The following is a 63,562-nucleotide window of genomic DNA, read 5'->3' as shown; positions in this document are numbered from 1 at the left end:
ATTCTATATGGACCTTAGAATCTCTCAATTCTAGTGTCATCTTCCCATTTTCCATATTATCGTCATCCAGTATTTTAGTTTTGCTTTTTAAAAGCATTCCTTCTGAAATAATCATTTATTTCTTTTACAGCCAATGCTTAGAGATTTTGACAAAATATTTTTCACTGTCTTTGCTCATCACTGCTTTTTGTATCTCACTAGCTGAATTTCCTCCTTCCTTAAATCTATCCTTTTGTAGTTGTTTCAGTGAGGGAGATAAATTATAGGATTTTCTTTTGTTTGAAAATATCTGTATTTTGACTTCACTTTTTAAAAAATTAATTAATTAATTTTTGGCTGCATTGGGTCTTTGTTGCTGCATGAGGGCTTTCTCTAGTTGCGGTGAGCGAGGGCTGCTCTTCGTTATGGTGCGTGGGCTTCTCATTGCGGTGGCTTCTCTTGTTGCGGAGCATGGGCTCTAGGCGCGCGGGCTTCAGTAGTTGTGGCACTCAGGCTTCAGTAGTTGTGGCATGCGGGCTTTGGTAGTTGTGGCTCGCGGGCTCTAGAGGGCAGGCTCAGTAGTTGTGGTGTATGGGCTTAGCTGCTCCACAACATGTGGGATCTTCCCAGACCAGGGCTCAAACCCGTGTCCCCTGCATTGGCAAGCGGATTCTTAACCACTGCACCACCAGGGAAGCCCTTGCCTTCACTTTTGACCAATAATTTAACTGAACACAAAATTCTCAATTGTTTTTCTTCAGCACTTTGAAGATATTACTTCAGTATCGCCTGGTCTCTACTGATGTTTCTGAAAGGCAGCTGTCCAATTTATTGTTGTTTATTTGTAAGTAACAGCGTTTTCTCTCTGGTTACTTTACAGTCTTCTGTTTTACAGTGATGCTCTGGATGTTGAATTTTCTTTTCCTTTCTCTTCCTTCTCTTCCCTTCCTTTCTGTTCTGTTCTTTTTCTTTCTCTCCTCTCTTTTCTTTTCTTCCCTTTGCTTGCTCTTTTCTTTCTCACATGTTTTTGCTTCTCTGTTGCTTATATATTTTCCTAGGTAAACTTTAGCATATCTACCATTTCAAAAAGTTTTAAAGAGAATTTAAATTTCGATTGTGATTTTATTTAATTAATTTGGAACAAATCAATATTTTTGGTATGTTTAATATTCCTATTTAGGAACATGCTATTTCTACCCATTTAAAAATCTCTCTCTGTAAATGTTTGCTTATTATCAAGTCATCTTGCATAATTCTTGTTAAATAAATTTATGTTCGCTACATTTTTGTTTCTATTTTGAATATAGTATTTTCTTTTTTAAAAAATCCACATTTCCTATTTGATTATTGCTGCATTAAAGAAATCTACTGACTTTTTTTGTAATTTTTCTATCTTGATAAGTCAGATTCTAAATAGTATGTAGAGAAGTAACCTAAAGCTCAAAACTAAAAAGGGATGCAAACAGCAAAGATTTTTAAAAATGCAGCAAAATCTTTTTTTTTTAATTTTATTTTTTGAACAGTTTTAGGTTTATAACAACATTAAGAGAAATGTACAGAGATTGAAATCTATTTTTAATGACAAGTATACTTATTAGACAAAATTAGTTGACCAGAGAGTGCATTTTATTTACAAATAGACAGGGGAAGAAAAGTAATAACTGAATATGATCAAGAGAAAATCTTTTAATATATTTAATTTTCCTGCTAAAGATTTTAGATATATACATTTGACTGCAGAAATTCCTAGTTGTAAAGCCTGAATCAAGTTTAAATGGAGAAATAAATAGACAGAAAGATTGGGTATATTAAAATTAGTGGAGTTTGAATAATATTCACCAAGGAATACTTAAAGATACTAATAAATTCCAATGCAAAATTAGTAGAAATAATTTTTGAGACATCAGAGAATATACCCAACTTTTTCCCTAGAATACAGTTAAGTATATACCTAGAAATTATAGAATCAACATTAATATCTGAGGACAAAGTAAAAGAAATGATCAATTTATAATGTAGAAATACCTGAAAGAGCTTAAGTGGTTGCCTGACTTTGTAAAAACAAATCATGTCAGACCAATTTAATTCTGTTCTATGGCAAAATGGCAGTCTACAAAGATAAGAACCATTTGTAAAACAGTCTATTTTAATTTAAATAAATGCTTTTGTTTCATTGTATATGACATGTTATTTTTAAGCTAAGAAAGTATAGGGTGATGTGCCATTCTCAATGGCTAGTTATTATTAACATATTCCCAAGTGGGTGCTCACATTAACAGGCAGTTACAAGAATTCATGATGGAGTTCTTTGGATTTGATAACTTGAATCTAAACAAAAGAATCTAAACTTGAACATCTAAACAAAAGGTTTGAGATATCACTAATTAAATCTATAGATATTACTGAGCTAAATACCAGTATTAGTCACAGGTGCTAGACTTGAAAACAATCTCGAACTATTAGAAAGAAAAGTTCTAAAAAAATAATTGATAATAGTAGATAAAACTATACACTATGAGGATTATTTTGTGAACACTTTGGGGGTAAAAGAGCTGCATGGCATGGAAAGACTGGCTCAGTGTGAGTATAAAAAAAAAAATCTCAGTATGTTTGTGGGGCAGAAGTTGAGCTGGGGTATAAGTGTCAAGATGATCACAGATCAAAATGTGATAGTAATGAAAAGTATTTGTTAAAAGAGAGTGAGAAAGAATGTGGAATCAAGAGAAGAAGGAAGGAAAGAAGGAGAGGCAAACAGAATTTAGTCGTATTGAAAAGCATACGTCACACAAGCTCTAAAAAAAATCACACTTCTAGCCACTACTAGTCATGCTTAGATTAGAACATTGTCTCATTTTAGTCAACACGTTTTAAAAGGATGTGAAGAAATGAAAATGGATTTGAGGAAGGGCAACAAGAATGATTGAAGTGCTAGGGTAGATATCCTAGGCTGAAAAGTTAAGAGTTCAGTATTGTTTGGACTAGAAAAGGGATAGGTAAAGGATGATCTTATTATCATTTTCAAGTATAGAAAGGATTTTTGTGAAAGATAACCTCCATTGGTGATTTCTCAGATCTATAGAGGATGAAAAAAAAGCACAAAGGAGCTTAAGTTTAAAGCAGAAAAGATCAGGTTTGGATACAAGGCAGATGTCTCTGCCATCAGGGAGATGAAATTTGAAATGACTTCTAAAGGAGGCTTCGAGCCAAGCAGCCATGCTGGTCTCCACTTGGACATATTGTTAAGCATGAAAACAAGCTTGGGAAAGATGACCTATATCAGGGCTCAGCAAACTACCTCCTACAGGCCAAATCTGGCCCACCGTTTTTTGGACAGCCCATGAACCAAGAATGACTTTTACATTTTTAAATTGTTGAAAACGAATCAAAAGAAGAATATTTCATGACAGAAGAAAAATACTGTGAAATTTGATTTCGGTGTCCATAAATAAAATTTTGCTGGAACACAGCCATGCCCATTTGTTGAGGTCCTGGGGCTACTTTGGTGCTTGTAATGGCAGAGTTGAGTAGTTGCCACTGAGACCATGTGGTCCACGGAATCTGAAATAATTATTACTTGGTCCTTTATGGGAAAAGTTTCCCAACTCTTGACCTATATGATTGTAGCCGCTTACACAACATGTGGATTTTTTCCTCCAAAGTCTAGAAGCTTTCTCGGTTATAATGAAAATGAATGCCCCTGGGGTCAGCTGATGAATATAAGCGGCACATTCTTTGAATTATCTTTGAGAGAGCTTTGGGTCCACAGAAGAACACTCCAATGTTACTGCTGCAATAGAGGTAAGAAAAGGGTAGAACGTGTTACACAGGGCAAGGCCAGCCAGGAACCAAGACAGAATGGTACAGTCCGTGAGTAGCCGTGGTTGTGACTTTATGTATTTGTTTTTCTCCACCCACTTCCTTTCTTCCTAGACTCTTTTCTCCTACTTTCAGTACCACGTTCTCCCACAGGTTCCCAGAGTGCTGTTATGCCCTGCATCACACAGGTAGGTGAGACCAAGAAGACTGAGGCTGGCCAGGGCCATGAGGGCAGGTGAGGGCATTTCAATATAGAGGTGAGAACGCCTGGAGTTTTGGTCCACGTCTTGGATTGGCGATTAGAATGTAAGCTCCCTGAGAGCAGGCACCTGGTCTGTTTTACTCATCACTGTAATCCTACCGCTCGGAATAGTATCCAGCATAGAGGAGACACTCAATACATGTTTGTTGAAGGAACGAATAAAGGGCTTTGCTCATTACTATCTGCGGGGTCTTGAGTAAGACTCTAAACCTCAATCTCCGCATGATTAAAGCCAAGTTAATAACGACTACGTGGTATGTTTTCTCCAAAGCAAAATGAGATGATGCGTTCCAAAAGGTTTTAAAAGTGTTAGTTATTACTGTTATTCAACCCTGCCTTTTCATAGTTGATAACATTTACACAAAAGTTCTAGCAACTTAGTTTATTTCTCCCTTTGGAATTACTTTACTTTTCAAGGAAGGTCAAAAAGAAGAGGTGGAAAGGAAAATCACATGGCTGAAAATGGAGTCACCCCAAAGTTGTCATCTCTAATTATGGCATTTCAGAAAACAGTGTTGAAGAGGTGTTTTTGCATATAGTGACTATCCCAGGGCTGCTCAACTCTCTTGTAAACACAACTGCCAGCTCTCGTTATATATAAACAATGAGTCAGCACCAGGATTCAGGTTGTCTCCAGGAATCGGGAGGGGCCTGTCTCTACAGGGACTTATAGAGACCATGTTTTCCCCTTAGCTTGCATTGTACTATTCCCTGTAGTATTTTTGCAATCTCTGGCACAAGCTTAATTAGTTGCTCTAGTCTGGATCAAAAGTTCTCCTACTTTGCTGTGCATAAAGTTATCTAGGCAGATGATTAAAACATAGAGTCCCAGGCTTGAATCCAAGGAATGCATTTTTAGCAAGGCCCCCAGGTGACATTAAAGCACATGGCAGTATGAGCTACACTTTGATAAACACTATCTTAGAGAAATTCCTCAGACTCCGGGACTGGCTCATTACACCACCTTTACCTCCTCAGACCGTTTTTGTTGGGAAATGCCTCTACAGTCTCATTCTTCTTAGCTTGTATATTAATATGATTCTCTGCCATGTATTGAATCCACATTTAATTATGTGTTCCAGGACCATAATATCCATGGTAGAAATTGATGGTTCAATTACATTTCAAACTCTAGCTTCAAAGGAACTTATCAAGTGGATTCATTTGTAAATGATGGTATGTTTAAAATGTATAAGTATTATTTTTAAAGACATCATTCCCATGGCTAAATTTGAGAAAATACTTTTTCAGAAAGTATTGCCCACTGGAAGAGTTATGTTTATGACTTAATGAAGCACTTTCAAGGTGTTTATGGAAATATCACCCAATGGTTAAGAGTGCTACTGGTCCCACCACTTCGTTGCTGGGAAACCTAGGGCATATGTTAATTCATCTCTTAAAAGCCCCCCTTTCTTTATCTCTCCATGGGGACAGTTCTACGCCAAACTCCTAGCGCCTCTGTGAGGGTCAGGCCAGACGTAGCACACGGTGAGCTCTTGGGAACCGTCGTCTTATGTTATGACCCACACGATGTCTGCCTGCTCCACGAGGCTGACCACAAGATGCGATGTGGGGTGTTAACCCAGCAGTGATTACAGACTTCCTGGATCAGCACTCTTGCACTAGGTTTTTTGAGTTCTGGACTGCAACATTTTGAATGATACATGGGTCAGGCAAAACGCTTCCCAGTGGGGAGTCTGCTGTCCTGAGGCATCCTGCATCTATATATTCAAAGACATTGTTATGGGTGGTGATATTTTTCCATTAGTGTAGGTGTCACCAAAGAGATTGCCCACTGGCCCATTCCCAACAGGCGAAGATTGCCCTTTTGTTTGCAGCCATGGTGACTGTTTGCAGATCGTGAAGATGCTCTTTGCTGCTCTGCCTTTAAGACTCCATTTCAAAGGATTCTGATTGCTGGCTGCCAGGTGTACCACTGGTGTCCTCAGCAGTTCACAGTCACCCTGCCTCTTGTGAAGTTGTGGCTACTACATTACACAGCTGAGTACACACGTTTCTGTATTTATGTAACTGTCATGGTTATGCAATGACCAAAAAGTCTCACAAAGGCCATTCATTATCTACCTTCCACTAAGGCGGGAAGGCCGGTGGTTCACTAGCTCTCTCTGCATCACTGTCCCCACACATGGCATTCTTTTGCTTGTCTTGCTTCCCCTCCTCGGCGTTTGTGGTTTCAAATATGGAGCTTTCTCATCACGAAGGCTTACTGTGAAGCATGGAGCTGAGAAGCCCCACAAAGTGGTTAAGGCACAGATGCCACAGCATTTTTTTTTTCTCTTATGAGGCAACGGACAACTGCAACAGAACCCTAATGGGGTTGGTAAAGAAAAAATTCTTCTATAAACTTTAATTATCCACGATTGCGCAGAATGAAAAAAAAAAGATTCTCTCTAAAAGAAGTATAAAAACACAAGGCATTATTCTTCAGTTTACAGCCTGCAAGCTGCAGAGTTTGCACACACGGGAGGCACTGGATCAGGGACAACATTAGCGGCATTGATCAGTCTGGGCTGCTGACTTTCATAGGAAAAGGACACATTTTACACAAGCTGCAAAGATGGTTAACATGAACAGCATTATTTTTAGCTCTGATAAACAATAAAGAAAATCCTCCTGTCCCCCTCTTATTTGCTAGATAACTATTGTGCTTTTTTTTGTGGGCTTGATGCATTTTTCAGAACAGTTCAGCGATGCCATGCCTGAAAGGCAGCCAAAATGTCACCTCCCAGGAGATTTCCGCCCAGCAGATATATGGGAGAGTGGGTGTGCTTGGGAGTAATCCCACCATCTTGCTGACTTCCCAGGTTCTGCTGCCTTGAGCCCTGCTCTCTTTAAATTGTATGTTTGCTTTTCTGTGTTGGCTTTTATGCTTGGTAAGTTATAACCCTGTAGGGGCAGACCCTAAACCCCATTTAAAAAAAATCAAATTACTTTATGCCCTGAGTGCATTCTGCAAATAAAATCGATAAACAGAAGCTTCCCATGGATTTATGGAGGCTTAGAAAGAAGACAACAAGAGCTACAAGCTCGGTATCAGACAATGGACACAACTTCTGGTTAATCTTTCCTAGAGAATGTTTTTCATTAGAAATGCCTCCAAATGATTCAGCGCATAATTATATTTTGTACAACACCTTCTTTTTCATAACCACAGATGATAATTGTGTTGGCCTTTTTTTTTTTTTAAACCCATCTCCCAACTGATTTGTAGCAGCCTGCTCTACTACTTTTCTCTGCATCCTAATTACTCAGCTGTTGATTAGGGGCTACAGGCGTCCCTAATGGTGCTTTGCTCATGGCTGAGACACTTCTCTAGCTCTTTCCACCAGCTCCATCTTCTTTGGCGAGTCAGCACTCTTGTCCTAGCTTCCTCATCCCTCTTGGGGTCCCTTCACTTGCTGAAGCTGGTTACTGTGCTTGGCTCTGAGGAGCACAGATAAAGTTGCTGCCCTTGAGGATGTCACGGTTAAAGAGGGGAGAGAAATGAAAGCAGTTGACTCGTGGTATTGGATCCCTGGGAATGGTAGAGCCATGTTTCTGCCAATCTTGTCCCCTCCCCTTCTCTGATAAAACACTAAAAAATATACACCTTCACACTGAAATACTTCACCCAGAAATATCCAAATATTTTTGCCATATCTAATGATTTCATAGATAATATCACCAAAGAAAATTTGCAGAATAGTGATAAATCCACCCTGTGCTCACCCACCTCCCTAATCCCACCTGCCACAAATGGAATAGTGCCAGTAATTTTCATTGAATCTTCACTTGATTATAACTGGAGGGCTGGATGTCCTCTGGTGCAAAGGTATATTTACGTATGCTAATAATATCCAGTCATAAGTTTATGGTGGCTTTCTTTTTCTTATGAAGCTATAATTTATTTTGTGTGGGATTTCCATTTAAGTCTATTTCTTTGAATATTCTGAACAATTTAGTCATGTAAGGAATGTTTAGGATATCCTTTTAGATAGGCAGACTTGTGTGCTATAATCAGAATGTTAATTTCTTAAAAATATCATTTGAAAACATTTTGCACATATGCACGTACAAATGAGAATTGGAGGGTGTGCACACAAGCAAATGTGGTTCCAGATGGACACATTTACTCGATTTAGTATAAAGGTATTTTTATATTTCTGAAAACAATGGGTGTTCTAAAATACATTCATGCAGCATGGATTAGAAGCTCCCAATCTTATGGTAAATTGGCACCTTCCTTCACAGTTGGGCTGGGTTGTGCTGTTCTAACAAATGGTAGTATTCTTCTTTATTTTTTCCTTCAAGAGAAAAGAAACACTTCTACTGAAGTTATGAAAAAAAATGGCCAAACCTTCAAAGTTTTTATGGTAATTAGTTGCATAAAGTTTTATGCCTAAAAGGCATGGTGAAGTTATTAGTAGATAAGTCAAAAGTGGCAAACTATAAATATTATGTGAAATGTAAGATCGAAGATTGAAGTCTTATGGAATCATTTTATTCAATTAATTAAAAACAACTGATCTACAAATCCAGAAGGTTGGGTACACACATAATGTGTGTTTATCAAAAAAGTAGCTAGATGTGATCAAGATATATTTATTTTCATTCTGTTTATCTTCTTGGAAACGATTTCCTGATTTTCTGAACATTTGCCAAAAGCTTGGGAACATATTGAGAACATCTACAAAAAATGAAATATAACTTCTATTTTTGTATAAGATACACATTTCTAAAGATTAATAAGACATAGGTATCAGTGTATGTATTGTATGTATTTAACTAACCTATTTTATTTTAATTAAGACAATAATTTCCATTGTTTTTGTGTTTAGAGTAATTTTCTGTGCTTGTCTAACTTAAGCAATATACAACAATTGTCACGTGTGTGAGTTTGGCCGTATCAGTAAAAGACTTACTTTTTTACATATCCACTTGCTATTTATTGATCTTCTTTTTAAAATATACTTGTGTTTTTGTAATACAGCTGATACAATTATGAAAATTAATTGCACATGAAAACAACAGAATATACTTTCCTATTTTCTACTCTTGGTCTTTGATCTCTTTTTAATTTTTTCTTTCCCTTTCCTTATTTGTTTTCATTTTGATGCCCATCAATTTGTTTCTCTATTACTGTTATTATTGCAATTTTCTGCTTCCTTTACAGCGTGCACTGTTCTCTTTGATCTGCTTCCCTTCAAGCTTTATTTTTGGTGCTGTTTTTCATGTTCTGTAAAAAAACATTTTTGCCCCTCTTCCCTTTAGTCTTTTGATTCAACTCCTTCTTCTTATAACAAGAACAGAGTCCAGCTTTAAGTGAACAGGTAAATGTTTTTAAAAGAGTAAGCCCTAAGAATCCTTGGCTTCATGCTGGTGAGTAGAAATGGTTGAGAGCCTATTTCAAAGACCCTCAAGAACAAAGAACCTTTTCTGAGGCCACGAACAAATACACCAATTCTTTATGGCCCATCTTTGCCAAAAGATCTGAGCTAATGACAGGACAGACCTGTCTTATAAGAGTAGCCAAGAAGGCTTGGGAGCGAACAAACATCTCCTTGACATAATCAGGGGAAAACATACCGTTTATCTCTTTAATAACCATCTTGAGGAAAATTAATGTGACTTTGTCCTTTGTGCAGAACAATAATTGAATTGTGTGTGTTATTTATATCTGGACAAAGGCCAGGATATTGAAATACTTCTCAATATTAGATTTTCTTTTTTAAAAATTAGATTCTATTGGCATTCTCTTTCTGAGATTTCTTCATTAAAAGCTTCATTAAACATAAATTTTCTTTACACAGCAGAAAACAAAATTTTAAGGAGGACATTTAAAAGGTCTTTTGGAAGAGTAGTGCTAAGCGTTTTACTGGTGACTTGTCTCTTCCCAGGGATCTGGCATTCTATGGATAAAATGATCATTGATCTTTGCCTACACATGTCTGATACTAAGTGCATTGATAGTTGAAGCTATATAACAAGTTGCAGTGTTCTAGAGTCTAAATCTATTACAAATACACTATCTTTAGAATTTGGGGCTAGGGAGTATAATATAGAGGCTTGATTCAGTGACATCCAAATCTTGGGGCCTTCTTCTACTCTGGAAGAGATGAAGTCATCCATTAGGAAGAGAGAGTTTCCACAAGTTTTCAGCTGTGCGGAATGATTCAACTGGGCTTTAGGTACATGTTTGTACTACATGTTGATTATGGCTTTTGAAAAAGAATGAACACACTCCTCACAAGGGCAATGAGAAAAGTGACAGCTATATAGTTTTCCCACCTTCAAACTCTTCTCTACTCCTCACTCCCTGCAAAATTAGGCAGACTCACTTTTCAGCACGATGCAATATAATTTTGGAGACAGAATGTGTGCAAACTCAGTTCCACTCCTGGTCTCTTGATGCTGTGTTTCTGGCTCACACCTTTCTGAGGGAAGGGAGGTAGTTAAATGGTTTGGTCTGAAAGGCCTTCCCACTGGGCTGCAAACTTCACGTGTAATACAAATAAACAAATACAATGTGAGGAGTCAATGAGGGACAATCATAGCAAAGAGCAGTCTCATCTATAAAAACTTAAAAACCAAGATATACGTGTCCGCGTCAAAAGCCTGCAACGTGGGAACATTCATGATAATTGAAAACTGAGTGTAAAACATTTATCACATGAATAGATGTTTTTTTCCAAAAGGAGAAAATACCAATGCGATTGTAACATAGAAGCTTGTAACATTTTGTTAGTTTTCGACCTATAATGTTTAAAGGAAACTGCAGATATAATAATCCAGTCTCTGCCTCTGGACAAGAAGTACTGGATGGGTGTGAGATGAAGGGTGACTTTCAGGGCTCAGAGGAGGCTGGGAGTCTAGGAGCCAGGACTGGGTGTTGAGTAAGGAGCACAGAGGAACTGGATTCTGAGGCTCCAGAAGCCGGGATGGGTTCAAAGCACCACATTTGGACGGATGGAGGGCGAGAATTGGATTCTAGACCAAATGTCAGCAAGAGTCAAGGCAAGAGGTGAAATAAAGCAGCTGGGTTTCAGGAGTGGTGCCTGCAGAGTCCCAAGGCCACTTTCATGGGGCTTGGCCAGCTCTTACAGGGCATCTGAAGCTGAGCCTGAGGTGAGGAAGAGGTAGTGCAGCTGGTCCACTCGTTCCTTCCCTTAACCCTGAAGCCAAAGATTAAGCTTTTGTGGGCCTTTCCCTTTGGAAGTCTTTTATTCTCAGGACAATTCAAGATCAGGAGTAAGTCCCCACAGGCACTCCTTCTGTCTCCTCCCTGGGCTGACACTGGCATGGTGGGGTCAGGGGGTCGGAGCCTCTGCAGTGAACACTGTTTTGGGTCCAGGGTTTCTCCCAAAGGCTGCCTGGGCATAGGGTGCAGACGGGTTGGCCGGGGGCCTCACAGTGCACGACAGTTTAGGTCAGAGTGAATTCACACAAAGGAAGCCACTGGAATTGGATAGGTTATGAACCTTGGGCAGCCATCTGGTCCCTCCTGCACACCTCCCTCCTCACCAAACCTCCTTCAAATAGCTGGTCCAGGGAAGTCTAACAGATTCAGTGACAATTAATTTTTTTTAAAGTAGAATAGTTCTGGCACAAAGAGAATATAAGAAAAAGTATAAAACAGCATCCAAATTGACCAAAAGAGGAATAATATTCACCAGAAAAGTATTCCAGAGAGCAGAAAAATGCTAGGGAACTACAAAAAGTTGAATGAAGCAATAACCTCTGTGAAGGCAGGCCACAAAGCATCAATGCCAGAACTGGGGGGAAAGATGTGAAGACAACAGGGAAATCACAGGAAATGAGAAATTAGTCAGAAATACCTTAGTAGATTTTTTTTTTTTTACTGTTACTGGTTCAATATGGATAAAATGGATAGAAAATGGGTTCTACAGAAGACCTAAACAACATGATTAATAAAATAGTGATGAATAATATATATTGAACTCCATAACCTGCAAATAGACAATATAATTCCCTATCCTCCAAATACTGTGGCTCTTGGAACCCTCATCAATCTATATTTGCTTCTTTCTCTATCTCATCTAGTTTCATGGCCCCAAACACAATTTATACACTCACACCTCCCAAGCATGTATCTCCATTCTGAACTTCTCCCGTGAACTCCTGACTCATATTCGTCTGCCTACTCAAAATCCCTGCCTGGATGTATAACAGGCATCTTAAAGCTAAACATGTTGAGAAACTGGACTCCTGACATCCCATGCCTGCCAACTACTCCTTACAGCTGTCCTCATCTCGGCTGTTGGGAACTCCATTCTAGCTTGGGCCATGTTTCCCATCCAACCCATTAGCAAGTCATGCTGGCTCTACCTTCAAAAAATATCCAGAATCCAAAGGCTTCTCAGTACCTCCACTGTGGCCCCCCCAATCCAGGCCACCTCCTCACTGGCCTCTCCATTTCCGTCCAAGGCCCCTTACAATCTCGTCTCTTATAGCAGCCAGAGGGATCCAATTAAACATAAAATGGATGGATTATTTCACTCTTCTGCTCAGTCCTTCAAGTAGCTTCCCCTCTCAGAGTAAAATCCAAATAAAATGACCTGTACTTTTCCCTAGTTGTCTCTCCTAAATGCCTTCTCCTGCTACTCTTTCATTCAACCGCTGTGTTCCGCAACCTCACTGGTCTCTTGGATCATGCCAGGAACAGTGTATCCTGCCTCAGGGCCTTGACACATGCCGCCCTTTTGCTCTTTCCCAGTCGTCCACGTGGCACACTCCCTTGCTCCCTCCAGGACTTTCCTCAAATGTGGAAACTATTCTTTAAACAAAGAGAATATTAGGACAGGCTACTTTCAAGATTTGTAGATAATTGGGTTCAAAACAAAGACTGATTTAGGTGATATAGAATAACAACAACTATTTATATTAGTGCTTGGCCCTTTACGAAACTCTTCAACATACTATGCGTCTTTAAAATATGAAAATAACACTGTGGATGCATAGAATCATTCATGTTTTATAGTGAGGCCTTGTCTAAGGTCACATAGCCAGTATCTTCTAGAATCTTCTAGAATCAGCCTTCACTCCTGCCTTATAGTCCCAGAGCAAATGCTCTTCTTCCTCTACATATAATGATAATAATAATAGTAATAATTAAAATAATAATAATAATGATAGCAGCTAACATTTACTGAACTCAAAGCACTGTTTTAGGCTCTTTATAAGTATTCTCACATTTAATCCTCACAGAAGCCTAGGAGGTAAACAGTTTTATTATTTGCAGTTTACGGAGACGGTGACTAAGTCAGTGCCAGGTTAAATAACCTGTTCATGGTAAATTGGTGGTAACGGCAGAGGTAGGATTTATACCCAGGCACTAGGACTCCAGTTTCTGGGTCCTTACTACCACCCCAAATCCCTGCTTGGCTGTAGAGTAGTTTTGTCTGCTTTGCTAGATATGCTAGATATAGTTTGGAGTCTGGCATAAGTGAGTTCTCCAGTTGAGTAATGAGAGGTCAACTGTGTTCACCCAAGACTTCTTGAAGGCATAGGGAGTTTAAGAAATACCATCTTGGGCTTCCCTGGCGGCGGAGTGGTTAAGAATCCACCTGCCAGTGCAGGGGACACGGGTTTGATCGCTGGTCCGGGAAGATCTCACATGTTATGGAGCAACTAAGCCTGTGTGCCACAACTACTGAGCCTGTGCTCTAGAGCCCGCAAGCCACAACTACTGAGCCCGTGAGCCACAACAACTGAAGCCTGCACGCCTAGAGCCCATGCTCCACAATAAGAGAAGCCACTGCAATGAGAAGCCTGTGCACTGCAATGAACAGTAGCCCCCAGTACCCGCAAATAGAGAAAGCCCGTGTGCAGCAACAAAGACCCAACACAGCCAAAAATAAATAAATAAATAAATAAATTTAAAAAAAAAGAAAAAGAAAAAGAAATACCATCTTCTGGACCTGGAGATGATCATACTAAGTGAAGAAAGTCAGAAAGGAAAGACAAATACCATATGATATCACTTATACATGGAATCTAAAATACGACACAGATGAACATATCTATGAAACAGAAACAGACTCACAGACACAGAGAACAGATGTGTGGTTGCCAAGGGGGAGGGAGGGTGGGGGAGGGATGGACTGGGAGTTTGGGATTAGCAGATGCAAACTATTATATGTTGGATGGATAAACAACAAGGTCCTACTGTACAGCACAGGGAACTATGTTCGATATCCTCTAATAAACCATAATGGAAAAGAATATAAAAAAGAATATATATAACTGAGACACTTTGCTGTACAGCAGAAATTAACACAACATTGTAAATCAACTATACTTCAATAAAACTTAAGAAAAAAGAAATACCATCTTTGATTGGGTTTAAGTGTGAAAAATTTCAATAGAATTGATAAGTGTCAGATGTTGTAATCTGCTCAAGCAGAGGTTTGTGGTTCCTGAAACATCCCATGTCCTCCTTTTCTAAGGTGGGTGTTTTATCTCTAAACAAGAGGCCCACTGCTGCAGATTAACCGGTTTGTGCCCGAGAGCTTTCCATTCCAGCAGCAATGGAGGCTTTGTCTCTCCACAGAGGCTCCCAACATGCAGAGGAGAGAGAGCTGCCTTACCTGGGGTGACTGTAGGCTACCTGCCGGAACTCGTGATTCCAGTTCGGTCTTCCATAGAAGGTTTTCTGCCTTAAGCCCGTAATCACGTCAGTATTTTCATCCCAGTGTAAAGCTATGTGAAAGGCCTAAAGTAAAAATTGTGGTATCAGATGACATTTAGAGGAAAAAGAAAACGAACCTCTAATAAATGAAGGATGAAGTAATTATGCTCATTTGTAGATTTAATACACAACTTTTTATAGGAAATTCTTTGTAGTCTACCTTGGGCACTATTGAAACAAAGTGCCTTCTATGTGCTTGATGTGCAGAAACATGAGCCTGGAAAGAAGATTTTTCTTGAAAGGATGAGAGTAATATGGTAAAAGGGGGTAAAGGAAAGCAAGCACTAAGCTACTTCCTTTTTTTTTTTTTCTGCCGAATTTCTCAAAAAGTAATCTCTAGCTCTGTCCCCGTTCACTTCACAGTAAATCCTGGGGATTTGAGAAGGGCCCTGACAGATTAAAGTGATAGAAAACGCCCAGGGTGAAGCTGGATTTTACGGTGAGATCTGCCTACTGGAGTGAAACGGTCTGTGTCCAGGTTCAAGTGCTGGGAGGATGTTGAGTCTGGCAGGCAGAGAAGTGGCCAGAACTAGCAAGGGGCATGGCTGGAGCTCTGTGGCCAACGGTTTGCCTTCAAATTAGACGAAAGTACCCAGGCATCAAGTGGTCGACAAAATAAGACCCTGGGGAATAGCCGTGCCTAGTGATGATTTTTCAAGTTGCTATGATTTGTTTCAGCCCATGCTGAACTCTGGTAGGTAAGAAGGATTCTTGCTTCTTACCTCCTGGGATATGTGTCTGCTCTGCTCAGACCCCACCACAGCTCTTGAGCTCATGGGTTTTTACCCTTTGGTGCTTCATTTGCTCACATCCTCTGACCAGTATGGGTAACAACCCTGCTTGGCCCAACTTTTACCCCACGATCCTGCTGCAAGACTGGTTTCCCCGGCTGGCCTTCACATCAGTCTAGGAAAGCAGCCAGGGGTAGGGTGGCTGCACCCTAACAGGCAGTAGACGGTGGCAGACTTTGGTGGAGTCTCAGATATCCAGGCTGCAGGAAGTGGGCACCAGGCAAGTCTGAGCCTAGGTAGCAGGGCTACTACAGGAACTGAATTTGGGAAGAGGACTCCAGGCAAGAGAGGGAAAACTGGCAAGAGTGGGGCAGGACCCCCTTCTTAGGCAAGGTTTTCAAAGCACGAAATATGAGACAAGAGTTCAGGGATAAGAACGGAGGTGGTAGTTGAGGACAGAGCCTTGAAAACTGGCAGAAGCCCCATTATCAGAACTGGAATTCAGGGTCAGAGTTGTATCGGCCTCCAGATTAGAATGGCACTGTTGCATCTCCACAGGCTTTTGCTTAACAATAGGATGGATTGGTGCTCTAGAGGATGCATGTTCCAGCAGTGGGCAGAATAAGAAGGCAGAGACAGTTGACTCCCTTTTGACTAAGTGCCAGATCTAATGACCAACCCAGGCTTTATTTTCCTTGGCTTCTCCACCATGTGGCTGAACAGTGCTTCTTCTTGATTCTATTTGCATTACAAAATCCTAGTTCTTCTATTTCTCTCTGAGTCAAGAAAGAAACAGTAGTTATTATTTTCTTATCATATTCTCCTGTCTTGATATGTAGCTGCCTTCTCAGTCTCTAGCTCAGCTCTCTGCATCTCTTTCGGACCACTACTCCCCAAAGAGCTTCCATTTTCACAATCCAATAAGCATAATCTACAAAGATGAATTCAAACTTTCTCTCCCAAGCCTTCCTCTTCCTGTATGAGTAGAATTCTGCATCTCAAACTCCCCAAACATATTTTTATGTAGAATTCTTTTTGTTCCTTCAAACTGACCATCATAGCTAAAAATGAATCATCTCACTTTCCAAATAATTTGTGATTTCAAGTTACTTCCACGTACAACTGTTAAGTGATTTCCATAGGCAGGCAGAGTGCTATGGATGGAATGGTACAAAGAAGACAGACAGAAGGTCTCTGTGAAGCACTGGTCATTGGAGGGAGAGGCAGACCATGTGCACGATTTCTATGCCCTGATTCAGACCACCACCCTTCTTTACCAGAGACAGAAGCGAAGTGCTCTGGAGAAGTAAGCATGTCACTCTGGTGAAGCCCCACGTAATTTTGACTAAGAGAACTGGGGAAGGCGGTAGTGGGGACTGGTCTTGAAAGGATGATTCCATGCAGTAGGCTGCATGAGGGACAGAGGGCACTGAGTGACATGTCAGGGAAAGGAAACAGTATGAGGGCAGATGGAAGTGAGAAAGTCCTTGGTGTGATTGGAAAACATGTGTTGTTCGGTGGCTCTGGTGTCAGGGGAAAACGATGGGAATTCTATAGAACAAGTGGGTTTTGCCGTCAGGTCAGGAGGGGCCTGGAAGTATCTGCTAAGAAGTTTGGGCATTATTCAGTAGAAAAAAGAGTTTTTCCCACTTCCGTCCGTGGTAACTTCTAGCTCGTGGTACCTTCTAGCTACCAATCACTGCTGTTCAAACATTTGGAATTGTATTTGCTCCATATTTCTCAGCCCAGTGTTCAATGAATCTCCGAACCCTGTCGATTTGCCCTTCATAATAATAATAATTTGCCCTTTCCATCTGTGCCTTCTGTTCTTGTCACGCTGCCACTTTGAGGTGGTTGAATTCAGTTTAGCAATTGGCTGTTTCTAAAACAGCCTCTTGATTCCTGACTGACAGCATGTAGCAATTATTTTGTCCTGAAATTTAAGCATCTCAAGAATTTCCAACATGTCATGGCAAAAATTGAAGAACATGTCTATTTTAATTTGCTCGTATTCAGAAGAAAACTCTCTCTTAACAGTGTACTTTTGGAAGTGGCAGGGATGGGATGGGGTAGAGTTGTGTTGTCACAAAATCAGACAGAGCCTCGGTCTTGCAACTTCCAAGTGACTGGGGTTGCCTAGGTGGACACTCGGGATCGATTCACTTTAGAAGCAGAAGAGGCAGCACAGGACCAGCAAGCAGAAGACAAAGGCAGTGTTTGTACTTCACCAAGTGGATCATTAGTCAAAAATCCCATGTGAGTAAGAAAAAAGCATTTGTTTGGAAAATATAATTAACACTATTTAATTCATGAAGATGTTTCAAGCCTAATTCCCAGGAAACCCTTATTTCAGAGTAGCCCAGAGGAATAAATATGTAAGGCCGACTGCAAATAAGACCCTAAAAAATTGTTTAGCTACTGAATTTCAAGCAAGGTCTTATTCATTTGCAGAAGCACAGAGTCAAATTACAGTGATGTTCTATAGGGCCAATTTGTGTGTGTGTGTGTCTGTGTGTGAGAGAGAGAGACAGAGAGAGAGAGAGGCTCTCAGGAGTGCATTCATTTGTAAATTTAGTAACGAATGCAAATCTCTGGCTCAAACACATTTTCCTTAAATATCTATAGTAGCTGTCACAGAAGTGCTGATTAGGACATAAATGTCATCACCTAGTAATCACTTCATTGTTAGTTTCCATATTTGAGGAGTTAAAAAAGACTGCAAATGTAATAGTTATCATTCAATACTATCAACACTGAAATAGTACCATAGTGCAATATTTTGATATGCATTATTTTTGGTAAACTCAACCTTAATATGTCATTAATACATATTAATGGACACAGCAGAACACCTGCCCCAACAGAAGATCATTTTGATCTTAGGTGAATAAACATACGTGCACACAATTTCTAAGAATGGCTTAAGAAAAATAAATCTCTAGATAAATCATGTATTCATAATAATTATGTTCTGTAGGAACTCACATGGTTTACAATACAAAATGCTGAATGTCAACACCTGTCAGTTTTTTCTGTTTAACTCTGAACAGTTCAAAACATAGAATTAGAACCAATTCGGAGCTCAACGAGACAATATAGCCAATCCATAATGTTTGCTTGATGTTACTAAATTTCAAATGCAGCTTTTAAAAAAAAATTATTTATTTTATTTATTTTTTATTTTTGGCTGCATTGGGTCTTCGTTGCAGGGTGTGGGCTTTCTCAGTTGCAGTGAGCGGGGGCTACTCTTCATTGCAGTGTGCGGGTTTCTCATTGTGGTGGCTTCTCTCGTTGCAGAGCATGGGCTCTAGGCAAGCGGACTCAGCAGCTGTGGCACATAGGCTCAGTAGTTGTGGCTCACAGGCTCTAGAGCACAGGCTCAGTAGTTGTGGCACACGGGCTTAGTTGCTCCGCGGCATGTGGGATCTTCCCGGACTGGGGCTCAAACCCATGTCCCCTGCATTGGCAGGCGGATTCTCAACCACTGCGCCACCAGGGAAGCCCCCAATGCAACTTTTTTTTTTTTTTTTTGTGGTACACGGGCCTCTCACTGTTGTGGCCTCTCCCGTTGCGGAGCACAGGCTCCGGACGCGCAGGCTCAGCGGCCATGGCCCACGGGCCCAGCTGCTCCGCGGCACGTGGGATCTTCCCGGACCGGGGCACGAACCCGCGTCCCCTGCATCGGCAGGCGGACTCCCAACCATTGTGCCACCAGGGAAGCCCGCCCCCAATGCAACTTTTAATGACATAATTTTTCTTGGATTTCCAAACTTGGGGTTTTATCCCTTTAACCAGCCTCTTTTTCCAATCTTCTTTTCTATTCCTCAGCAAATTAACTGTAGCTACAATTTGAATAGCTGTTTCTTATCTGGTTTTATTTTATTCTCTTTTTCTTTTAAAGAACATAAAAGTAATACTTTCATGCTGCTAGATAACCGTGTAGCTCATTATTGAAATTATTCCTCTTCTCTTTGCTCTATCATGAGACAAGTTAGATAATATTGCTCATTCTCGAAGTCTTATCTATACCTGATTTTCATCCCAGCCGGTAAGGAATATATGATAACTCAGGAAGTGAGTTTTCCCTTGCTCACTCATCCTTGTTTCCAGCGAGAGTAAGAGGTCGGCAAACCACTCAAAGGCTCCTGGATCTCGGCAAATCCAATAGAAATACACCTGTCAAGAGAGAAGGCAAGAAAACAGATCTGTCCCTCTTTTCATAACGTGCTGATAATCGCAGACTACTTTATCTCCACTAAATTATTTGAACCCAAATGGGCACTTCTGCAAAATAACACGCCTCTCTCTGCCAGTGAACGAATAGTCACACTGTGATTTCTTTTGAAAAAATTCACATTGTGTTTGAAAAGGCCCAGAATGAATTCAGAGTCAGGAGCCTGTGGGCTGTTGCCAGTTTCTCTGGATGAGGATCAATTTACCCCATTCCTGGCTGTGCTTCTTCTGAATGAGGTTAATAATCATAACTAGCTGTGCCTTTCTCTCTTCCCAAAGGGGGATAAACTGTTAGACCAACACCCTTCATCTTCACTTATGACCTAAGGTCTGGATCTGAACCTTCCTCAGAGACCCAAAGGCTTGTTCACTAATCCACTTCACCAGCCATGCCCTCCGGAGGGTGGAGATTATGGTAATTGCAGAATCAAGCCACACAGGCCAGAAGTGTCCCATCAGCCAGACATATCAGTGTCCAAGGAAGCTGGTGGGTGGTGGCTGAGGTTGTGTGTCAACTGCTATAATGAAATTACACTGAGGAACATTTCATTTTTTCTTTCTTTTCTTTTTTTTTTTTTTTTAACTCTCTGTGTTTAGCAAACGGCATGTGATGAGAAGTAGTTTGGCTTTGCTAAAATAAAGGCTTAGATTTTGTGCTTTGAGTTTCAGATAATTGTATCTAGAAGAAACCACGGGAGATAGATCTATTAATTCTCCTCTTTTTCTCACACTCCTACCCCCTACTGTCCACTGCTCTTTCCTGCACCCCCTCCCAAAAGAGATGCTGATTAACAGGATAGAGGAGGGGGCCGGTCTTGATCTCCACCAGGAAATATCGTCTCCAATGGCCAGTGTTCTCACCCTCCCCTCCCCAACCAGGCTGCAAGCTCACCATGATCATATAATGAAATTTACAGGCGAGATTTAATAGATCATATTCATGAGGAAAAAGAAATCACAGAACGTGTTTCAAGGCTAAGTATCTTGCCTATTCTCTCCAGGTTTGTGCAGGAATTTATGAAATTAATACTCAAGAAGAACAAAAGCTTAGAGCCTACATATCTGTTGGACAGTTGCTGCTTGGAAGGGTTCTTGGAATATTAATCTCAGGACTAATAATAATCCCTAGGTATTTTAGCTCCCCTACCCCAAAAGGAGCTTCTTCTCAGCTGTGAAACTGAGTCAGTGGTTCCCTCCTGATCCTGTTCATCCTTGTTGATTCAAAGAATTGAATTGAATGTACTGAACATACTGAATGCTCACTCTATGTCAAGACCGTTTTCAGTTCTGGAGCTAGAAGAGCAAACAAAGGAGACAAAAATTCCCTGTCTTCATGGCGTCTGCATTTTAGAGGGAGAAGAAAGATGATAAATTAACAACTAAAATATAGACTATGTCAGAGGGTGATTGTAGAAAGATGATAAATTAACAACTAAAATATAGACTATGTCAGAGGGTGATCGGTACTCTGAAAAAAAAAAAAAAAAAGGCAGGCTGGAAAGTCCAGCAATATTAAGTCAAATGGACAAGGAAAGAGGACATTGAAGCCAAGACGTGGAGAGTTGAATGGTTAGGGGAGAGGCCTGGGGTGGGAGCTGTCAGAGGGGAGCCAGGAGCTGGTGTACCGGAGTGGGGGGGCGGTGGGAAGCGAGAGGTGAGGTCTGAGGGGAAGGCGGGGAGGTGCAGACAGGGGCTGTGAGGCTGTCCTGACTTTTACTCTGAGTGAGGTGGGGAGACACTGCAGGGTGCCCAGCAGGGGAATGACGTCATCTGAGGAGGGATCCCGGGCGGACCATTCTGGCAGCATTTTTATAGACTGGGCGGTGAATCAGGGAGGGGGAGGGGAAAGAAGGAAGAATAGAGGACACAGGCTGATCTTATACGCTGTGTAGGTGATGAATACTGCCACCCTCTTTCTTTCCACCGTGTATAGCGCCTCATTTAAATTACTCTTTCAAAACCGCAGCCCTGCCTTTAACTCGCTTTGCTCCCTGTGGAAATCGAAACCAACCAAGTGAATTTAATGCCCCTTTCACCTATGCTCCTCCCCTCATTCCTGCCCCTAGTAGCTTGTTTGATCTAAGAATATTAACGGTGCATTTGGTATAAAACAAACATCACTGACTTATTTTCTACTATTTTCACTCTTTAAGAAACATGCTAAAAATACATTCATCTGAAACAACAAACCAAAAAATCATTTTTTTAAAAAAATCCTGTCAATTTCAAATCCAGTCCCAATCACCCTTACTTGAAAAACAGTCACATCTTAGCTTTCCTCCACTTACTGACCCTTATTCTTTCAAACAGAAATCATTCCTGTCCTTACTTTCCTGTGGCTTAGCTGTGTGTCAGTGTTCTGAGGGTTCGCCAAGCCTTTTATACATTCTGCTTCCTTGCAATGGCTTTGTGTGTTTTTCCCTCTGTGACTGACTTACAGGTGACACTGGGCAGCTTTGGTGCAAGAGGCAATGGAGGGGCACTGAATGGGCTCCGGTGAAGTGCCTCGGGCAGAAAAAGAAGAAAACCGACTTTGAAGAGAGGAAAAAGCACATTTACTTTGACTCCCTTTCATCTTTCTAATAGTGAGGGACGCTCACTGTGAAGGGACACAGGCTTCCCACCTCTGTGTTTCCTCCAGTAGGAAGGGTCTGGTCAATGGTAGAACAAACGTCCCAAACAATAGGCTACACGTCTGTGATCTGTGCTTCCCAACTCTCGCCCCGCCTCAGTCTCCAAAAATAAAACCACCCTAAAATCGGTTACCTGTATAAAGCATGGCTTTCAGAATTCTATAGTAGATGACAGAGGCCTAAAATACCTCAGGTAACTTTAAAAGGTTTCGTTACACAGAAAGTCATCCTCAGTAAAATGATGAAAGTTCTGAACTTCTGTAGTAATGAAGTTTTCTTTTACAGGACTCAGCCCACACATTTTTGTAGATCTAATGGATCCCCAGATGTTGTAGGGCACCACTCCAGGACGTTGTTATGGGGTGAGGGAGTTCTGTATGCATGTGGCCCGTCACAGGCCTTCGCTGTCACATCGTTCCTAGCACGAACCAGGAGATAAACTCGGCCACGGCCAATCTCGGGGGGGCCTGGGTCTCAGCTCCAGCTCATCCCCACCTTTCCCACAGCCTGGGCTTCTCTTTAAGAGAGTGTGGACCAGGTCATCTGGGCCCAGTAGGAAATGTCCCCATGCTGTTTTTGGATAAACAATTCCAGGAAATGAAATAAGAAAAGCTACTTATCTATGTTACTATCAGAGCACCAGACTCTTCCGTCAGAGGTTCCCGTGCCATGGCCTGGATAGGTACCCACAAACACAGCAGAGGACACATCCTCAAATACAACCTGCATTTCTTTAGACCCAAAAATCAATTTCCTGAGGATGGAATGAGGACAAAAATTATCTATCTATCTATCTATGTATCATCTATCTATCGCCCAGAGCACCCAAGGGGCTTTTTCCTTTCTAAGGAAGGAAATTGCACATGAGGGTGCAGGTTGAAGGTGTAATATAACATAGTAGTTAACCACTGTGAGCCTGGAGTCCTGCAACCTGTCCTAGTCTCCTGGCTTCACCATCTTCAAGCTGTGTAACTGGGAGCAGGTTATGTAATTGGAGTCTAGATTATCACACATTGAAATGGCAAAAATAAAAAAACACCCCAAACAAAAACAAAAACACAGAACAATAATCCATGAGATTATTTTGAAGGTGAAAGGATAGGTTTCATGGAGGCATTTAGCTCAAAGTCTAAAGATGCATTAAGTGCTCTGAGATGTTAGCTGAGATATTGCTACTACCGCACTGTCATCTGGAGGAGCTTACAGAATGAACGCCACATGTTGATATTAGAGAGCAAAGGGGGACACTTGCCTTACCTGGGGGTCTGTGTCCACCGTCACTCCTGAATTATAGAGATGGTGGTTACTGACAGGAGGTGAAACCAAAATCTCTAGCACTGGTCTCGAAACCTCAGCATTGATTATAAAGATGTAGTTCTGAAAGAGGAACCCATTCACTAGTGAAAGGTACCCTAAGATCCATGTTGGGTGCCAGGGTTGACCTTGACCTTGACCAACAGCTCCCCCTAGGAGGCCAGTGGGATTGCACTGTGACCTTGCCTCCTCCTGGGCAGCATCCTATGTTCCCCACTGTTATGGTATGAAAGCATCTCCCCTAAATTTGTGTGTTGAAATCTTAACCGCCAGTGTGATGATTTGGAGATGGGGCCTTTAAGAGATGGTTAGATTTAGATGAGGTCATGAGGGTGGGCCACCATGATGGGATTAGTGCCCTTATAGGAAGAGGAAGAGACCAGAGCTCCCTTTCTCATCATGTGAGGACACAGCAAGAAGGTAGCCATCTGCAAGTCAGGAAGAGTCCTCTCCAGAACGCAATCATCCTGGCACCCTGATTTCAGACTTCCAGCCTCCAGACCTATAAGAAATGTTTGTTGTTTTAAGCCACTCAGCCTTGGTATTTTGTTATAGTAGCCTGAGCGAAGATTCCACGCTCCCTATACAATGTAACAGAACTGATAGAAGCTTCAATCAGGGAGGGTGATGGTGACTTTCCATGGAGGGAATCATGAATATTTTCTAAAAAGAGAACTTTTCTCTTTGAAAAGATAAAGACTGAGACTGATATTTAGAAAACATAATACCTCCTCAATAAATGGTAACTATTATTGTCCTGGTTTTTATTTTGTGGTTGCTGTTACCAAGGTCATCGTGGGTGAAGATAAGAGCAAACAGATTTTGAAGCAACTAGTTTTGAGAAGCTTCCCTAACATGGCTTCCACATCTGGTTTTAAAGAAATAAAATTATAAAACTGTTTTTCCCATTCTCCATTGTAAGACTAAGACCAGCCTTTGTCAATCACTTTTAGTCCTTAAGACTTTTGTTTAAAGCCATTATCCTTAACGTTAACTATTTCATGGCTATGCTGCTGCTTTGCCCTTTGACTGGGGCCTAACGTTTATTGTGCCTCGGTTTGTTCAAATTATAGTTGTTGGACAACTGGAATGTTCATTAATAATAGAATGATAAAATCAATTGTGAGATAGTCATACTACAGAATTTGCTGAAGGCGCTAAATAAAATAAAGTCAATAAATAGGCAGTGACACTTGAAGGGGCGCCAGGCCACGTTAGAATGAAAAACAAAAACACAAATTGCACACCTTTCTTTCTCTCCCTCCTTCCCCATCCCCACATCCCTATTTCTGTAAAAATAAAGTAACACCTTGCATATGTGTGTAGGTGCGTATGTGTACACAAAACTGCAGGAAAGGAATGGAATAAGATGCACTCAACCATTTCAGGTGAGAACCCTGGGGGGCCAAGTGGTGGTGGTGGTTAATTTGGGAAGGAAGGTGAATAAAGGGAGGTTTTTTTCAAACTGCTAAATCAATTTATTTCTAAACAGAAATGAGGTTTAAAAAAGACACCGCTAAATGAAGTCTTGATGTCTTTCATTGCAAGGGTCCCAAGAACAGTGCACTTTCCTCTCTGTAAAGCCATGCTTACACATTCTTTTTTTTTTTAATTGAAGTATAGTTGATTTACAAAGTTGTGCTCATTTCTGCTGTACAGCAAAGTCACTCAGTTGTATATATATATATATATATATATATATATATGTATATACATTCTTTTTCAGACTCTTTTCCATTATGGTTTATCTCAGGATATTGAATATAGTTCCCTGTGCTCTACAGTAGGACCTTGTTGTTTATCCATTCTAAATGTAATAATTTGCATCTACCAACCCCAAACTCCCAGTCCATCCCTCGCCACCGCCCCCCCCGCCTCCCCCGCCCCGGCACAGCAACCACAAATCTGTTCTGATTGAGATTTTTGACTGAGCATTTCATTTGAATCTTTTACAAGGACCCTGTAGTCATGTATGGCTTGTATGGTTAATAAACCAAGATATTAAAAATATTAATACTGGTCACTTCCCCACAGGGCAATGGGGAGACCTCCTGGGGGACTGGAGTCTTTTGAGGCTGCCTAGTGAAAGGTGAGAAGCACGTGTGTCTCCTGGAGATGCAAGCTGGCCTCATGTTCTCTGGTTCAATCTATCAGGACACTCTCAGCGGTTACCAGAGATGATCAATTCCAGGAGTAGCCAGAGCAGCAGGGTGAGGGAAAGTGAAAGTAAATGATTTCTCAAAACAGATTAAATTAAATGCATTTTTCATTCATTAGAAAAGAGAGCAGGCCCTCCTTTGTTTTATTAATATATTTAAGGAGAGTATGGATTTTTGCCTTTCTTGGCCTCTTTGCCTTGTTCCCACTGGCCCATGCTGTCTTTTTATTTGAATTATCTGTTTATTATATTAGGTTAAGAACCCAAAGGCCATTTTGCGTGGGACACACTATAAATACTCATTATCATGGTTATATATTATTGAGCTGATGAAGGAAGACAATTTATGAAGAAATTAGGTTATCTCAGTTTTTCTAGAATCTATTTTATTATCATCTGAAGATTACATATGCAGTTAAGAAAATGAACCAAATCATCCAGTTGGCCGTTCTCTCGGTTCTGACTGCACGGCTGTGATATTAGGAGAACTAAAATGTGGAGGCCAGTACATTTATGTCAGCAATCTGCCCCCCCCCCACAACTGCCCCGGTTTGTACACACCTATTTCCATTCATCATTTTGACAGTTTGCACAAGCAAACTGTCCTAACTTTTTTCAAGAGCTCTTTTCACAAATTGAGTGTGATGTAGAATTAATCATCCCTGTTAGGCAGGAGTTGGGGGGACATTCATCCCCAAGGGGTATTTTAACCCTCGGCTTCCTCCACACTGTATCACAGGGATGTCCCAGCCGCTCGCACCCCCTTCCTTCATCCCAAAAGAGAACTGTGTTCTCATTTGCCTCCAACTAAGTGAAGTTTGGCTCTTACTCTTGGGTTGGAAATATCCCTTTAATATATTACAACTTTTTCCCATCTTCTTCACAGCAGGGCATCATTATATTTATTGTTATTTTGCCTTCTTGGGAAGTCGTCTCCTAACCACTTCTCTCTCTTCCTCTGCCCCTCGTCCCCACTATCTTTAGTAATAACACATAGCTAGAAAAAATTTGAAAAACGCTAGCTTCAAACAGAAAGTGCTACATATGACCCCAAAGAAGATGCAGGAGTCCTACTGGATATCCTTTTGCATTTTACTCAGAAGAGTTCTAGAATAATGTGGCAGAGGAGAAGGAGAAAGAGATGTAGTTTGCAATGGTCACAACTAAGAAAACTTTGGTGCAAATTTTTTCCTCTAGACTTGCAATATAAGCCTTGTTTGTAAAAACTACTGCCTTTATGCCAACTTTTACACAGGAGGGAGAAAATCCCAACCTACTGCAGTTAACTATTTAAGCTTAAAATTCCAGCTCTGAACCTCTATGCTGTTTTCTCCCCTTTCCTTGTTGCAGAAAAGAACACTCTAAAACTATAGCCCAGATCTATAATTGTGAAGATGCTGTTAGATAAGAATGTACTGTTTTGCTCTCCCACACTTAAAAAATTATAGAGATGCTGACAGTTTAGTGGAAGTAGTATTTATTTCTCAAAAGCATGTGGGCGCCCCTGACAAATATTAGTTACATAAGCCTAATGTTAGCTGTACTCAAATAAACACAGAATTGCTCTAAAACAGAGAAATTTCCTAAGCTTTTTCTCAAGCATGCAGATTCTGAGGAAGTGGATGTCAAGTGTGATTTTCAGCCTGAACTTTCTGTAGCATGAAACCTCACTTCTTTCATAAAAGAGCTTTGAAACCAGAAACACAGGCTCCTGTCCTAACTCAGGGGCTAGCCAGATAGGGACTTTGGACAAATCACTTCCCACTGTAAGTATTGTTCTATGCAAAACTGGGAGGTCAAGCCCCTTCAATTTTGTGGTTCCATGCTTTTAGCTTCTTTTCTCCCATATACTATAACTCCTGCCTTTATTTTCAGTTGAGGGTTGTCTCAATATTACCCCCAATTTTTATGAGTCATCAAAACATTGTGTTTTATTTCCAAGTCTATGATTTCTGTTTTTTGGACTAGAGATCAAAGCCCCTGTTTTATACTTTTGTGGTAACTCCTTAGCCCTCCCACTGAAACAGCTTTGAGAAAACCCATAAACAGCCCAGGAATAACAATGAAATGGTGAGAGAGAAGGTGGTATTAATATTCTGTGGGTTCCAATATGGACTTTAAGATTTTGTGGATTCTTAGAAGAATTTTCCTATTTGTGATAAAATAATTGGAATGTATTATTTTAATTATAAAGTTGCTGAACTAATAGTCTTTTGTTTAAATAAAAAAAATTAATCTTTGTAACCTAGAATTTTACAGAAAATTGTGCAGAAGCCATTTGTTAATTCTTTTGGCCAAGTGGACATTTATTCACTCATTGATTTATTCAAAATTTATAGTGTGTGTTCATATATAAATATATATCTTTCTAATAATGGAGATATCGAGAAAAGCCATGCTTAAGGAGCTCAGAATCTGTTAAGGGAAATAAAGTACTTTGTGAACGTTAAAACAAAAAAAGAAGGATAAATGATATAAGAGGAGAACAGCACAGGGGTAATGGATGTTGAGAGAAGGGTCAGGTATTGTGAGTCTGGTGAGAGGAGAGTGATAGGCTTTTCAGTCAGTACAAGTGGGGCCTGGCACATAGTAGGTGCTGCGTAAATATTTATTGAGTGAATAAGTGAATGAAAGTGAGACACACAATTCCATCACCATCTCCATGTGAAGCATAATGTGACCTTTTGTACAGCGAGAACCATGAAGCAATGAGCTGCTGCTATAAGTGGGTCTGACTTGGTAGACAGCAAGAGGAAAGAGCTTACAGAGATGGGGAAATCAACATAAACCATAACAAAGCTTTGCAGTGGAGTCCACATGTATGAAACAGTGTCTGTTTTGCTTGCTTTGTGCCCTAGACTGAATGTTTGTGCCCCCTGCCCCAAATTCATATGTTGAAATCTAATCCCCAGTGTGATGGTATTTGGAGGTGGGGAGTTTGGGAGGTGATTAAGTCATAAGGGTAGAGCCCTCTTGAATTGGATTAGTGACCATCAGTGTCCAAAAAACTTGCCCTCTTTTGCAGTGGGAAGTTAGAGCTAGAAGATGACCGTCCATAAACCAGGAAGTGGGCTCTCATCAGACACCAAGTCTGATGCTGGTGCATTGACCTTGGACTTTCCAGCTCCGGAACTGTAGGAGAAATACATTTCTGTTGTATGTATGGTATACCACCCCATCTATGGTATTTTGCTATAGCAGCCCGAACAGACTAAAACACTTGGTTAATCTTATTGTGGTATAAAGGAAAGAAGATGGGATTTAGCTTAAGAAGAACCCGGGTTCAAACCCTCATTCTGATATTTACTAGCTCTCTGTGCTTCTGTTTCCTCACTGGTAATCTGAGGATACTACTTATCTGCAAGAGGTATTATAACAATTCAATGATATGATTCTATCATTCCTATTAGCTTTGTGATCCAGCTTCAGTTTTCTCATCTGTAAAATGGGAAAGTGGTAAGTAAAGATGATGTGAGATAGTATGTGTAAAATGCCTAACTCCCTGCCTTCTAGGTAGTCAATGACTGATTAATCTAGGCTATTAGTATTCGTAGTAGTACTAGTAATCTATTTATATCTTTGGCAGATATAATGCACATTTAATATAATCTTATACACATTTGCATAGTAATGTTTCTACATTATTTACTTGTCTTATTTGGTATTAAAACTCCGTGATGGATATGGACTCTTATTTCTCCATTGTGTATATCAGGAAACCTAGCTCCGAGAGGTGAACTGATGCACTCAGGGCGATGCTTCTAGTGAGGGTGGAATCAGGCTGAAGTAGATTCTCTGACCAGGAATCCCACAGTCTTCCTACAATACAGTAGGTGGAAGCCACGTCTACCATGTGTTGATTATGTCAAACCAGAGAGCCAGAGGCACCCGAGTTTGAACCCTGATTTTGCCTTTCATTAACAGTGCATTTTCAGGAAAGTGACTTTAGTGTCTCTAAAGCTTCAGAGTCCTTATCTGGAGAACAGAGCTTGTGCTATCTACTTTCTAAGGTTCTTGGGAAGATTATAAAAATAAAATGAAAAAACACATGTCAAGCGCCTGTCACTTGGAAACTCATGAAATGATAGCTAATTTTACTCTAATTTCTTGGTTGAGAAAGCCCCACCTGTAGAGGTCTTCCCTTCTGGCCTCGCCCCAGTGCTTTGCAAAGTGCCATTTCTTAAAGAATGATAGATGAAGAAAGTTTCCATGGCTAAATATGCTTGGGAAGCGTGTGTGAAATGAAACTGAATGAGGTTCTTTTCTGAAGAACTTATTTAATAGGCTAGGAGAAGATGTGAATCTTCTAAAGGGGGATCTGTGACAGCATTTCTGAAATCATTTCACTACACAATTCTCTTTAGTGGACCTTCTCATATGACCAACGTCCCATAGACATGCTGACCTAATCAAGCATCTTCCTGGGATAGACGAGGAAACTGCAGCCAAAGTGTCAATCAGAGAAGTGGCAGAACCAGGACCAGAACCAAGTTTGCCTGATGTCCTTGGCCCTCCTGAGTTGACACCATCTAGTGTTAGCATGGCTCCCTTTCTCCTGCTGCTCTAGTGTCTGTTGCTGATCCTAAGAGGGTTAAAACATGGGATGCACAAAGGGAGCAAGGGAACCATGGAGGCAGCTAGTCAGAGAACATACAAGAAAGGACAAAAAGGAGATTTGGAGCTGGATGGCAACACCAGGCAAGCAGACAAATGAATCCCAACTGTGGCATTTTTGCTTCTCAATTAAGACCCCGAGTCCATGAGATGAAGATGTTGAACCATACACTTGCACTACAGTATCAAGCTCGAGTCTAAGGCTGCCCGTTGCTAGTACTCACTGCAACGCAGTCACATAGCCATTTGCAGCCCGTCCATATTTTACTGACATGAGCAATTATATGTCCTGTAATGGCAATGAAGCAATAAAATTTATGTCTTGTCATCTTTAACAAGATTAGACATAACCCTTCTCATAAATGTAGTACTGAATGGAGATTTTTAAGAACATAAGTGTAGTTAAGGATCCTTGAGTTTATCCCGCACAGTTAATTAAAACCCTCCCCAGGAATCGGCAGATGATAGATAGGAGGATGCTGAACCTTTGGATTCATGGAAGGGTAAGCTGATGATATGTTCCATACCTTGCTCAGCTTCCACTGGGTTTGTGACTCACAACATTGGTACCAGATAGATTTCAGAAGAGCGGCAAAGGGAGTGACCCCTATTCCCGTGGCAATGCACATGCTCACTGGATAGTGAAACACATCTGTCAGTGCAGCTCCGAACGGCCCGTCCACTGCCAGCCTGCAATCACAAAGTGTGCCGTTTGACATTCAGGACACTCCGCTCTTGAAAACAAAGCCATCTTAAACGAGTGCTTTGTATGGGATGTGTTAGCAAATGTGTGCAGGAAGGTTGGCTCTGTGCTTGAGAATGCCCTATTTGGACACACATAGTGTAGGGATATGGTGGCCGGCCTTATGGCACAGCTCTTTTTTACAGTTCTTAAGAGTTTGTTTTGCCTTCAAGCATCAGGAAGATTGGTAGAAGATGCCTTTTCTTTTCCTTTTTTTCCCCATCTGCCCTCAGAGGGAACAAACAGAATCAACAAGGTAGCTTAGAAGGCTTATCTGTCTTTTTGCTAATATGATTCTCCCTGTTTCCACCTCTTCATATGTTTATATAATTTTAGTCTAATGGAAGCCATTCATTTGGAATAAACATAATTTTGGAATAATTTGTCAGTTGTGTGGAATTTCTAAAACTCATTATTTTAGATTATGAGAACTCAAAAATCTGTGATAATTAGGCCAGGAGTTGCACTGATGTTTTGTCTTTGCTTAGCAAATTTTTCTTTATAAGTATAATGCATATTCACTGAATAAGTGCAATCGTCTTTAACTTGGTCCTAAATGGACTGACCCCGGATTCTGCTCCATCTCTCATGGCCAGTTCTCCACACTGGCTTTTCTTTTGTTTCTTAACGTACATAAAGGACCCTCTTTGGCTAAGGGGCCTTCGCACATGATAATCCAACTAATCACTTGGAATGCTCTGCCCCAAGTTCTCTCCTATCCTCTTATTTGGTTCATAGTTACCCTTCCGTTAGGTCTTATCCCAATTATCATTTCTCTGGGGAAGTCTTCATGGATTTGTTAGACTAGGTTAAATCCCCTCTTAGATAATTTATAACACCATGCATCTCTCCTCTGTAGTCCTTATCACAGTTGTAATTTTATAGTTGTTTTGGGTGGTGTGTGTGTGTGTGTGTGTGTGCATGACTTAATTTGTGTCTGTTTGGTCACTGGACTCTCAGGTCTGCAGAGGGAGGGACCATGTCTGTGTTTGCCCACCACTGCATCCCAGCACCTTACATGCAGTTGTTCAATAACAATTTATTGAATAAATTGTAAAGGGAATGTTTAAAATATTGCAGTCAACGGAATGTATTAAATAACCTCAACTATTCCAAAAGCACACATTTACATATGAACAAAGATATGCTAATTAAGAAGCTTCTAAGTTATTCATAACCATTCCCTAAGGAGTGTCTGTTGAAGGCACCCGAGGTTGCCCCTTTTGGGCTTACTATGTGTTCATGAAAGTTCAATTGGGTTTATTTTAAAATATTCCATATGCCAGACCTCCTAACAATTCAAATTAACTCTCCTCAAGTTAATCTTAATTAATAAGGCTTTATTACATATTGATATATGGAAATAGAAGAATAAAAATAAAAGGTCATTAATCAGAAAGCATTAGTATCTCAGCCCATGGTAGATTCTTTTATAAATAATTAGATAAGGGGAATTGAGAGAAAGAGAAAAAATATGAAACGGTCCACGATTAAAATGTCTTATTGTTAATAGTTTTTAGAATTAGTTGTACTTGGGATTTATTTGACACTGATTTTAAATGATAACAATTAAACCTAAAGAAGAATTGTGTCATATAATTCATAGAAATGCATAATAAACAAATTTCTACATAATTAAAATTGAGAATCTAAGCTGGAAGCATCAGGAGGAGATATTGAGTCCTACCTCCTGGTTCATACAGAGATGCCCTCTTTTCACATCCCTGATCACTAATCACTTTCCCACGTGAAATTGTAGGGCCCCTTGCTCCATAGAGGGGCAGGGAGGGCTAAGTATTAGACAGTTTTTCCTCGTGTCTCACTGGGATCTGTCTTCTGACAACTCATGCCTTTTGCCTTCCTGAGAAACAAACCAGGTATTTTCCCTTTCCTGCCTCTCAACCCTTAAACTAGTTGATCTAGCTATCATGACAGCCCAATTGTTCTTTTTTGTACCAAAATATCTCCATCTCTCACAATGTTGAATTGGCTTCCTTTGCACAAATTCTCGTTTGTCAAGTTCACTCAGTTACTTCTTGTCTGATGTGGATACAGTTTCTAATAAAGCAGCCTAGAAGTGAGTCCCCTTTCCAGCAGCCACATCACCTGGCCCTTGCTGCTCCTGTCAGCAGCACCACCCACCACCTCCTCATCAACCTCCTGTCTTGTCTCTCTGAACCCATGAACTTTATTCATCCACATTGTCCCTCCTGTGTCATCAGCACTTTCACTGTCGCCTCTGTGGTAGATGACCTTTCTTATTTTGCCAATAACAATAGTAGCTAACTTTTTTTTACTACGCATTATGCTAAGGGCTTCATATGGACTGTCATATTTAATCCTAAACAGAACCTATGTACTATTATTGTCATCTTCATCTTACAGATGAGGAAACTGAGGCAGGTGTTACATACATCCTCCAAGATCACATGCAAAATTGGGCTTTGAACCCAGGCTGTCGGACGCTGGAACCCTTGGCTCTGGGCAGTAGATTAAATTGCTAAAAACTCTAACACAGACTCTGAGAAATTCCTCCATTTTACTTCAGAAGGTGAAGTCTTTTATTTTATTTATTTATTTTTTTTGAAGTATAGTTGATTTACATTGTTTCAGGTGTACAGCAAAGTGATTCAGTGATACATACATATATATCTATTCTTTTTCAGATTCTTTTCCATTATAGGTTATCATAGGGTATTGAATACAGTTCCCTGTGCTATACAGTGGGTCCTTGTTGTTTGTCTCTTTTATATATAGTAGTGTGTATCTGTTAATGTGAAGTCTTTTAAAAGAGTTTGCATTGTCCTTTTCCTGAGTTCAGAGGAAGAGTTGCCCTGCTCTTCACTAAGCTTTGCATCTCCTCTTGGGGTCCTCAGTCCCTGCTTGTCTCACAGGTCCCTGGGACTGGATTAAATCCTTTCTGGGTGCAAAGTAGTGAAAAATTATGGTGCTCCTCCTAAATTGTTTTGTTTAATCCAAAATTAAAACAATGTTGAGAGGTAAAATCATCGAAGGAAGTTCAATAAAATTCTGATTTGTCATGTGTTGAAGATTTAAACAAATTCTAGGTTTTGGGGGGTTTCTTATGCCTACACGTATATAGAGGCAGAGGTCAAACGAAGTTAACAAATGAAGGGATGCTGCACTGTGTACAACGACTCATTTTTATTCACTTGGTAAATATTTATTGAGTGCCAGCTGAGAGTTAGGGCCCATTCTGGGCACTGGGGACAACAAAGTGAATCAAAGAGAGAAAGTCCCCATTCTCGTGTGGGGAGATAAAGGGTAAACAAATAAACAACCAGGTATTTAGTGTGTCAGGTGGAGAGGAAGAAAGTAAGGCGCGGGGCACAGTGACCACGACGAATGTGGAGTGTCTGTCGGGGTTGCTGGACCACAGGAAACGGGAAAGGAAGGCCTCATTAGGAGACATTAGAGCAGAGACCTGGGGGCAGTGAGGGGGCGGCGAAGCAGAGACCGGGGGAAGAGTGTGCCAGGGAGAGGGAGCTGCAGCAGCAAAGGCCCTGAGGCGAGTGTGCTCGGTGTGGGAGGGAAGCAAGAAGCTGGAAGAGTGGCTGAGTGAGCGAGGGAGCAGGTGGTGGAGCAGGGGTGCCCAGGGAGGTCTGGGGGCCAGATCGTGTCAGGCCTTGCGCTGAAGATGCACTCTGGAGATAAAAGCATGCCAAGTATTATACGATATTATGTGGAACCCTAAGAAACAGATACAAATGAACTTATATACAAAACAGAAATAGACCCACAGGCATAGAAAACAAACATATGGTTACCAAAGGGGAAAGTGGGGGAGGGATAAATTAGGAGGTTGGGATTGTCATGTACACACTACTGTATATAAAACAGACAATCAACAAGGACCTACTGTATAGCACAGGGAACTATACACAGTATTTTGTAATAATCTCTAAGGGGAAAGAATCTAAAAAAAATAGATATAGGTATCTATGTAAAACGGAATCACTTTGCTGTACACCTGAAACTAACACAACATTGTAAATCAACTCTACCTCAATAAAACAAAAAGAAAGAAAGCATACTGACTACGGAGAAACACTTCCCGAGCTCTTGTTGGGGGACTGGCTGAAATGAGAGCTGGTTTGTGAAGAGGAAGGTTGGTCGATAGGCCGGACAACTGTATACACTCAGAGCAGAAACCAGGCTAGCAAATAGGATGAAGGTATCCACCTTGGCAATGCCAAGGGAGGGCTGGGACCTGTGTGTGTGCATGCATGCACGTGTACGTATGTGTGTTTTCATTCCTGATTTTAAGCATTCACACTACACTCTGAACCTCAGAATTCTGTTACATGGCTTCCTTTCCATGATAAAAAGGATAAGGTCTTAATGGAAGAGTCAAATGTTGTCTTGTGACTTGGGGCTCTAGTCTGAATAGATGATGTTTGTACTTGGTTTATCATCACACTGCTCTTTAGTACCAGTGTTTGAAATGAAGACTGTGGCTCTTCCCACCCACTCAACACAAGCAAGCCCAGTGCTACATAGTCACAGTTCAGTGTCCCATGGGAAGACAGAGGAGGGACAATAAGCTGAGTAGATTCTGTGCCTTAAATTTATTCTGGTGCCTAGTTTACCAGCGGTAAATATTTGTTAAATTAAGCGAGTGAAGCGTCCATCTTGGGTCCAGGTATTCATTCCTCATCATATACTTACTCTGTATTCACTACGTGTCAGACACTGTTCTAGGCATGGGACGTATAGAGGAGGACAACCTCGTGCCCTTAGGAAGTTCCATTCTAAGTGTGTCCTTACTGGGTTCACCACCCGAAGTCTTGTAGCTGTGGTCACTGCTTGGCAGTTCCTGATACCTTCCAAGGATGGCAGAAGAGGGGATGTCTTGATGCTTCTTTTGAAATATCAAATTCCTTCACAAAGTTTTTCTCAACATTTTTGTGTGTGTGTCCCTGTTTTTCTGGGTCCCGAAACATGGGCTTTGAGTGCTTACTGGGTAATCCTGCAGCAAGAGTGGGAATCAATTCTAAGCCATTGTTTACTAAAAGGAGCCAAGGACACTGGCTTTTCTGAATAGGATGTTGTTTTGGATTCAATTGTTTAGCCCAGTTGATATGTTGAAATCTTATCTTAGGATGTGACCTTATTTGGAAATAGGATTCTTGCTGATGTAATCAAGTTAAGATGAGGTCATTCAGGAAGATGGGCCTTTAATCCAGTATGACTGGTGTCTTTGCAAGAAGGGACCACAGAAACACAGAGACACAGACACAAGAGGGGAGGACAACATGTAATGACAGACGCAGAGATTGGACTGTCACAGCCGCAGCCTTGGAACGCCAGGGATGGCTGGCAAACCACCAGGAGCTGGGAGGCGCTAAGGAAGAACCCTTCCTACAGCTTCCAGAGGGAGCACGGCCCTGCTGACACCGAGATTTCAGCCCTGCAGTCTCCAGAACTGTGAGAGAATACACTTCCGTTGTTTTAAGCCCCTTGGTTCATGGTACTTTGTTATGACAACTCTAGGAAACTACAGATGGTATCAGTGCTCTTCCACTTTCTCAGGTCTACCCATCTTCCTTGTAGCAAATTTAAATCATTTGTTTGCACACCAGTGTTGATTTCAGAAGTCCTAGAGAATGGAGGCAATGTTTTGCCATCTTTGTATTTCTGGCACACAGTGGAGGTTAATTAATACTTTTTGCAATCACACATGTGGGACTGACAATGCACACCGCCACTAACTTTCTTGATTCTCAGATTATTTTGTCATTTTCTGAGCTTTAGTCTAATCGTTTAGCTCTTTCTCCAGTGTATGGAGGCTGCCAGATTAATTTGGACTGTAAAGCATCCTTTTTACGAAGACCAAACTTTACAAATATAATAGAAAAACCTCGGACCGTGACAGCAAAAAGTTCACCGGGCTGCCTTACTCATCACAAGCTGCTTATAGTTCGCCAAAGTGATGTTTTGGACCTGGGAAAGCAAAATGTTTCCTCTCCCTGGATCATCACCTGTCTTCATCGAACATTTGTTTTTTAAAGAAATGTACTTGCTCCTAATGGAAATCTGCTGAGTTATATTTTTTAAGAGAGGTTCTCAGATTTTATAAATGGATTCAAAGTTACGATACAGAATAAGATATTGCAGAAGTTGTTAGCATGTTGATGCCCTAAAGGACCTTATTTTTTATAATATTCTAACTTACACATAAAAAAGAAATGGGCTCCTACCTTGGCAGGCTCCAGGGCTCCTTCAGGGCCTGTCCCTCTGCCCCAAAGGCCTTGCATAAAGCTTCTGTCCAGTCTCCTGCTGCCCGGATGTGCACACTGAAGAAGTCCTCCTGGGGAGCGGAGGTGAGGGTGAAGGGGTGCCACTCTAGCGAGGATATGGATGGGCACTGGATCAACACGTACTGCCCTGGTGCCATTTTAAAGTCACGCTTTTTCATGTGCAGTTCTAGCACTCCAGATGGATGGCTTACCACCTAAATCACAGCAAGAGAGGTGTTGGTTCTTTCGCTCAGGTTAAATACTAAGACAATGGCCTCCATTCCATCAAAGGTTTTACAATTTTTATATCAACTTTTCTGAGGTATAATTGACGTAGGCCATTCATTATGAGTTTTCAAGAATCGTTCCAACCCGGACATGAAAGTGATGGCAACTCCAGCAAGAATGACATTGACCTCCTTCAGTGTGCTAGGTAGGAAATCTGGGTAGCTGCATCCAGGGGCAAAGTGGTGTCCAGCACGTGACTGTTCGTCCCAAGTGGCCACTATTTCGATAGCACAGTTAATTTCAGGTGCAAGAGAATATAAACTAGCATATCATCCATAGCACTTAATCATGCTTAAAGTGATCAAATAGCCACAGAATCAACTTCGTGTTTTAAAATATAGGTCCAGTTTGTTACTATTTTCAGTGACGTGCATCTTTTCCTGCTTCTTTGTGAACTAACCCTGGTATTTCTTCATTCTGAGTAAAAAACAGCCTTCATACTCTGAAATGTTTTATTCATTTGGTTTGGTTTTAGTCAAGTCTCATCCAATCTCCTACGTAGGCTCTGAGTTTTAGATGTAAGAAAGCGTGATGCAAAGGCTATTGCTTTTTTTTTTTTTTTTTTTTTTTTTGCCATAAGCGGGCCTCTCACTGTTGTGGCCTCTCCCGTTGCGGAGCACAGGCTCAGCGGCCATGGCTCACGGGCCCAGCTGCTCCGTGGCATGTGGGATCCTCTCGGACTGGGGCACGAACCCGTGTCCCCCGCATCTGTGCAGGGCAGGCTGACTCTCAACCACTGCGCCACCAGGGAAGCCCAAGGCTACTGCTTTTTAAAGAGCTCTATAACTTGCTACTTATCAGAGACAATGAACTAATTTCCCTTCTTAGACTTCCCTCTTGTTTCCAGGCCCGCATGTCTTCTTTTGTGGCAGGAGGTATAAGGGGGCAGAATCTAGTGTCTGGATACTGTGACAGTATTTTTCCATTCAGAAGAGAACTTCACAGCATTGTAATCATTAGTTTCTCCTCTCCCTACTGATACTCGTTCTGATTCTGCTGTTAAATGGTCTCCCTAGTAACAGCTCGAGTAGATTTCCAGAAGTTTTACTGTCTGGCTCTTGATACAGCTTGATATCCTTTGGTGCTTAACTTAAAAACAGCAACAGAGAAGCAGTTTAAAACAGAAATATGAAGCAATTTCTGGGCATCTGCTTTCATGAAGACAGTTAAAGAGACAGAGTATTCTGTTAATATTGTATTAGCAAAGCTGCATGGGTTTGGTTAGCAGAGAATTTCTTTTAAGAGATTGAAACAACTAGGGGGAGAGTTTGGGGTAAGCTTTCAGTTTCCTTGGCATTTATTCTTTTTTAAAAAATTTTTTGGCCCCACTGAGCAGCATGCCTGATCTTGGTCGCCAACCAGGGATTGAACCCCTGCAGTGGAAGCATGGAGTCTTAACCACTGGACCGTCAGGGAAGTCCTCCTAGGCATGTATTCTTGATCTATCTGCTGAGGTCTTCCTCCAGCACGAGGTAAAAATTGGAGAGCGGTGAGGAGGGATGGCAAGATTGGAAAATATTACCACCACGCCTTCATTCCTTAGGGCAGGGCCCTTCCTCTCCATCTTGAACCCCCACCCCGTGCCCTTTTTCCCTTTGAACCTGAGGGTGACTGTTCCTGCAACTTCTGTTTAGTGGTTCCAAGTGAGAGTGTGTGTATTTGAAAATATGTGAACATTATTTGTGTGTTTCAACATTCGTATTTTTATGCTGTGGAGGAAGTGATTATACTCTAAGTCACTATGATCCATGTAAAGCACACTCAGCCCTCCTGCATTTTCCCCCTGGAGAGACACCGAAATAAAGAGAAATACAGACGATTCCAGGGCTGTACCATAACCTTTATCAGAATTCTGTGTACCAGTCAAAGCCCTGATCCCTGTCTTCAGTAAAATTAGTCTCACTAAAAGATGCACAGGATACAAGAAATTACTAGAACAGAAGATGAGCCTCTAAATTACAGATGGCTCTGCAATAAAAATGGCAAATTAAAAACTTGGGCTAATAAAAAATTTTCATCTACACTCAGGTTTTTATTCAGACATAAACCTACATGCATACCTTGGTAATGACAACTTCTTGTTGAAATCGCCAGAACCTAATTATTCTTTCACACGCATACAAGACCACAGGGCCTAAAACCCATTTCCAAGCCTGCAGAGAGAGAGGAAAAGGAAATGAAAATAGAATCCAAATATTTTCAATTTGAACCAATCAATATGTAACACGATGGAGTTTAGACATTTTCCTTTAAGTTTGGGCCAGTTATCAACAACAAAGATATCTCCTTGTATTAAATACTATAACATTCAATTATTCCTTGAAGTCTACAAGCTTATTTAAGAGACTAAACTCTTCTGTATTGGTTTTTAGGCTTACTTGATCAATGATGCTTTTATGTAATTAGAAATAATTGCATTTGCAAAGAAATAGAAAGCAGATTGATGTTTATGTTATATATGATAGGGTCATAAATGCTCCCAAACTCAGCCAAAGTCAAAGGCTTACAAACTACATTACTGAGTTAATAGGACATGAAAATTCAATAAAAAATGTTTCGAATAGTAATTCTGGGGGCCAACAATGCATCACAACTTGGGGCATATACCTCGAGCAACTCACACACCCACCCTCCCACTCCCACTCACACACGTGTGTGCAGCCAATGTTATATGGAATAAAACAAACTTAGTTTCTCAGCACTTTATTTTTTTTTAAGTCTTTCTTTATTGAATTTGTTACAATATTGCTTCTGTTTTATGTTTTGGTTTTTTTGGCCACGAGGCATGTGGGATCACAGCTCCCCGACCAAGGATCGAACCCACACCCCCTGCATTGGAAAGCAAAGTCTTAACCACTGGAATGCCAGGGAAGTCCCCAGTTTTCAACACTTTAAATCTAGGTTTACAGAATCAGAGCAAAAGCCTCAACACTTGTCTGGAGAATTTTGACAGGGAACTTCTCCATTCTGTGTTAACCTTTTATGAGTATAATCTGCCTTACTCAGGATCAGTTTACCAGCAGGCTACTCTTGTACCATGGGTTGGGTTACAGCATTAGGTGTGTGCTTCCCCTAAAAGGCAAGGAATGGGAACTTAAAATTTTTGAAGACTTATACTAGGTTTGATATCAAACAACCTTCTGAGGCATATGCATATGATATTCTCTTTATTTTGCAGAAAGGGAAACTAAGTCTCAGCAAGATGAAACAAATTGTCCAGGGTCACAAAGGTGATAAACAAGGTGCACAGTGAGGACATGAACTGGTTTTGACCACCCAGCCTGTTCTCTTCCCATGTAATCATGCTTCTTTCTGTCCAATGCTGACATTAGAAAGGGTATGTATCTTACAAACTACTAGAGACTCATTAATTCATTGAGTTTTAGGATGGTAAGGGTTCTTGGAAATCTAGTCTAGTTCTTCTTTTAAAGAAAAAATAACATAATGTTCTGGGAATGAGTATGAGTTGCCTAGGGACACAGAAGGAGGTCACAGAGAGCCAGGACGAGAACCCAAGCCTTCTCCTAACTTCCCCGAATTCCCTCCTTGGAATTCTAAATCCACCGACCTTACTCTTAGAATCCTATCTCAGGAACAGAAAGGGTGTCCCCTTCTCTTGAACCCAGATATTCACTAAGACCTCACCGACTGACTCATCACCTTCCTTGTTCATTACTCCCCATCTATTATCCTTCTCCCTCTTTTCTGTTGACAGGTCACAAGCCCTTCAGCATCATTTTTGCTTTTGTTATCTTTCCTGTTTCTTCTAAATCTCTTTTGTTTATTTCTAGGTCTGTTTGCACAGCACTTTTTCTCACCTACACCAACCTTCTGTGCTTTTTCCCTGGGAGCCTCTTGTTTGCCTGACAAAGGCTCGATTTATGTAGGCAACACAAAGCAATTTGACCCACTTATTCTTTTCTGCCTCAGTGGGGTTCAGCAACGTGTTCAGAATAGCAGAGAGAATAAAACCTTCTGTCCACCTATGCTGTGGGTGAGGTGAGGATGATGATCAGAGTAAGGGATAAGGCAGGAAGCGGTAGACATGAAGGATGGGGTTGGACCCAAGCAGTGAATCCTTAGGTCTCTTATGCTCGAATGAACCAAAAAATATTTTGAGAGTTGGCTTGGATACTTACAGAAATGATAACAAGGATGCAATTCTTTCTATATGAGCTTAGAGAGAGATTTGCAAAAACACTCTCATAGTTTCTACGTAATTTTACACGTAATCTTCCACACCCATTTTAGAAAGTTTGCGACATCATACACTTCATTTTGTTGGTGTCAAGTCAGTCATGGTCTCTGCTTTTTCCATGTTGATAAAATGGAATGGATTATTTTTCTTTGTACGGTTAGTCAGGAAGGAGAATGTAAGCTGTTAATCCTTGGCTCTATCTCTATCTAGTACATAAATTGCTCCAGGAGGAGAAAGCCCAGTTTAGTTACACTGTGATACTCCTGGGGCCCCTGGAAGGTAGGGATGGAGGGAGAGGATGGCCAGAGATGAATATTCAAAGATAAATATCCCAGCAGTGATGACCAGGGTAGGCAAGAGCAAGTATAAACAAGGCGGAGACACGGCCCAGAGCGGGAGGGGCAAGGTAGAACTTGGATTGGGTCCCAGAAGACCTGGCTTCTGGTCTTGGGGTAACCATCCCTCACCCTATGCCTTTAGGAAAATCTTGGGTTTTTTTACGTTCAAATTTTCTGTTTTATAAAATGGGAGAATGGAAGGAAATTATTATTTGGGTTCCCTCCAAGCTCTTAAATGTTTTAGTTCTACTCACAGAGATAAACACAATGTCGGGGGCATAGAGCTGTAGATAGCAGCAGAGAGCTGACAAAATGAGGAGTGGAAGGAGGCCAGAGATTCAGAATGAATGTCGAAGAGTAGAGAGGTGAAAGTTCACGGCCACAGAGTTAGGAGCTCTGGCTCCTTGATGTGATTTTGCTAGGAATGCCCTTTGCAACCATAGGTAAGAAATAAAAACTCCTTGGACCTCGATTTCTCCATCTATTAAATAAAGGGCCAGGTCTATTTAGTATCTAAGTTTCTTTAATGTTAAAAGACCTGTGGATTTTTAGCTTTATTTTTTCTCCTCTAAAAATACTCAAAAAGTCATGGTACAGTGAGTATTTTATGATAGAAATAAAACCATGTTGATTTAAAAGCTGCAGTAATGAAACTTGTTTCCTCCACTTTCACTCCTGGTTTTTCATTCCTACCAGAAATAAGAACATGCTGGCTTTGATTTTATTTCATGTATGTGTTTATGAATGGCCTCTTTTTCTAGACAATAAGATTTCCAGGAGCGGAAACCACATCCCTGAATCCTGCGTCTACTGCGACGCCAAGAATATAATAACCACTCGGCAAAAGTTTGCTGAATTGATCTACCTCAGTTAAAGCTTTTTCCTCTACCATTGACACCATTCCCTAGTAATTTAAAAAGTGCCAGTCTTATTACTATTATTATTTGTTAATGTTGCAGTTAAATGAAATAAGGTGCTTCTTTGGCTAAGGAAGACCAGGCATCTTTTGAGATGGATTGCATGAGGAATTCTATAGAGTCTGGAGTCTTGCATGTATCTGTGAGTTTGGGTAGAAAGGCGGAGTGAGACAAGTGGGGGAAAAGGGGATTGCAAAGTATAACTGTTTCCTTTGATCAGTTCAGTTTATATGAGGTGATGTACAAAGCATCCTTAGCTCTACCATGGGAGTAGTACACCCCTAAAGGTGAACTGATAAATATTCTATTGAGAAAAGCACCATGAAAATGCACGGAGTTAAGAGAGGCAAAGAGGAAGAGATGGATTCCTGCAAAGACAGGGTAGGTGTGGTGCAGTGAAGCGAGGGCACTTGTCCTTGGGATGCCTTTTGTATTCAGTGTCTCTAAGACATCAGAGAGAATATCATACAGCTCAGCCAAGCGGTAATTGCAGAGCCCACACACGCTTTGAATCAGGATCCATTAAAAATAATGGGAAAGAGTGACAACGTGAGAAGGTGTGCAAGGAAGTACAGCAGGGGAGAGTGAACAGAGAGGTGGGTACGTTCTCCCCTTTTCATGATAGTTAAAGTCAGCATATGCTGCTGGGAGCAGGCTCTAGTCTGTATTCATGAGGTGTGGGAGAGTATTGATTTTTTTATGGAGACACTGTAGCTGAACATTTTAGTGAGGCATTCATATTCCTCATTAATATGCAGGCTGGGTAGTGGCTCCCGATGGTTGGGTTTAAGACAGAGACAATCTATACCGGCCATTAAAAGAACCACAGTCTAATGGACACATCCATTCTACTTCTCTCGGTTTTAAACATTCTTCCTAACTGTTTCCACTCTTAAAATCCAGCGCTTAATTTAACAGAGTTAAGCATTTTCGAAAAAGTCAATCATTATATTCTTCATATGCTGATGACATAATTTCCCGATCCTCACCATTTATATACTGAAAACTATCTTCCCATTGTTTAATGATACATATTTTTTGGCACTTGTTTCCTCCTTGTTTTAATCTGCTGGCTTCATTTACTTTCCTTCATGCATTACCCAGCTGCCCCAAGGTTTGCATTGTTCTAAGACCTGTGAGGACACCAAAGAGAATTACCATTTCTATTTATCTATGCCACCAAGTGTCATGCTTAAAGCACACCCTGGAAATCTTACTTTTGAGATCTTGTGGACATTATCATCTACTCTAATTAAATTCATTTGAGGCTAATATTCTCATTATTTCAGTAGTAAAAGCTTAATTAGAACAGGAAGCAAATGAGTGTAAACTCAATTTTTTCCATCTCGAAAGTTGTGGAAAGAAAGAAGGCAAGCTTATAAAGAGGGCATGATTCTCATTTGGTCGTCGCCTAATGTTCATTTGGGAAGGGAGGCCATTAATTCTCAGAATGGAGAGGGCAGTTGTTCAGGGGGTAGGGAGCTGAATGCAGAGGGTGGAGGGAGGTGAGCCAAACAGCTTTCTGACTCCTCTGGAGACAGGACTGTGCTTGTGGTGGTGGGGCTCTGAATTCCCACCCTCTCAACCATCCATATTTAAATGTAAGTGGAAGAACACATTTCAAAATGAACAAAGTGCTTCTGGCAGGCAACCTCTCGTAAAATGATCCATAACTCGAGTTCCCCATTAGCACACTTAATAAAGAGTTGGCTTTGTCTCATGGTGACATGCGCTGTTCTTTTTTCAAGCATATAAAAGCTCTAGCTATTTTAACTGTGGCGACAGCTATTTTTAAAAGCTCCTGGGCTCATTCTTACCGAAGGTTCCTTGCCAGAAAATTGAGGCACGGGGCACCGGGCAGCTGTCTGCCACTCAGCGAGGTGTTCTCTACAGAAGGTGACGTTGTGTAGCAGAAGACTCTCAGCGGTTTGCCCTCGAACAATCCGACTTGCCATTAAAGACAAAACAAAACAAAACCGCCAAATTTGAAACTGATTTTGTGCAGTCTTGGGATGCCACAGATACATAGTCTACGACGGACTCTGCAATAACATTTCCACTGTCTTGAAATCTGGGCTGGGGTGTATTTCCCTGAGCATCTTTAAAAATAGGAATTTAAGAAGCTTCGAGTAACTTCGAAGATACCAGAAAAGAAGTGCTCCTCGGTGGTATCCTGTGTTAAATTGAAAGTGTCTGTATTAGAGAATTCATAATGAAGGAAAATTGTTGGAACACATCCTTTTGTAGACTGTTGAATTTAATTAGGTTACGTCTTGTCCTGATTGCTGATTTGGGCTAATTGGTTAACTTTGTACTATTTGGGTCTTTTGCAAATTTATTGAACTTCTACCCTTCCTGGTTTGTTTCTGAGCACCTAGAAGTTATCAAGTGAAGAAGTCAAAAGAAGTGCCCTGAATAATGGTATTTTTCCTGCCAGTGACCGATAGCAGGCTTAGTATTTGACAGGGTAAAAATAGGTCAGTGTGAAATGTGCCTTCAAGACGATATTGTTGAATTGGAGAGGGAAAAAGGAAGCTGGCCTTCGTGAATGGAACACTGGATCAAGAGTCCTGTGATACTGCTATATTATTATTATTTTTTTTTCATTTTTTGGCCGTGCCATGCAGCATGTGGGATCTTAGTTCCGTGACCAGGGATCGAACCCATGCCCCCTGTAGTGGAAGCACGGAGTCTTAACCACTGGACTGCCAGGGAAGTTCTGATCCTGCTATATTATATTTGCTACAGATGCAGTACCCATCGACCCTGGACAATTTGCTTAGGTACAAATTCCTCACTTTACCCACTGGTGCACAGGCTGTGAAGCATGTGATGCTGAGGTCATGTAATCCAGGTGTTGCTCAATTCCTAGTAGTTTATGAGTAAAATACATGGATTAACTTTTGAGGAACATGATCCTCACAGAGAAAATTTAGCATGACACAGCTCAGGTCCTGGGTAGCCTGTGGAGTAACATGTCTCCTTTTGCATCATAGGGCCTGGGAGGAGGGCACGGCAATGCCCTTGGAAACAGCCTGGAGGACTGTCATCCTGGCCTTTGTCCCAGTCTATTTTATGGAAGTCATCCAAACTTGATAACACCCCACTGAGTTAGATGAACAAAACTATCTGTGAATCTCCCATGAGCAAATGATACCCAGACAGAGGAAGGGTGAATAAAAAATAGAAGCCAGAGGAAAAGAATCTGTAAATTTTAACACCTTCGTTCTCAGGCCTTAGACAACATTTCTTATTTTACCTAAAGGAACCTCAGAACACTTCTCAAATGCAGTAGGTATCTTTTTAAAAATTTTAAAACTTTTTATGTCTTCATCTATGCCATCCCAAAATAAGAAGATTAGTGGGCTTTAACACATTCCAATAATCCTACTTGGCATTTTTGTAGAGAATTTGCAAATTACTTTTTGCTGTAAACAGTAGCTGTAGAATACTTCACGCTGAGAAGATTAAATGAGGCCCTTATCCCAAAATAAGCCTTCCAACTAAGTTAAAATGACTAAAAAAATTTCATCTTATGAAATGTTATTTGGATATTAAAAAATATCTCCAATGAAACACTGCCCATTGAAATCCTCTTGTGCTTCTACAATGGACAAGGGTGTGAACGCCGGGGAGGAGGGTGATGCACGCGTCATTTTTGTGAAGAGTTCTTCTAGACACATGTGAATTATGAAGAGCCTCTCAAATGAACTACAGGGGTTAACACCCTGGCACCGGCAGAAGAGCCCACAGAAAAAGGAAGGCCTGACAGTCTTTGGGGTGGAAGGCTTGGGGACTACATACCATCCACCCCACCCTCCAGATACAAAAAGTCAGGGTGAGGGATGCAACATTCAGAAGAGTCAGTTGCAGGTATTTTAAAGTTAAAGGAGGCTAGAAAGCCCTTAGCCAGGCAGCAGCATCAATATGAACATTGACTGACTAGGTTTCTAAAGATTAGCAGAGGGATGGCCAGTTTTTTAGGGTAAAATACACCCCTGGGGCAATCTTTCCTCCTACAATGTCTATGTGTTAGACAAGCTGACAGATGATGTGGGAGCTCTTAACTGGGCAGAGTCAGTGGCAGCCGCTCGGACCCCCTTCAAGAAGTGGAGGGCTGAGATGAGGGGTGCTTCTAGCGTGGGAGGGAGACTGGAGGACGCAGTTGACTTGCTGGGAGGTGCGGATTGAGAAGAGCTCCCAGAGGGCCCTGCATGGGATCCACAATCACCGCGTGGTGTGTGACTTGCTTGGCCATCCAGCCTCTTGGGCCATGTATTTGCCCTTCCAGGTCTGGGCAGAAACAGAGCCCACCTCTGAGACTCGGCCCCCCTGCACTCAGCAGCTGCCGTGGTGGGAGAACAAGGTGCAGGACATGGTATCATGCGAGGGTGGGTAGCAGATGAAGAACTTCTGGCAAGCCATACAGGGCTTTGCAATATCACCAGGCACAGTCCTGCAAGTGTCGAGGAATGGTTTATTCACGAAAGTAGAGACCCAATCTTCAGGGCTTGTTACGAGTAAAGGTTTCGTTGCCTGAACACCAGTGTCTTGGGTCTGACTCTGCCATTTATTTGTCCTGGGATCTTGAGCGAATCACTTAGCCCTTTGAACATCTGTTTCCTCCTTATGAAATGGGGATAACAGCACCGTCTCTATTGGGCAGGACAGTTTTCAAGGTCAAATTGATCATGGATATACATAAATGTATTTTGAAAATTTAACATGGGAAAAAAGGGCATCAATTTATGAAATAATTAATATGGGACAACCTAGTTCACAGACATCAGTTGGTTAATTGGTCTAGAGCAATTTTGGTAATATTTAAAGAATTGAAAACATTATCTTTGAAGGTGCTATACTTCAGATGCTGCTGCTCTAGCTTTCTGATGAAGGAATTAAGAGTATCAGGCAGGTGTTGAATGCCAGCACAACATTTTATTGGATGTTTGAGGAAAAAGGATTCCTAGAGGTCAGACGGGGAAACTGAGGTTCAGGGAATTGAAAGCCTTGCACATGGTCACTCTGAAGACTAGTGGCAGAGCCTAGGTCAGATTGGCCATCTCACACACTGTCCCCTCCCCGACACTGGGATGATTTTGGTCAAGCAGAAGTAAATTCTGGGTGTCAAAAATATATATCCCAATGAATCCCATATAAATTGGATCGTGAAAATAGGTTCTGAATGAAACAGAGATCTATTGTTACTCAGCATTCATTAAAATTCTTATATACATGTCAAGACTCTCCAACAGAGTTAGCTAGGAAAAGTATAATCCTTCACCATCTATGTTGCTTATTTTCAGTATTATTAAAAAGGTGTTTGGCACAGAGAATGCGCTTTTCCATACATTCTATGTGTCCATTAGTCTTGCATGTCATGGTTTTCCATCTAAAAGACTTTCTAAGGCTATTTTGAGGTTCACAGAGATAAAATCTTACACGTTGAACGTCATAAGGACTCACCCTGCCCCGTGGATAGCCAGACCGATAAAGAAGATGATAAAAACGTGGTGTGTGTACCAGAACAACTCATAGGACGCCTGCCGGATGAACTCGGTGGAAGAGGTCATGATCAAGATGAAAGCCAGAGAGATCAACAGGCCAGTAATACCCGCGACTGTCGTTAGCAACTCAGTGACTGTGTTCTAAAAGAAACAAGCACCACGACATTAATGTCTCAGTCCTGCTTTTCCATTTTAGGATCAATATTTGAGAGTCCAAGCAGGTAGCAATTCACAGTGTTCTAATCAGAAGCATATTAGCCTTGAAAAGCATCCCCATGCACTTCAAGAGGGAACTTCCTTGCCCTTCCCTCTACTCCCCCTCAGGGTGGAAATTCACTCTGCTCAAGTTTTGCCCAATGCCATTTTGTTAACTACATTTTTTTTTCCATCTGTATAAATCAATTGTCATGTCAAAGTTATTATGTTGAATTGAAATTAGGACAATATATGAAAATGCATTTGAAGATACAACACTGCAAAATAAAGCCGAGTTTCAAGTTTTTAATTTTTAAAATAAAAATGAGAATGTCCATGCTTAATTGCGTCTTAACATTAATAAACACTTTTTTGGAGAGGTCCCTCAGGGGCATTCCTAATAAAGCAGCTGCACACTCTGTTCCCCTGGCAGTTATTCCTTGCTCTCACTTTTTAATTGGAAGGACCATGACCTGCATTTCTTTCATGTTACCTCAGGAGGCTTGGAATAAGGCTTTGTAAATCCCAGGTGATCAATAAAGATACAGCTATCCTTATCAGATAGACCCTGCCAAAAGGCCAGAATTCTGCCCTGTGAGTGTAGAGGATGGTTAAATAGCTTTTTAGAATGTGAATCACAAAGCATGTTGTTTTTATTGTGAGTTTCCCATATTCTGGCCAAGTACCGTTAGTATTCACACATTGTGTTACTATCTTTGAGACAACAATGAGTTCAGTGAACTCACACTATAGCTTTTGTCCGTAAAATCTCATTAATTTGGGCTGCTTTGAGATCTTAAGGTAATTTGGACAGGGACTTCTCTGTTGTTTATTTTTTCTTCATAGAGCAAACAGTGGCAATAAAATTGAAAGGGGTATGTGTAACACATTTAAAAGACTTTTTTCAAGTGTACTCAGGCATTTTAGAAATCCATTTACATCATATGATGTGCTAATGACAAATCATTCTTCTTTGCTTATTAAAGTAAATCCCCACTTCTCTCTTGTCACGACATATTTATAGACTGGTTTCAGTTGCAATGATTCCTCCTAAACAATTCCACTGTGTCTCTTTAGAAATACTCTGTAATGTACACATTGTGTTACTGATACCCATCTTTCTCTAAATATCCCAAATTAGAGGGTTTCCTGAACTTAATTAGTACTTACATAGTATATTGCTTCTAAAATTACGAAATAACCATATAGGGAGTAGCTTAATCATCTTGTTAAATTGCTTTAAAAATATTTATAATAAGTGCTATTTATTACATAGTCTCTTCAAAGTGTTGAAATTTATTCTCGGGTGTGTATTGCAATGAATTTGCCAGAGCCTTAGTGGGGAAAAGAGTTAACCCCAGTAGGTGCCCAGACAAATCCTGCAGCTCAAATGAGTACACCAAAGGCATTCCATTCCCACAAGCTTCGGGCATCTGTAGCTTCTAATTGTTGTCAGCTAAGAAAACGTAGCTCTACTTGATCAGTGGCCTGCTTTTCAAAATCATCTTAAGATAATTAGAGGACATGACATGGAAGAATTTCCCCAAAAAGAGACTTTGAATTTTGCTTCTTCAAATCAGGCTGCGTGGGCAAAAGGGTCACTTAAAGGGATGGCCCAGATGGTAGCGGAGAAATTTCCATTCTGGAGAGTATTGTCTTAGGGCTCTTCTTGGGCAGTACAGATTTTTGAGCTTCGTCAACATGCTGGATATATGTTCCAATATAGTAGGTAGTACATGGCAAAAGTTTAAATCAATCAGGAAAAGAGAGGTAGAGGGTGGATTAAAGGAGAGAAATGTCTTCATCTTTACAGGTGGCTTTCTGTGGCTACACTTTGGGTATTCTTTTTTGTTTCCCACATGGGCATACAGCTAATTAGCATTAATGATGTCACTGGCCATGCAGGTCTTATTCTGGAATTAGCTGCTTTGCCCAGCATCAGATTTGCCAAACTAGCTAGTCACCTGTGTGCCAAAAATGACACAGGAGAAGGGATCCAGAAAACAATTTGCAAACTGAAAATGAAGACATCCAATTCCTCCTCCCTGAATTTAGATGGCACTTCACATTCTTTATGATTCTAACAAAGGCAAAAAAAAATCTAATCATGAGCTACTTTAAAAAATTTAATGTTAGGGTTTTAACAGGTTATTGCATTTCTTGTTTAGGTGTATTTACTATCTTTTGTTATAAACTAATTAAGTGGCATCGGTTTTTCATCTTGTTCATAACTTCTCAGCAACATTGATGGCAGAAGAAAATAACTTTTTTTAAAAGGTGAAATTGATGTTAGCATTTGGCATAAAAAACTCTCTAGCTTTTTGTTTCATTAAAAGCTTTTGAAATACAGTATTCCTGAGAAAGGGATCAGAAAAGGAGGAATTTGGGGGATGAGGAGCTAGGTGACATGCAAGGAGAACTCACTGTGTGGAAGGTCCGGATGGGGTTGAGGTAGGTCTCATCTGGGGTGTCGCCAAGTTTGGAAAGCGCAGCTACAAGTCCCTCTGCTTCTGGCGACTGGCTCCAGTGGTAGTGCTCCAGGTTACACAAGTGCGCCAAGATGTGGATGGCTACGGGCCGGGGATGACATGGGACATGCACCATGTGGATTTCTTCCTTGGTAGTTACTCAGAAACTCAGTGCCTATCTGGTCAAGTTTCTCTGTTCTGGTTTTTGTAATACCTAAGGAAGAGTAATTTGTGCATCTTTCCCAGTGTCTTGAATGGAATGAACCAAATACTTCTGAAGATATTGTATGATTCACAACATTCATTTTAATTATATTCACATAAATTAAATTTCAATTCACCATAATTTAATTATAAACATATAATCATTCTGGACCTGGAATAGATATTATGATATACAAGCTAATATATATATATATATATATATATATATATATATGTATATGTATACCATCCTATACCTATATATATAAGAAGATACACACACGCACACACACACCTTCTTTCCCAAGAAATAAGAAAGCATTTTTCTAGAATACTATGCATCATGCACATTAATATATATGCATACAACATACGTTATAGATATCAGAGGAGATAGTGTTTTTGTTCTCTTTCAGACTTTATATTTTTTATTCTTACTTTATACATTTTAGTGTACATGTATATATATACCTACATGTACACATACACACATATACTTGCATCTGTTATTCCTAGTGGACTGAAATAAGCTAGTATTTATGGAACTAAGCCTCTCTGTATATTCTTAAGAAGAAAATTCAGCTTTCTAATTCTGGGAATTGGTGATGTCTAAATTCCAAATGAAGAGAATAAACTCAGAACACAGCATCATCCAGCCTAAGAAGTCTGTGCCCGATGCTACTCTTCCCTGTCTTCTGAAATCTGTGGGGAAGCCAGCAGTCACAACACCCAGACAAAGACATACTGAGTCTTTTCCTACCAATGGAAGCCCTGTTGGGTGGCCAGTTGATACTTGCCATTGGGATCAGATTCAAGTGTGAAATGAGAATTCATTACCCAGAGTACAGATAATTTCCCAGTTGATATGTTTTTCTTTTTTTCCTGCACCCACAGTGAAAAGCAGCAGAGTCTACTACTATTATAAATCTCTACAGTTGTGGGTGAATTCTGGGGTCCTCCATGGCTGTAAGTTGTGGCTTGAGGTATGGGGAGTGAGGGAAAAAGAAACAGCAGAAAGTTCTGTGAATATCGGTGGCATTTGATTCCTGTGGTCCCAGTATCAGATACATTTAGAAATGACATCTTCTATTTAGCCTCTTCCCTCTGCCACCTGAGTTTCTTTTAACAGAGCCATTCCCTCTTCTGCCCTGCAAAGTAGTCCTCACGCTTGAAGACCCAATTCAAAAGTTGTCTTCTCAAGCATTCTTTGATTCCACAAGCACGGATGTCATACCTTGATGACATTTCCCAGATACTATGGTTCTGAGTATTTATTTATACCTGCGTTTCTTGATGGACTTTGACCCCTCAAGACTCGTTCATCTTGAAACCTCAACACCTGGCACACGCTTAGCACCAGCCTGTCCTTAGTAATGATTTGCAGAGTGACCATAAGATTACAGAAAGGGAGAAAGGTCCAGGGAGTCAATCTGTGTGCAACATTGTTGTAGTGTTTTCCCTGCTAATACGTGTTTTAGCACATTTTTCTACAGCCTTTTAGTTAGAAATCAATTCAAATATACTTTTGGTTGAAGCTCACTTAAGAAGGCAAAGCACATCATAGTGTTTCTGAGTCTGTGCTGTTGACTGTCTCCTTACGGGTTTGGTGAGGTTAGCACCAAAGGGGCAGTGGCTTTCCTCGTTATGTTCGATTTGTTACTATATGCGGCCATGTCTACGAAGGGGCTGCCTTGTTTGGTCTTGGCGTCCACAGAGCTAGAAAAGCTCACCCGGCAGCAGTCTCTTGCAATATGCTGTATATAAAATAGGAACTATTTGCTAAATTGAACATAAACATTGTCCAGTATTTTTAAGTGCTGTTTTCTGGTATCTTAAAGTTTTGAAAAAAATAGGTAATATTTTTCACAGCTAACATATATTGAATACTTATTATACCGCAAACACTGTTATAAATTCTTTAGGCATATGATCTCATGTAACCCTCAGGTATTAATCTTATTCCCACTTTACAGACCAGTATATAACAAGAGACCTGGAGTCCATTAATGGCAAAGGTAGGATAAAACCCTGTTTGCTTGATTCCAGGGCCCCATCTTTTGACCTTTAAGTTATATTGCTTCTTTTCACTAATCAATAATTGTTATACCCTTACAGTTTACTGAAAATGAATTTCTCCTAAGGGCTTAGCTAGACTCTTTGAATGGCTCACTTGGTGTCTTTAATCTAGTCAAATAGCTCCTAAGACTTATGACCTTTGGAGTCCTCTTTGTAGGTAGGTGTAAATACTCCTTTTACATTATATCCCTTTACCCTCACTCCCCTGCTCCTAGCTTTCTTCAATTCTCCCTCTGTGGACTAAAGCACACCAGACAGAGAGGAGCTGTTCCCATTTTACAGAAATAGATACTGAGCTTCAAGCAAAAAATTAAGTGATGTATTTACCATTACATAATCCACATGTGATGGTCAGAAACGGAACACAGGATAAATTCTAGGTCTTTTATAGTCTACGTTTTGTAACATCTTTCTCCCATGTAATGAGTTGTTGATCACAATCTGTTTTCTGTTAGGTTGATTTCCACGTGAGAATTTGACACCGATAAGCTAAATTTAAGTACATTTATTGAATGAGCAAAGATATTGAACCCTTTATTTATTCTTCTTGCCAGGTCTCCCGTAACAGAGATGAAGAAACTAATGAAGTAGTATAAGAAATCCCAAGATGCTTTGCAAAAGGTAGGTCCTGAGGGAATATATTGAAAACTATTCTTTCCAGTTTTTTTATGTACTTTAAAATTCATGTCTTAAATGTCCCTTTGCTCCAGCTACCTCCATGTTGTTTTCTTTTCACAGGTAGAAAATAAAAAGTAGAATATCTTATTTTACTTATCTCAGGAATTCTCAGAGAGGATACTGCTTGTGCCCATTTTGTTTGTCTAAATGTTTTATTTCCTCTTAGATCAGACCCTAATTTTACTGTGATCTTGGCTTGGAACCAAAGGTATCCCAGCTACCAAATCCAGGACTGTTGGGACTTGATAGATACCAGGAGAGATACTGATTTTGTTCTTTTTCAGACATTATATTTCCTGTTCTTCCCTTTATACATTTTAGTTATTTTAATATGAATAGCCATGCTATAGTTACAGTGACGGTTGCTTCAAGTATGTGATAAAATAGAGATATGGTTTTATTTTCCTCTTTCTTAGTCATCAAAATCATATCATGTTACTAGATTTGATATGAGCATGTAGGAGGAACAATACTGAAGAGGATACTTCTCAGTTACTTAACTTCTTTCAGTCCATTTTGTCATCTGTAAAATGTGTGGATTGGACTAAACCTTGATGTCTAGGCTCCCTTCCAGCTGTCTGGCTCCTGTGTCTCCATCTGAAGTTAATTGGGAGTATTTGTCATCTAAAAGGGAGCTGGAGTCCAATATGAGAGCAATGTAAACATGAAACTTATGTTTTCAAAGTCAACACTGTCTCAAAGGGGTTTCTTAAGTCTTACGGCAAATCCAGTGTCACCAACTACACAGGTTCCTTCTTCCTGATGCCTCTGGGCACTTTCTGCCAAAGCCCTTGGAAGAGCCCTAGGTACGCATTTCCAGATCCCACCTTAATGCCAGACGAAAAGATGCTGTGACTGGGTCTTCCCACAATTTTATTTTCTTACCAAAGTACTTTTACAGTTAAAAGAGAGCCGCAGTCTTAGACCCACTACAAATGCACATTTAATTGGTGTGTGAACTTCTGAGCTCACATAAGGAGATTTTATTGAAGAGTGAACAAAAAAACCATAAAGGCTACAATTAGAGCCAGTTGCCCTGAGAAAGTTCCTTTCCCTTCTTTCTTTCCTTCTTTTTCTTTTTCAGGAGATCAAAGGGAGTGTAATTGAGGGAGAATCTTGGAAGTGTGGTCAGTTCTTGCTACCTTTCTGCCTGCCTGTCAGTGATAACTGTCATTCCGAAGTCAGTCACCTCCTAATTAAGCAGCTTTTAGAAAGAAGGATGCTGGGACAAATCCTGGCTGCGTTTCTTGATTCTGCATTTCAGAACCTGGCCCCAAACTTTCAAATCTGTGGTCTGGTTTCTGCAAGAATACACATATCCTCTGGCATCCTGTGCATGCCACTCATTTGTAAATCACATTAAATCATGTTATAGGCGGGACGGGGTAGAGAGCCTCCTTGGAGCTCTCCGTGCCTCAAGCAGAACGAGTAGCCATTCCTTTGGGATCAAGTCCTGAAGAGTTTGGGCCTCTGGGACTGTTCTCTGTGGTGAGGCCTCCAAATCACGTTTTCTTAGCACCCCGATTCTAAGGTCGTTTCTCTCAACCTGTCTGTGTTGTGTTTCTTGAGGTTTAATCAGCAACTGATCAGGAACTACACGTGGGTCACTGTCCACCCCGGAACCTAGCGGATGCAAGCTGCAGAATTTGCCAGAGAGAGCTGCCTTGGTCACTATTCACAGACCCCTTGAAGGAAGCTCGGGCTCAAAGGACTACTAATCCATTGGAAGTGTCTTCAAGGTCTACTGTGGACCAGAGAGCCCAGAAAGACCTGCATTAATAAGAACGGAGAAGCTGCGAAACTATGATTTTTATACCAGTGAGGTTATAGGGCTCTGAAAATGATTTATTAGTGGTTGAAGGAGGCTCCAGCAGCTCTTATCATAGGCAGGCATGCAGGAAGGCAGGAAGCCAAAGGAAGAAGAGTTCCTGTCACTGCCTTTTCGGTGATGCCCTTGATTATGGATACCATTGTCTGCCTCTTCCCTCCTCCTCCCCAGCCCACTTTCACAAGGCTCTAATTACATCCTTTAATGATTTGACCAATTAAAGCCTGCAGTTCAACTTATAGGGGAACGGATGAGAAATGAGAGGCTGGCACGCAAACCTCGATGCGGATGCACTTCTTCCAAGGTTACACACCTCTATTAAGCCAGTCGGCTATTTGAAAAGCAGCATCATGAGCGATGCTAATAAAATAAGCACGGGGACATTTTCAGCTGCTCCCAAGAGACTACACCGGAAGGACAAAATGTGAAAAGCAAAGGTATATCTATGAAACCAGGGCTTAGCATTTTTGTTTTGTTTTTTTTCTAAAAGCACCATTGCCAGCCGCGTTTTGTAGTTAATGTGAAATGTAATAATTGCTTTGTCAGGGTCTGGGAGAAGCAGAGAGCTATCTCCCCACCTTCCTGCCTTTGCCTGGAATGGAAACAACCGCAGCGCTGCTGGTTGCCATGGAGGTGGGAGAAGACGGGCACTCTGCTCTCAAAAGCAGTCAGACCCTGCTGGCACAGCCCCGGGAGATGTCTGGGAGCCTGGCAAACAGTGGGGACTCAAGCAGAAGGGGGCCAGGGAGAATACTTGATTCTCTCCAGGGGTCTGTGAGGGAAAGAGGAGAAAGAGCAGCCTGCTCTGTCCTGTCGCAGCAGAATGCGAACTGATTGTCTTGGATGACCGGCGTCATTCTGAACCCCTTCACTGCCCTCTCTCTCTTTCGTCCACCCCAAACTGCTCCCGGTTCCCGGGAACTCCCGCATTCTCACATCTTGTCTCTTTTTTCAGTAATTCTCTTGATCTCTTTTGCCTGCTAGCTGACTTCTCTAGTCATCCTCAGGTTTGACCGAATTTGTTCAGGACCTGTTATGTGCGAGGACCAGGAAAGCCAAGAGGCATAAGGCACTGTCGCAAATTTTAAGGTGATCAGTCTGAGAAATAGTACTATAGGGCAGGAGGTGTGGCTGGACCCGCAGGTGAGGAGGGCCAACAGCCCAGACCTGGAGGCTCAGGGGAAAGCTGGCCAGGCAACGAGTCCTGGGTACAGCAACCACTTACCCAGTGAAGAAGGAGAGGATAAGCATTTTGGACAAAGGGAATAGCAAGGGCAAAGGCACAGACGGCTCAGGGACCGCCAGGAGCTAGGGAAAAGCTAAGGGGTGCGGTGAGAGGTGAGAGGGAGCACCAGTGGGCGGGGCTTGACGAGTGGAGCCTGCTGGCCGTGTTAAACCTGGATCTGATTCTCTTTGCAATAGCAGCAGTGAATGACCTTGAAGTCTGTCGGTTTCCTAGAGGTCCACTCCTGACAACTGGTCTGTGCATCTTATAAGGATGGATAGATTGGATTGTTGTTCTTATAATTCCACAGAGGAGGACATAAGGAACTTATCCGAGATCACACAACCCATCACTAGCAGGGGTATAAAATAACTTGGTTATCTCATTCTAGTCAACTGCTGTCCCTATGAATTATACTCCATCGGAAAACGTTACTGACTGTACCACTTTCAGACGGTTACAGCTCCTATCAGGGTATCTTGCACATGGGAGGGAGATATTCAATACACATCACTGATGCAGGTATCCTATTGATATATGATTCCAGATGAAGAAATATACATACCCAAAGGTTTAAGGAGAAACCTATTGTATAATACATATTTTCCTTTATGCTTTGATTTCTTTTCTGATTGTTTTGATGCTGTGGGGTTTTTTTGTTCCTTCTCTCTGTAATATCTTTGTAACTTTCTCTTAGAGTCCAATTCTGCCTTAAAGCTATTGCAAGTGATCATATTCTTCCTGCCATTGTACTGTGTTTTATCTCCTCTTTTAATACAGAATTAAAGATTCTTAAGATTTTAAAGGAAGCCTAGAGATTCCTTGAATTACTTCTCTGAAGTGCTTTTCAAGGAGCAATTTGGATTCCACTAGGACACCTCCCCCAACAGGGAACTCAGCACTCTCAGGGGACCCTCATTCTAATTTTAGATAATTTTCAAGGTCTGGCAAAGACTCCCATTTCTGAGTTGAAATCTGCTTCCCTGAGTCTTCATTCTTTCCCGCATTCACTCATTCATCAAAGGTTATTGTCACCTACATATACGCAGCGCCATCGCAGGCCTTGGAACACGAACATGAATTAGCCCTGTTCTTTGTCCCCCATCCCTTCGCTAGTGTTCTCTAAGACATGATGTATTTTTACGCTTAAGTCTTAACAAAGTCCAAAGACCTTTTGCACACGTTTCCGGGGTTGGTTTAATCTGGCATTGAAGATAGCCGGTAGGGAACTCTCCCCACACATCTCAGTGCACACCCGAAGTTGCGCTAATTGGCACTGGGGCACCGTCTGTCATGTCTTGTTGCTTAATTAAACCTGCATTTGTTTTGAGTGTTCTTTTTACTCTGCTATTTTTTATGCATGAGAGGATAAAAACAAATGAGAAAAACAGTTTATTGTTAAATTAGTTTGAGGGAAACAGTCCTGAATCATAACTCTTTATTGTTCAGATAGCCTTTTATTTCAATGTCTTTGTTGCCCAACAAAACCACAAGCCAGTTGGTTATTGCCCCTGTTCCTTTCTTCCTCACCAGAGTTTAACCTTGACCTTTGATGCTAATTTCTAGTGCCTTTATCTTGAATTCTCTTGTTTTCTATTCAAGAAATAGTGATAACACTTTATATACCTATAAAGCTTCCTCTCTTTTCAAGATCCTTTTATATCCACTAGCTCCATACTATTCAGAACCTTGTTCACATGATCTTGCTTTTCTTTTTTCCTTTTATGGCCCATGATACCATTTGATAGTCATTTTCCTGCGACTGAATGGGATTTTGAGTATAGGTCAATTTTATTTCTGATGTGGATTATACTGAATAACAAAGTGTTCATTTTTCAAGTGGGTTTTTACCATGGTATTATCAACAAGCTTAGTTATTCACAAATGGAAATGAAGTTTCATAAACTTTTCCTTGACAAATTGAAGGCTTGGTAGGGAAGACTGCATGCGTATAAATCAGACATTTAAAAATCCATTTATGTAAGGTTTGTACGGTCAGATAGAAGGCACAGGTTTCTTTCACCTAAGGGTGAGTCTTTGGCAGGGAGGAAATAAAACTATAAAGTGAATGGGAGGTATTATAAAATTAATCAGGCAATTAATAACAAGCACTTACTTGCATTCATGGCTATCCCATAGGCAACCAGTTTGTGGAATTTGAGATTTTTGTCTAATTGCCTCCTCCACGGTCCTCTGAAGCACTAGAATAACAAAAATTAAAAGTCTTATTCAGGGAAAATCATAGCAATAACAGTGTCATAAGAGTTAAGAAAGCAAGACTCAGGCCCTGTCTCTAAATTACTGAAGGTGAGGCTACATGACACAAAAATTAGTGGCCATTAATTAAACAAGCAAAATCAAATGGTTATTACTGGCTTTGCTGAAATTTCAACTCAATAAAAGTGACTGAGTTAGTAGTTGCCTGGCTATAAGCCAAAACTCTAGAATAAACCTGCTAATAATCATGCCTCAGCTAATTTAGAAAATGAAGATGACAACCATCATCCTCAGCAACATGGTTTAAGTAGTCTATAAATTATTCCTACTACACAAAGAAAGGCTCTATATTCATCTACAACGAAATATTCATAAAATTATAAAGATGATAATATAATAAATGATGTAGTCTAGAAGGGTTATTGAAGGTCTTATTTTTCTGTACAGTGCATTATTCTGTTTGGCAGGAAACACAGGTAAGTACCCAACACGGTGAAATCTACAGAATTAGGAAATGCCCCAATACGTCTGGTAGGGGCTAAAATTTACATACTAAAATCTATGTACAGTGACTGTGTTTTCCTGGGCTGAAAACTCAGAGAGATGCTTCTTTAGTGCACTGGGCTCATCTACTTATTTAGCTCCTTTTAATCAGAACTTGTAATTCAAGCTGTTATAGTACTTCCACCTTCATGAGTCACGTCAATCTTATTAGCTCTTCTTTTCCGATGAAGCAAGTGCATCAGGGGAAGGTTGAGCAATGAGTCCAATGTCATGTAGGGAGTCAACGGCAAAAGCAAAAGACAAATCAGATGTACCAATTTCAGACGTTCACTCTTAGTCCTTGTGTGCTCACTACAGAGAAACAAACCTCAGTCTAACCAGGATTATTGGGAATTTCATAGTGAAGTACATCTTTGTTTTCAATGACACATATTAGATCATAACAACTGAAATTATTACAAATAATTTAGTACTTACACTACTTGTCCCTCTCATGAGTGAAAGGAGGTTTCGACTGATTGGTAATAGAATTAGCATGCAGTTAAAATTCAGGCACACTGCAGATGCTCGAGCCCAAGCCAGTGTTGACTGTCCATATATAAACACACAAGAAAGAGATACAGTGAAAACAAGGAAGCCGGGGAAAATAGAATGCATTTTCTTTCTGAAATGATAATTAATGTGTAGTCCCCAAATCTACTTACACCCAGAATAACTCGTGTATAAAGGAAAGACTCTTCCTCTTCGTACCAACAGAATGTGTCAATAAACAGATATAAATTTACTCCCAGCCATGAGAGCTAGAGTAGAATGAAAAAAGAACCAATCAATACTGTCTTCAACCTTTTCATCTATTCAAAATCACTTGGTATTCTTGGGGTTCTTCTTTTAAAGTGAAATGAAGAGCTTCTCAATATCAACCACAATATACAGTACTTATTTCTCATAGATTAGTTTTTTAACAGTGATCATAATGGTAAGAAATTGTTAACTTTATAAAAAAAGACTTTAAACATATATGGGTATATTTTAAGGAAATTAATGAAAACCATCCTAATCAACATTGCTATAATGTTTTAAGTCAATGATGTCAAGAAGGAGGAAATCTTTAAAAACAACTCAGAAAAGTACTCTAGAAAAATCCCAATTTCATAGTCTAATTCAAAGCCTTCATTCGATTTAGAGAAACATTCATACATGATGCAAAAGCAAACTACTTGACTTTAAAAGTCATGACTTACATGATTCTGCAAGCGTAAATTAAATGGATCTATTGAATGTTTTCTATCAAGTTTTAGTCCTTTAACCAGAGCAATACTTGAAGTTATTTCATATCACTATACAAGTTATCCTAAGAATCAAGATATTCAATGTATATATTTAAAGTTAAATAACAAAAATGATACTTACTACTAATATGATGGAGAGACTTTCATTCAAAATCCAGCAACCCATCATGACAGCTTTGCTCTTTTGCTGTCAGCAAATTGTTTCTTTCATTCACCTGAACCTGGACGTTGTAACCTTATCCTTAGTAAGGGCTTCCCTGCTAAGTTATTTTGTCTTTTTGTCTTAGGAAGCACCTACTGGGAGCAGCTCTGGAGGAATTTCTAATTAAGGACTTCTCGCCAAAGGCACATCTCCAAGTTGACATGCCTCCTGACCTTGGTGAAAACAAGGCAAGTCTCTGTCTAATGATTCCTTTCTTCAAAGATTTCACAAGCAAAGAAAGCTCGTTTTATTAAATTAGCCTCATGTACTTTGTACCCCATTCGTTTTCTACATGATTGCAGTCAAGATGATAATAAATCCTTATGAAATTTGAAGAATAACCTAGCTGCTGATGGCTGGATACAGCAAAACATTTTTATAGAGTTTTCTCTACTTAGCTTCTTTACTTCCTTTCTCCCTCTTTGAAAAAAGCTTTTTATAGAAGACATAGAACAGCAGGTAAATAAATATAAGTTAAACAATCTTTCAGAAGACGGTGAAGAAAAAAGAAAAGGATCTTAAAAAAACACAGATGGAAGAATTTTCATAAACTTAACATGTGACTATGAAGAATAAAGGAGACATTTTTGTGGGATTGATGGAATAAACCATATTTTCTTCCTAATCCCACTTGGTGCACCCATGAGGTCAGTGAGAATATTCTTTCATACCTTAGTGATCCCAGGAGTGGCTGTGCATAGGCCTGGTCCATTCTCTGATTTTGTGTAAGTTATAGTTATTAAACAGTGACTATGGTTGCTCTGGTAGGCAAACTTGGCCCACTTGAAGCAAATTTTTGGCTAGTTTTGACTCAAATATTTCATTTAAAATTTTCAGACAATTAAGATGAAAACAGGGGGAGATGTGAATCATTTGAATAATTGCTTAAGCTTTCTGCATCTTCATACGGTGAATCTATTTAGTTATCCTAAAAAAAAAAAAACTTTGAAAAAACCTGTTGAGAATAATAATTATGAGTATTCATTGACCTAAATAATAAGAGTAATTCTAAATCCTAAATCAATAATCCAGGCACCAGGTTAAGGACTTTTCTAGTATTGTCCAATTAAATCATACACTGACTCACTCTATGAGGTAGGTTATGATAAGCCCCCTTACACAAAAGTGGAAACAGGCTTAATGAAGTAACTTACAGTAGGGGCAGCTGGGACCTCAATCCAGTTCTCTCTGATTTTAGCATCTTCATTTTTAACCATTACCCTAAACATTTCTTTTTTCCCCACAAATACACAATTTTATTTGCTATTTTCAGGGGAAACTTAGGCATGAACTGTAAGCCGATAAAATATGGATACTTAAAGAAGTACAAAAGTAAAAATATCCACTTAGAATAAATTTTAGTGAATTAAGTCTTGATATCTTTAAATTTAAAAAAAAAAAAAAAAGCCACAAGCCTATGTATTATGTCAGGATCACAGCAGCGCCCCACGGGCCAAGAAGGGGCCGCCCACGCCTGCGGGCTCCGGGGAGGGCGGGTCAGCAGGGCAAAGTGTGCCCTATAGAAAGGTTGCTATAAACCAATGAAGCCAAACATTTAGAACATACAACAGACCTTACAAAAAGGAGGAGGTAAGTCCTAGGTGCTGCAGAACTTGGTTCATCAGGTAATATTGGCAAAGGAGAAGAGGGCACAGGCGAGAAGCCTCTGGAAGCGTTTGGAGCCAGACCTGCCTAGAAGCCCAAGGTCAGGTAGCAGGGCTGCCCGCTGAGCCAGGCCCCCCGGACTGACAGGCCGCACGACTAGCCGAGGAAGCTTTCAAAGGAATCCTAGCAGCGCCAACGTCATGTCGGGGAGCAGGGCCCGTGCAGGCTGTGTCCCCAGCGCCCCAGAAGTATCAGGGACATGTGCATAGTTACACAAGAGGACTAGAGGGCCTGTGGGAAAGAGATGTTTGCGATGTGCTGTAAACGTCCGCTTTGCAACGTGACCCGGAGTTTCGGCTCCAGAAGCTGTCTG

At 40.7% G+C, this 63,562-nt stretch overlaps 1 protein-coding gene across 1 annotated transcript; it reads right to left on the bottom strand.

The window, feature by feature from the left end:
• Positions 1-3,639: 3,639 nt before the first annotated feature.
• NOX3 (NADPH oxidase 3) lies at positions 3,640-61,593 on the bottom strand (the record flags this gene model as incomplete). Its single annotated transcript, XM_082634108.1, has 13 exons — positions 61,504-61,593; positions 60,798-60,893; positions 60,571-60,681; positions 59,489-59,573; positions 51,318-51,463; positions 48,658-48,839; positions 45,009-45,138; positions 39,799-39,891; positions 37,412-37,665; positions 30,976-31,138; positions 19,526-19,672; positions 14,665-14,789; positions 3,640-3,766 (listed from the first exon to the last, which is right to left on the bottom strand). The coding sequence occupies exons 1-13, from the start codon at positions 61,549-61,551 to the stop codon at positions 3,640-3,642; spliced, it is 1,707 nt and encodes a 568-aa protein (XP_082490234.1). The 5' UTR covers positions 61,552-61,593.
• Positions 61,594-63,562: the final 1,969 nt, after the last annotated feature.

Source organism: Mesoplodon mirus, assembly GCF_964341445.2.
Source record: "Mesoplodon mirus genome assembly, chromosome: 10".
NCBI classification, from domain to species: Eukaryota; Metazoa; Chordata; class Mammalia; order Artiodactyla; family Ziphiidae; genus Mesoplodon; species Mesoplodon mirus.
The sequence above is the reverse complement of the archived record's forward strand: the minus strand, read 5'-3'. Positions and strand labels throughout refer to the sequence as shown.